Raw genomic sequence first — 72,089 nt, 5'->3', positions numbered from 1 at the left:
TCTTCATCATCAGGTGCATGATTATCTTGTTGATGAGGTGCTCTACCGAAGACAATTTATGATCTCGTGAAACCTTAAATCGGTGGTTAAATCCATGACTTGAGTTTATAGTCTAATTGAGGGTTTCCTTTCTGTTTTTTCTCTATAAATTTTATGCCTTTAATCCTTTGCTGAGTGGGATGAAAAAGAAAGATAAAACAATAATGAGAGGTTTTTATTGAAAATCAGAAAGTTTGTACAATGATTGTAAATGAACTTATTATCTCAGATTTTGACAACAAAATTTTTTCTTTGTAGTTGGTATCATTGAAATTAATTCATTTTTGTTGTACTCAATTGTGGTGTTAGGACTGCAAGTTCAATTCAGTTGTAAAATCATTATTGATTACAATTTTTTTTTGACATTGAAGTGGTGAAGGAGATTTGGTTGAGGTGTAGAGTTGTTACTCCATCTTTGTAAAGAGTTGATTTTGTGGATTGAATAAAGAGACAGGTTTCGAGTGGTTTTTTTATACCCCATGAGGGTTTTTCCACTTAAGAAATATATGTGGTATGTGATATCTTTTTGTCTCTCATTCTGTTACCTATTAATGTGGTCTTTCAGTCAATACTCTGATATATTAAGTTTTGTCAAAAGGTATTCATTGTTCAGGAGTTCAAATCTGTCATGTTTTCAGTTTGCAAAATCTGAATTCTTTAAGTCTGTTTGTTGAAGTTCTATTTCAAAAGCATAAACCCGATTGTTCATTATTTAATGGAACAATGATATATGATGGTTTAAATATGAGTGAATTATTATGTACACACTTGTTTAAACAAATTTCTCATTTTTAGTTCAAGGTCAAGTTTCTATTTTTGCATTTATGTCAAAAGTTTAAAAAATACATCAGTCTGATTCACTCCTCCCCCCCTCTCAAAGTGAATCCACTTCCAACAAGTGCTATCAGAGCCAAACCTTGTCTAACAGACTTGGGGGATTCTTTGTAGTGGAGCAATCGTCATGCCTAAATGCAAAAGAAATAAGTGTCAAGCAAAAAGATGATCAAACAGTCTCGGTTAAGACTAGTGAAGTATTGTCTCAAGAAAAGTCTTTTCTAGGTGATGAATGTGAAGTTGATTTGGAAGGAGAGCTTGTTCATGCTCTTAATGTTATTAAGGATCTTAATAGAGAAAACCAAGAACTCAAGGTTCAACTTCCGAAGTCACAGAAAATGAAAGAAGAAACCAATCTAACATTGAAAAACACAATAGGATCATGACAAAATCTGACGTTAGAAGTTGAGGAATGTAAGAAAATAATAGAAGTAACAAAATCAGATTTGGAAGTTAAAACACGTGAGTGTTAGAAGCTAGAAGCAGAGATAGTATCTTTAAGAAAGGAACTAGAAAAGACATCCTCTAAGTCGCACAAGAATCTTCAATTTGAAGAAAGAACCGACAGACTGAATGAGATGCTGAATAAGAAAAAGCATCTTTAAGACATTTTTGGTTTAGGATTTGAAAAAGGACAAAGTTTTGATGTTCAAGATAAATCTAAACATGAAATAGTATTTGCAACAAAAGATGGAATTTTTTTTAGAGTTATACAAACTCCAAGAACAAAGATAGATTTGAATTATCATGCTGATGCTCATGAAGAAGAAAATAAGGGTTCTATTGGAAAACAACACAAAGACACCAACAGAGTTGGAAGAAGAAACAATTGGTGCACAAGATATGCATCTACGAGACAACATCACTCAATGGGGTATGACTATACTCAGTTTCATGGTTATTGCTATGTTTGTCATATTTATGGATTTAGAGCAAGAGATTGTAGAATTCATACTAGAAATAGTCTTGGAAGGACTAATGATAAAAATGCTTATAAGCTATCAAATCAGGAAAATGGTATTATGTGCTATAATTGTCGAAGAGTTGGTCATGTAGCAAGTAACTGTTGGTTGTATGAAAGACCTAATCATACAAGGTATGCCAATAGAAGCTCTTAGAGAGTGCATAGTCATTTTTGTGGTTTTGATAATTGTATCATATGCTATACATGTCATAAGCATGGACATAAAGTACATTTTTGTAGGAGTAGTCCTAGTTCACATAAGAAGACAGATACTAAGAAGGTTTGGAGGAGGAAATCTGAACAAAAACAAATAGAGCCCAATATTGTGCATGTTGCACAAGAAACTGCTATAAATGCATAAAAGTAGCATGGTGTTAGGGGGAGATAATTATGTTTTTAACTTTCAAACCCCACAGTTATAAATCAAGACATGTTTTGGATAGTTCAACATATCTCCAAGGAGAGTAATCTTCAAGATGAAGAATAACAAATCGTGGTGACAGGGATTTGTACAATGATCTTCTTTAGTAACATTTGTGGTTTGTAGTGACTTATTATTTGTTCCTGGTTCATGTAGTGGCTTATTATTTGTGATCTTATTTGTGACTTTTTTAACTAGTCATGCTTAACAATGTGCTTATTTCTTGGTAAAGGTGAAATATGCATTTAAAATTTAAGAGCGTATGTAAGTTGTAGATCATAGTGCTGATGTTTATACTATGCAAATTTTAATTTGAACAAGTCAATATGTTTGGAAAATAGAAAAGAGAGGCATCACATTTTGGAGCTTCAATATTACCTGTTTATGCAAATTATGAAAAGGTAGCCACAATAGCTGAAAGAGTTTGATCTTATACCCCAATAAGGTTTCATTATATAATTGGATAAGGTGTCTTGATAGAAGAGAAAGTACAGTGAAGATATATAAAGCAATGAGATAAGGTATACTATGTTGAATTGGACAAAATGCATTATCAAAGGCACTTGGCATTAGTCTGTGTAGCCTGGTCGTGGTATTACAATGACTCTATTCTTCAAGAGTAGTCTTTGTGGATAGTGATTGCTTGAATATATTTGCTTGTGAAAATTCTTAGATTCTTTCTCACAAAGATATTTGTGCACATGGCTTGTTACATTAAGTTCACATTGATGTTGACACTCTTTGGATATTCATCTTAGTTTGTTGGCATGTGTCATTACTGTCAAATAGTCCACAGTGTGATATAAATCATACCATTGTGTTTACAATTGCTAATACTCTTCTCTTGGCTTGAAGGAGGTGTAGTTTATAAGGCTTGGTCGATTGGTTTCTTGATACTTGGCTACTCTATACAGTAGTTTGGTTGGCATCAGTACATCCATGGCTTGGTATATTTCAGCCCATACATACTTTGCACTTTGACAATTTGTTTTCCATTTGGATGGTCATATCTTTGACAACTGTGATTGAAGGTGTTTGGTTTAATAATTTTTGCATGATGGAACAATAGTGGTCATTTACTTGGTCTTAATATATGAATTCAACTTTGCAAACTTGTATCATCAATGATCACTAGTATTGTTGAATGCATCTTCGTATTTGGAAATAGAGCTCTGGTCACTTTAACAGTTACATGCTTTATTTCCTTGACAACAAATCTCTATGCTTATCTTTGCTCATTATTTTTCTATGATTTCTTATCTCATCTATATCATCATAGAAGATAATGTGCAATATTTCAAGAGGAGTCCTTATTCTAGTTTTTGGTTCCACTACTATCTTAAGTTCTTGTTAACTCTCTTGTATATGGTTGATGGACATATTGTTGGTGATGTTTTCAGAAAATGTTTCTATGCAGGACTAAACATGGATATTGATATCTATCATGGTGTTGATTAGTAAGAGTTGCAAATTAAAATTTTATTTTGTGTGGTGACATATGGCAGTAACGACGGTTTGATGTCCAACATCATCTTTGACTATGGCAAAATGAAATAACAGTTCTTGAGTCCTTCAACTTGATATATTCATTGATTGAACTTATGTCAAAAAAATCTCATCACTTGCACTATCATACACTACCTAGAGCTGTCATGATTCATTTGATTGACATAATTTACTCATGGGTTTCATAGTCACTATTTTTTTGCTTAGTGATGTTTTGCTTTCAGTGGTTCTTTGACAGATAGTTCAAATCTCTTGGTTTCACAGTGACTATTTTGCTTATATATTGTAGTTGTCTATGTTGTTGACAACTGACAATATTTTACACTTTATGATTATGTTACAATGATCTTTTGTGATGATATACATTTCCAACATGTTTTAGTGTTTTGGAGATTATGTGATTTGTGCAGTGATATGGGAATTCACACTAAAATTGTGTCTTTAGTTTCTTTCATGATCTACAACTTTTCTAAAATGCCAGCATTGATCTAATTATATTCTCTTCTTGCATTATGACTCTTGATCTTAAAAGGAGGGGTTATGTGTTGATTATTCCACTGCTCTTGAACATGTTTTGTGATTCCTTCTATCAACCACTCACAAGTATTGTACAACAGTCCTTTGTCCTTGTGACAAAAAAGGGGGAGAAATATGAGATTTGGTTTAGTTAGCTCAGTTTTTGAATTTGGTTTAGTTGGCTCAGTGGTTTGCATTTTGATTCAGTTGGCTCAACGGTTTACATTTAGATGACTTAGTTTTTGCTGGTTTGCATTTAGATGGCTTAGTTTTTGCCGTCAAGAATAAAGGGGGAGTTTGTTGATTTCTCTTTGTCCTTGATGACAAAACTATTTGGTTAGCTCTTTGATGCTTAATATATGGCACATTTAGTATGATCATATTCAGTGCATCGATATTGTCATTGTCATTCATGGGACGACTTACATTCAGATGGTCTCACTTGGTATTGGTATTTAGTTGGTTCAGTGGACAACATCTTGTTTACAACTTGAACCGTTAGCCAAATTTCATTCCATGGAGCTAAAAAACTGTTTTGACTGTGAGGACTAAGTGAATGCAGTGGTAAAGATAATAGTGGATTTCAGCATGCTAAAAATGGAGTTGCAAAAGATAGGTTCTATGCTTCTTCTATTTGACTTTTGGCTGCCCTAAAAAAGGTAATATCTAAATGATATCTTGGGCATTTTTCACGGGGAAGATCAAAACAATTTATCTTGTTGTTCCTTCTTAGATGATATCTCATTTAGTTTTTACACCCCTTTTGTTTTGTTTTGAAAAGGGTTTTCAATTTTGTCTTTGGAAGTAAAAAAAATGGCAGTTAAAAAATAATATTTCAGTTATTGATGAACATAAAAACAAAAGGAATCAGTCAAATTTTTTTAACTACTGAAGACAACTTATGATCTCTTCAAACCCTAACTGGGGGGTTAAATCCATGACTCGAGTTTATAGTCTAATTGAGGGTTTCCTTTGTGTTTTTTCTCTATAAATTTTATGGCTTTAAGCAATTACTGAGTGGGATCAAAAAGAAAGATAAAACAACAGTGAAAAGTTTTTGTTGAAAATCAGAAAGTTTGTACAAGGATTGTAAATGAACTTATTATCTCACATTTTTACAACAAAAAATTTGTTTGTAGTTGGTGAAAGTTTATTGTAACACTGTTTTATACATTGCATATTGTAGTTGGTATCATTGAAATTCATTCATTTTTGTTGTACTTAATTGTGGTGTTAGGATTGCAAGTTCAATGCAGTTGTAAGATCCTTATTGATTACAATTTTTTTTTGGCATTCAAGTGGTGAAGGAGACTTGGTTGAGGTGTAGAGTTGTTACTCCACCTTTGTAAAGAGTTGATTTTGTGGATTGAATAAAGAGACAGGTTTCGAGTGGTTTTTAATACCCCATGAGGGTTTTGCCCACTCAGGAAATATATGTGTTATGTGATGTCTTTTTGTCTCTCATTTTGTTACTTATTAAAGTGATGCAAGAGCATCCTCAGTTCACAACAATCTTGCATTAACCAAAAACATTTTGCTTTGTGTTTTGTTTTCTGTTTGTAGTTTCAGTTTTCCTTTCTGCGTGTCTCGGTTTTGGCTCACTGGATTCTGTGGAGTTGGATTCTACTTGAAGACTTGATCATCTTTCTTTCTTTTAGTCTGCATCATATTTGGATCACTTTCCAACAAGATATCGCTATTGGTTTCCATGACGGTTTATTGTTACCGGTTGTTCTTTTGTTACCGGTTGCCTGAGACCTATTCTGGTGATCTACTAGAACCTATTCCAGAGGTTGCAGAGCCTTGGAAGTTGATCTTAATATTCCTTAGCTTGTGACCAACCTTCTACATTTCATCCTTTGGATTTTTTGGAGGAATATCTTGCTGGAGGCCAACCTTTGTTATTTTCATGTTAGGTATTGTTCTTCGGGTTTTGATCCCTTTTGGGCCGACTAGATACTTTGGATCGATATATATATATATATATATATATATATATATATATATATATATATATATATTGTAATTATGCTTTAGAATGTAATTAATTAGAAAATTAGAGAATCAGATAGCTAGTTTGAACATAGAAGATATATATTTTGATTCAAGGTCCTAGTTGTGACCTATTCTACCAGGCCTATGTACCAGTATGTTGTAACCCGGTTGTTACCAGTTGAATGTAATCAAATTTCATGCAATAACATAACCTATTCTACATTGCCTCCATCATATTTGTGTGTTTTCATTGTATTTCTTCTTGCTGACCGGTCAAGAGTGATCTCTTTGAGGTCCTTCCTTACCGGTGACTGCTTCATAAAGTGGTTTTTCAGTCAATGCTTTGATATATTGTAAAGCAGAAAATCGCGATCGAACCCTAGTTGCTCTCGCCTCTTCCAACTCCAAGGAGAGAGAAGGGAGATTCACTAGGGTTGATGGTTTTCACTTAGGGGAGATACTTTACATTCAAAAGAGGGGTTGAAACCCACAAGATCCAATGCCACACAATGCAAGATTGGATGCTAAATGTGTTTCAAGGGTTAAGAAACCAAGGCTACCCTCTTTTGTAAAGAATGTTGATAGAAGAATTAAGCTAGGAATGCATAGAAAGTGACAAAGATTCGCTTCTAAACTGAGATAGGGATATAGGATGAAGCTGTGGACCTGGAATTAGCAGTAAAATGTCGAGATGGTGCTGGTCTGCAAATTTGAGCAAAAGTTGACAGGACGATGGCGCCCGGCGTGCACACGGTCCTCCGAAAAATCCGCAAAACGAAAGGGGATCTGTTCGTCTCTGCACAAGGATTCCAGATCTTCAATTTCAGCCGCGTACCTGCAACCTACACACAGAAAAGCAAAGATGATTGGGGGGTTAGGGATTAGGGGTTTGCCCTTAGGTCAAACCCCGGTTTTGGAATTAACCAAGAAATGAGAAATGCTTGTAAATGTAATGTAAAACAAGTACTAATACCTTGTTGTAAGGATGTTTGTATCCTTATATGCGAAGGTATAGATGTTGTTGTATGTTGTATGTTGTATGTTGTAGCATGTAATGTGTTGTAAGTGATCTCCTCTTCAATGGTTGAATCCTTGTCTTGAATGCAACACTTAGCCTTGAATGGAGACTTAGAATGATCAATTGCTTGAAGGAATGCTTGAATGCTTGAATGCTTGAATGTCGTTTCCACGTCTTGTACACATATGTCCTTCCTCTTTTTGACCTCCAAAATGGGAGAGGAAAAGTAGTTTTTATACTTGCCAATTAGGGTTAAAAGACTGATTTTCTCGACCTTAGGCCGACCAGGAAATGTTATTTTCCAATTTGCAAACATAAAGACCCGAAGCCCCATAGGAGACCGGGCCCAAAATAGGGCCAGGGACCAGGGCGTTGGGCGCCATGGTCCTGGGGGACCAGGGCGCTGGGCACCATGGTCCTGGGGGACCAGGGCGCTGGGCGCCCTAGTCCTGAAGGACCAGGGCGCTGGGCGCCATGGTCCCACCTCCAGGGACAACGGGGTGCACGGAGGATCAGGCCAGGGTGCTGAAAAATGCAGTTTTTGGTGTCGTGAGCAAGTTTCGGGGTCTCCATTCAGGTTCAGTGTTGCGTCGCCATCGTGAAGACCCAAATGCGGTCGAAATTGCAAGTGTCACAATTTTAGGACGCTACATTTAGCCCGCACTTTAGCGGGAGTATAAGCGTACGCTCATACTTCCGGTAAAGTACAAGGAAACAACATTGAAAGACTTTCACCACGTCAAGGAGGGAAGATACACCAAGCCCCAAGTGGACTAAGGATCTTACGACTTCGATTGACAAAGTAAAAGGGAAGATCATGACGGAGAACCATGACTGTCAGTAGTAAGGTTCCCTCACTATGAGTCATGCAAAAGAAATACCAAAAATTTTCAAGGCAAAGCTAAGTTCGCCAAGAAATTTTCAAGTATCTTGAAAAGATATGAACGGGATGTATGCCCCCCTACGTTAAAGCGGTCGCACATGCCTCACCGGGGGTGATTGCTTTAAGGTAGTGATACATATAATAAATGAGAAAGGAGAGGAGCACGTTATCGCAAGGAATTAGCCCCCAAGTGTGAGATAAGCCCAAGGATAATAGACACAAAACACAAAGCACAAGGTGACTTCGCTTTCCTCGGGGTCAGTATGCTGTATGATTATTCATGTATATCATATGTATGTATGCATAATTGTTCTTCATTCCCCAATCAAGGAAGGTCACCTAGAAGAAGGGAACACATGTGTCTTTTGAGTCAACATGAGAGAGATCGAGAGATCTCAATGCTTTGCATCGTCCTCAAGTAGACAACACTAAGGACAACAAATAGAAGAATGAGAATAACACATAGAGGAAGTAACAATAGAGAGGAGGAGAGAATCTGCTATGCTAATGAAACTAGTCTAGCACGTCATCTACCCCCCGATCTTGCTGATCAATGTTTCGGAAAGGTAGGGAACACGCTAGAGGAGGAACATCCAACACAGCAGATGGAGCTATCACAAGATCCAAACAAGGGCTATGTTCATATCCCAAGCCACGGTGTTCTTGTCTAGGAGCTAGGATAAGTGCTTTAGAAAATTCATTAGATAAATGGTTATCAATATCAACAAGTTCATATTCACTATCAGAATGAACAGGAGTAATATTTTCATCATGAATAACATTTTCATCCATATCATCATCAAGATTTATAAAAATAGGATCTTTAACTCGCACAGGATCAAGACCATCATGCATCTTATGTTTAGGAGATTTAGGCTCAATTTACGGCTGAGGAGAAAATGGAATAATGCTTGTTGAAGGTGTTTTTGGAGATTGCAAATTTTGGGAAGCAGCTGCTTGAGCCCTAAGACGACGCTTTCGTCGGCGTTCACGTGCAGAACGATTTCATCTAGTCTTAGTAGGAAGATTAGGAGATTGAGGAGGAGGAATGTTCTCATCCTTTTCATTTGGGTGTTTAGGTTGTGGTCTCTTAGGTTGAACAATAGGAGAAGAGGAAGGTCTCTTCTCTCCATAAGAGGAAGGAGGAGGAACTGCTCCATATAAGGGAGGAATATTCGGTTTAGGAAGGAGACCAATCCCATCAGGACGAGGAGGTATAGGTCTACTCTTAGGAAGTTTATTAGGCATAGTCACATCCATAGGAATGGGTTGGGAATCTTCTTGAGGAAAGACATTAGTTTTATCTTTCAAAGGAAGAACTTCCTTCTCAAGAATGATAGGGATATCAAGTTTGGGTGTTCTAGGTTCACTTAGAGATAGGATCATATCTGTTTTCCACTTTTGATAAGATTTGAAAAGATGATCACTTCGCGGAGGAAGAGATTGGAATTGTTTAGGCCAAAAGTAATCAAGAGGAACGCTAGAAGTTCTTTTAGCTGGTTTAAAGAGACTATGATTGACAGTAAGAACTTCACCATTATGGGGAAATTTCAAACACTTGTGAATAGGAGAAGCAATAGCTTTCATGGAAGATAGCCAAGGATAGCCAAGCTTCACACGAAATTGTTCGGATGAAGGGATAATAGAAAAGTTCACATCAAGAGATTTGTTATGGACCTCAATAGGTAATGTAATAGAACCAATTGCAGGAGAAGAAAATGCATCAAATAGTTTCACAACCACATCTGTTTTGTCATAGATAACTTGATTCAATTGCAAAGTAAAAAGAAATTCTTCAGTAATGACATTAACCATACAAGAAGGATCAATAAGCACTCCACGGCAAGGTGTGTTCTTGACTTTTGCAACTATATATAAAGGACCATCAGGTGCCCTAATGGTTTCACTAGAATTAAATGTGATGGAAGGTTCTTTAGGGATTTTTTGTTGCTCTACAAAGTTAATCACATTCGGAGTCATGGACACAAGATCATCAGGTGAGACAGAGGAATCAGTAGTATCAATCGCATTAGAGGTATGAGAAGGTAATGGATCAGTGAAAATCTGAAGATTTTGGTTAGGAAGAGCTACAGATTTGTTGCCTTTATCATTCACACCAGAAACAGAGATAGTATTATTATCAATCAAATCTTGAATTTTCCCCTTTAAAGCAAAACATTTTTCAGTATCATGCCCAGGTTGACGATGAAATTGACAAAAAGATTTGTTATCAAAATAAGGTGAAGTAATCTTTGCAGGATCAATTTGCCTTATAGGAGGAAGAGTAAGCACATTTTGTTCCAATAACTTATTCATAATACTATGCAATGATTCATTCAAAGGAGTGAGACACACCTGATGCTGCATTCACATTGTTGTTGATGATGTTTTCATTGAATTTAATGGACTCTCTGTTCGGTTTAAACTTCCCAAATGGTTGTTGACTACTATCACCCTTATCACTCGGAGTCATAGGATGTGATTGTTCCATTTGACTCACAGTCATATGATAATTGTGAAGAGTTGCGCACAACTGTTGGAAAGAAGTAAACTCAGAAAACAGGAGTTTTTCTCTAATGTCTTTTTGTAAATTAGAAATAAAGATTCTTTGAATATCATTGTCAGGCACTGGAAAAGAAATTTGAGCATACAAATGCTTATATCTACCAATGAAATCAGTCACTTTTTCTTTAACACCTTGTTTACAATGCATTAAATCAATCAAAGTAACTTTAGGACTTTATTGTTTTGAAATTGTTGAATGAAAGAATTTGCAAGTTGTTCGAAAGAAGTAATAGAATAGGAAGGCAACGAGCAATACCATTGTAGGGCTTTGTCTCTTAATGTTCTAGTAAACAATTTTTCAAGCAACCTTTGGTCATAAGAAAAATCAGTACATATTGTTTGAAAGGTCTTAACATGTGTTAGAGGATCACCCTTACCATTATAAAGCTCCAAATGCGGAATTTCAACATGTTTATGGGGGATAGCTCGAACAATGTCAAGAGAAAGTGGACTCGCAACATCAAATGTGGGCACACTAAACTTAGATTGATTCATAGAGGCAATTTGTTGCTGTAAAGAAGAGACAGTTTGTGCAAGATTGTTAATGGTCGCTTCAGTCGAAGAGTTCATATTAGATGTGTTAGATTGTGATGGAGGTGTTATGTTATTGAAAGAAGGTAGAGAATAAGGTGGTGGGACACTATGATAGTTAGTCATAGGAGATGATTGGACAAGAGGAACACTACAAGGAGGAATGGAAGGGTTAAATGAATTGCCCCCTTGTGTCGTGTTCATTTGTGGAGATATAATAGGAACACTCACTGAAGGAATGAATGAAGAAGTTAGATTGAATGAAGGAAGAGGGTTGATTGAAGAAGAGGGATTGCCCCCATGACTAGTGATTATAGGAGGAATATCTTGTATTGAAGTAGTCATTATGTTTGATGTAAAAGTAGGTATACTAGCAATAGGAGTCGTCAAAGGAAGAGAATGATTGTCTTGAGTAAGAGGTTGTGTATAACCTAAGGTTTTGGCACAACTCTTCATAGGCATCACATTTGAATCCACAATGTGTGCAATACCACGCAAAATATCAATTCCATTCTTATCACTTTGAAGCATACGTTTTAGACCCTCAATTAAAGGAAGAGCTTGACTATCAGGGTATTCTTGAGACATCCATTGTCGAAAATCGTCAAATTGGTTATCCAATTTTGAAAGTTGTTCTATAGAAACCTCATGGAGAGCTTCTTCATCATTAAGAGGATTAGAGGAATTACCCATGTCCTCGTTAAAAAGGCCATTCAAATTAGGTTCCATCTCGTCAGTAATTAAACCTTGGAAGGACTTAATTCTAAGGCTTCGTCTAACGGGAATAGTGTAAGTAGGGCTTACTGTTGTAAAACTCATGCACTAAAGAGAGAGAGAAGATTTTGAATTTTAGAGGTAGCAAATTTCAGTAAAACCAGCCAATCTTCCAGATTTAAGTTGTTAAATGCAATCAGGACAATCTCCCAAAATTTCGGAAAAAATGTCCGGGACCATGGCGCTCGGGGTGCACACGGTCCTCGCAACTTTTTTTGAATTTTGTAGGGATGAAAATTATGATGATTTTACAGCTAACCTGAAAAAATTGAGTGATTTTACGATCTGTAGATAGGCCAAATTAAAGTTGCAATCTCAAAATTGAACCCTACCAAGATTGTCGAAAAATGCAAAATTTGAATTTTGAAAAAAGAGAGGGAAACTGAAATTTTGAATTTTATGATTTTAGAGGGAATGTTAAGAGCAATGCAAGTTTTGAAATTTGAAAATTGACTCAATTTCACGCAAAATTCGATTTTAAAAGCGGAAATCAAAGTTGTTGTAATTAAGCACTTAATTTCAAAAGTCACAAATTGCAAGAATTTGGATAAATCACTGAAATTTCGAATGAATGCCAACACACTTTTCAGATTTAGGATATTAAGAAACACAATTTTGACACAAATTTCAATTTCAACAATTTTTGAATGATTAGAAGCCTCAATCCAAGCAATCACTAAACCAACTTTGACTGTAATTTTGAAGGTGTTAAAATTGATAAAATCAGCCAAAATTCTGGATTTTAGCAGGAAAATACAGTAAGATCTCGCTCTCGAAATTTCGGAAAAAATGTCGGGGACGATGGCGCTCGGAGTGCACACGGTCCTCGCAACTTTTTTCCAAATTTTCAGGGATGAAAGATATTGTGATTTTATTGCGGAATCCAAAGTTATAGCTGATTTGGAGATGTTTTGATTAGTGAAATTATCAGTCAAAGGTTGAATCAAGAAGGTTTTAAAAATTAGGGTTTTGACACTTAACCACTTAATTTTCCAAATTAAAGCACAAATATGAATTGATAATTTGTAATAGAAGGGCAGATCTGAAACAAGCATTTAACAATTAAACATTTCACAAGTTTAATTACTTAAAAAGAAAATTTAGGGTTTTTATGCAATTAACCTCTAAAATTTTGCCAAAGATCAAACATGGAAATGTAACCAAGGAATCCAATTTTCAGATCTAACTATGAATAATCAGAAAGGATGTTCACGTCGGGTTCACCAAAATGTAAAGCGGAAAATCGATCGAACCCTAGTCGTTCTCCCCTCCCCAACTCCGAGGAGAGAGAAGGGAGAGTCACTAGGGTTGATGGTTTTCACTTAGGGGAGAGACTTTACATTCAAAAGAGGGGTTGAAACCCACAAGATCCAATCCCACACAATGCAAGATTGGATGCTTAATGTGTTTCAAGGGTTAAGAAACCAAGGCTACCCTCTTTTGTAAAGAATGTTGATAGAAGAATTAAGCTAGGAATGCATAGAAAGTGACAAAGATTCGCTTCTAAACTGAGATAGGAATATAGGATGAAGCTGCGGACCTAGAATTAGCAGTAAAATGTCGAGACGGTGCTGTTCTGCAAATTTGAGCAAAAGTTGACAGGACGATGGTGCCCGGCGTGCGCACAGTCCTCCGAAAAATTCGCGAAATGAAGGGGGATCTTTTCGTCTCTGCACAAGGATTCCAGATCTTCAATTTCAGCCGTGTACCTGCAACCTACACACAGAAAAGTGAAGATGATTGGGGGGTTAGGGATTAGGGGTTTGCCCTTAGATCAAACCCCGGTTTTGGAATTAACCAAGAAATGAGAAATGCTTGTAAATGTAATGTAAAACAAGTACTAATACCTTGTTGTAAGGATGTTTGTATCCTTATATGCGAAGGTATAGATGTTGTTGTATGTTGTATGTTGTATGTTGTAGCATGTAATGTGTTGTAAGTGATCTCCTCTTCAATGGTTGAATCCTTGTCTTGAATGCAACACTTAGCCTTGAATGGAGACTTAGAATGATCAATTGCTTGAAGGAATGCTTGAATGCTTGAATGCTTGAATGTCGTTTCCACGTCTTGTACACATATGTCCTTCCTCTTTTTGACCTCCAAAATGGGAGAGGAAAAGTAGTTTTTATACTTGCCAATTAGGGTTAAAAGATTGATTTTCCCGACCTTAGGCCGACCAAGAAATGTTATTTTCCAATTTGCAAACATAAAGACCCGAAGCCCCATAGGAGACCGGGCCCAAAATAGGGCCAGGGACCAGGGCGCTGGGCGCCATGGTCCTGGGGGACCAGGGCGCTGGACACCATGGTCCTGGGGGACCAGGGCGCTGGGCGCCCTAGTCCTGAAGGACCAGGGCACTGGGCGCCATGGTCCCACCTCCAGGGACAACGGGGTGCACGGAGGATTAGGCCAGGGTGCTGAAAAATGCAGTTTTTGGTGTCGTGAGCAAGTTTCGGGGTCTCCATTCAGGTTCAGTGTTGCGTCACCATCGTGAAGACCTAAATGCGGTCGAAATTGCAAGTGTCGCAATTTTAGGACGCTACATATATTAAGTTTGGTCAAAAGGTATTCATTGTTCATGAGTTCAAATCTATCATGTTTTCAGTTTGCAAAATCTGAATTGTTTAAGTCTATTTTTTGAAGTTCTTTTTCAAAAGCATAAACCCGATTGTTCATTCTTTAATGGAACAATGATATATGATGCTTTAAATATGAGTGAATTGTTACGTACACACTTGTTTAAATAGATTTCTCATTTTTAGTTCAAGGTCAAGTTTCTATTTCTGTATTTATGCCAAAACTTTAAAAAATACATCACTCTGATTCACCCCCCATCTCAGAGTGAATCCACTTCCAACACATTGGGGCATAATAGTGACAATATGTGGAATTCCATGTTAGGTGAAATAAATTTTTTGTAGCTTGAACATTTAACACAAAATCTAGAGTTCCAACAGTGGCTTTGTCTAAGGATGAGGTGTTCAACAAACTACCTGCAAGAATCGATGTCAATCTCAGGTAAAAGAAGACCAAGTAATATGCTATGCATAATATTTTGATGGCGGGGATGGGGTATGTACATATGGAATAGTGAAATGAATCCTAATCTACTGTGCATGGATAAGAGCTCCCTTTATTAAGAAAAGAAGTGATTCAAGAATTGTCCGTGCACTGGCATTTCTTGTTGCTCTCTTGATGTGTTTTGTAAAAATATGAATCTTCACCTCCTTTGCTTGTGACAATGTATGGTCGAACCCACAGTGCTTCAAATTTTCCATACTTTCATTTGTCTTGTTGTCTAGAATTCCACATAAGAACCCATTCTCCTTCATGGAACTTCCTATCATTTGATTTTCTATCATAAAGAAGCTTCACTCATGCTTGAACTTTAAGATTCAACTTTTGTGCTCCTACCTCATTTCATCTAGTTCTGCCAACTGTATGAACCTTTCCTCCATTGGATCCAGGAGGTCCTCCTCACTCACAAACTTGTAGACTAGCAACAAATTTTATAATGGAAGCACAACCCATTTTCAATATACTAGTTCAAATGGGGATTTTCCTGTGGATTTATTAGTGGTAATTCTATTTGCCCAAAGAGCTAAGTTCAATTTGGAACCCCAAGCCCTTTTGTTGTTATCAAGTATCCTCCTTATGATTTTTAAAATATTTTTATTGCTTGATTCAGCTTGACCATTTCCTTGAGGATGATCTAAAACTTATTGAATTCAACAGACCTAAAACGCATGGCATTATCTGTTATAAATCTAGAAGGGACACCAAACCTAGTCAATATATTTTCCATCAAAAACTTGATTACCACTTGGTTGGTTGCCTATTTAGTAGGAATAGCTTCTACCCATTTAGTAAAGTAATCAATGACAACTAGGATCCATTTGTGACCTCCACTTGACTTGTCAGTAATCTCTCCTATCAAAGCAATCCCCCATTGCTGAAAAGGCTCTTCAACATGTATTGGTCTTAATGGCAACACTCCTTGATATTTTAATTTCCCTAAATTTTTTTGACATGCTTCACATATCCTTACACATGTAAATGCATCCCTAAAAACACTAGGCCAATAATATTGTTGGTGTAAATAATTATTCATCCTGGATATTATTACACCTTACTTAAGTTTACTTAGGAAATGCATTACATAGTAGTTTGGGTATGAGACACTTGGGTGTTTGTGCCACATTGGGATAGTGTGTATAGGAGAATTTCCACCTTTTATGGTGTTGATCTTGTTGTTACACTCCACATTCAGTGGGTGATCCACCTCATGTGGAATATTATATTGTTTCTCCTACCTACCTACCCTTGTTTCTTATTGAACCACATGTCATATTTGTGTGCTCACATATCCATATAGCCTTGCCTATTTAAGCATGCTCATATTCATTGTATGTAATTGAACGATTGATGATCTAGTTGATCAGTATTTTCATCTTGATAGAATACAGTTTATTCCTATCATATACTTTGTCTCTCTTATTTGTGCTTTCCATTGCCTCTTGATCTTGGCTTGAAATCTCACAAATATCCAGCCTTTAGAATCTTGTAAGAAGCAGTTTTAACTAAAAAATGTCCCCCATCCATCGTGCATATCTTTCAACACCACATGTGATTGCTGCTGGTCTAAGCAAAACAACAACACACCATCTATGTTTCTCCAATACAAATCTCCTCTTATTTAGACATACTTAGTTGCTTGTAACTTGAGCAATCTTTTCTGATTTTCATCTAAAATTTTAGGACATTGCATGTGTTTCAAATAATAGACTATATTCGAGTACCAAGGAACCTATTCTATACTCATAACTGTATCTTCTAGGCTGGCATTATTAGCTTGGGTAGCTTCCAAATTTGATTCAACCATTAACTTGGCTAACCCTTGTCCTCTTACTAGTATTGTTATTTGGATGTTTATATTGAATTCTTGTACTTGATTTATCCATATGCATCTCCTCCAAGTCACCTTTGATTGTCTGAATATGTCCTTGAATTCTGCATTAAAAACATATGCCACCACTTCCGCCCCTACCAGATATGATCTGGAAGTTTTCACTGCTTTAATCAATGCATATGCATGTTTTTCATTGATTTCATGCTTCAATTCAGCTTCCTGCAAGGCTTTGCTAAAGAATACAATAGGCTTCTCATTACCCTCATCATTCTTCTGCAATATAACAATGAAAAATGGTGTGATAAGAGGAAAAATAATATTTGGAATGGCTTTGAGAAATCAGGAGACTTTAGCACGAGAGTTTCCTTAATTGCCTTTTTAATATCTACAAATGCATCCTTAGCTTCACTGTTCCATTCCAATTTTGCACCCGTCTTCAACATCTCAAATATAGTGTTATCATTGTTTAAAAAATGGGTATTCTTGTCCCATAATTGGCTAAGTCTATGAAAATTTTGAGTCTGGTATGGCCTTGTTACCTCTAATTGTTTTAGGTCCAAAGAGGGTTTAGGGCTTAAGTCTTAATCGCTCCAGTGTCTGAGAAAAACCCTCTCTTTCTAATTCTGTGTTACTTTATTCACTTAAAGAAGGGTCCATTTGTCATGAGAAGTGTCCCCCCCCTTCTTATTTCTTCCTAGGCGGGTCTAGCAGTGCTTTATTTTTCTAAGCTTTTCCTAAAGTTCTTAATTTTTAATCGGGTTTCCTAACCAGTGAGAAAGTTCCTTTTAATCTAAAGGCGTGCATGATTTCACAGCCCTAAGATGCCCGTGAGTTACTGTTCGCGAAATGGAAAAAGACAGAAGTAGGTCTGGCATCTAGGTTTTCACTAAAGATAAAGACCGATCAGGTTCTATTTGATTGGACGACCCGCACGATTTCACAAGATAAAGGTGACTATGATTTAACGTACGCTAAATGGCGAAAAGGAAATTGGCTTCGACATCCAGCAAAGAATACGGTAAATACCGATCAAGTTCTATTTGATTGGATGACTTGCACGATTTCGCAAGATAAAGATGCACAGGTTTTATGCTTTGCAAAATGGCAAAAGGAAAAGTTGGTCCATGAGGTGGTAAGGATTGAAAGTAAAGATCGATTAAGTTCCTTTTGATCGGACGGTCGATGCCATTTCGCAGCCCTAAGGTGACCAAAATTTAACCTTCACGAAATAGAGAAGTGACATGGCAGCCACTTGGTCAGTTTCATTGCAGAACGGATGGATTAGACTGCTAACGAAAAGGCAAGTTGTCAGATACATGTGGCGGACCTGAAGTGGACCCTGTGAAAGTTGTTCGATGAACAAAAGATTGACACATTGGTTTCCTTTGCTAGTCTATTGCCAGGCTGGATGATGCTGAGTCAGAGGGCCCACTGCTACCGGTTAGGTTTGTTAAAGGGTGGGTATCTCAAGAAGGATTCTACGGTGGGTGCTATTTCCCAGCCCGAAGATGCAAGGTAATTACTGTTTGCGAAACAGCAAAAACCGCTAGCCTTAAACGCTTGGTGCATGGTTAGTGGGGTTAGCCGCTAGTCACAGGATAGAGTAAAGATCGATCAAGTTCCTTTTCATCAAACGACACACACGGTTTCACTGGGTGAATGTGCACGATGTTTAGCTTTTGCAAAATGGCGAAAGGGATCTAAGCCCGTCGACGGATGAAGAATAGTCAATAAAGTAAAAGTCGTGCAAGTTTCGTTGGATCTAACGGTTGGTGTGATTTCACTTGATGAAGACACATGGATTTTAGGCTTCACAAAATGGCAAAACAAGAAAGTGATAGAAACAAAGACACTTTGTGATTCGTTGGAGCGAAATTTTTGAATTCATTCATGAATTCAATTATGAGGTGATGGCCGAAGCATGTGGTGTTAATGTCATAGTTAAGATCTCGATTGCCATATATACGCTCACATGAATTGAATGTAGGCATCATTTTGAAGAGTTGTTGCAGAAAAGCTGGTGCAGAGCAGAGTTCTTCAAGCTGAGAACAAGTTTTCTTGTATCTTGCTTACTAGTTACTTGAAAGTTTGATTGAATTGTGGTTTTGTTCTGTTAAAGAATTGCTGTGATTAGTAATTGAATTACTTGCATATCATTGAGATGCACCCAAAAGGGACTTCATAGGGAAAGTTAATTACCAGGAGAGAGCAATTTGTGATGATTTCTTGCAAAGGTTGTCTATGTCCACAAACGTAGCAGCTAAGGTTAAAGAATTAGTGCCCAAGGCTCCTCGCTTGAAAATAGGAGAAGGGTTGTATGACAAGGGTAATTGGTTGAGAGACCCATAGATAGGGTTGTCTGGTTTGGGTTTATTCAAGGTTGGATTTGGTATGAGACACTCTCCAGCCCCAATGAACAATATTTGGGAGTTGGATGTAGGTAAATTGGTGGTACCTGGAGTGTTCATGGATGTGGATCGCCTAACTCAAATTGCACACAACTATGACCCTATTACAAAAAAGTGTTAGGGATATAAATGGAAAAACCCTCATTGAAATAAATGACGATGAGTTCAGAAATGTATTTGGGCTCAGTGAGGTGTCCAATTATTTGTAGCCCATTAATTTTAAATCATTGGCTCAGGTCTACAATGCACAGATGAATCATCTTAGAAATGGGCCTCTTAAAGAATTCTTTGTTAAAATAGGTGGATTGACTATTGTAGGACCTAATACCATGGAGCCTTTCTCCTTAAATTTGTTCACACTTAGAGCCAAAGGATTATACTGGTCACTTTGCCAGATTTTTGGAGAGTATGCAGAAGTGAACATGCCAACTCATTACATGTTAATGATAGCTCAAATTTTAAATCCTTGTTTGGCAGTCATGTTTGATTATGCCCCCTATATTACTGATGCAATCCATGAAGGCTTGATAGGGATAAAAAATGGTAAGGTGGATAGGCCTTTTGGATGGTACTCCCTTCTCATGCATCTATTTCTATTCAAGGGTGGTGACTACTTTACCAATGAAATGGATTTGGTGAAAGAAAAGGATGGCGAGAAAATGCCAGTTCAATTATGGAGCACAGTGTTGTCATGGGATAGGGAAGATGCTAGCTACCTAAAGTTTGATAAGTGCTTTGCATCCAAGATCAGAATTCTTTTATGCTTAGAGAATCCAAGGGTCCCTAAAGCTCTTTTGGAGTTTCTTAGGCCAAAGGTGTTTGCTGAAGAAATCAAAATTATCCACAATTGGGGTTACATGTACTTGTACCCTATTTCCACAGTTTTCAGAGTGTATGGTTTCAGAGGCACTCCATTTTTTTTACCTCAGGAGCTTTCACGGAATTTGTGTGGAAGTAGAATATTGATAAGTTTATTGCCATATGTGAGAAGAGGAAGAGTGAGCAACCCCACAAGGATGCAGTTGCGTTGGAGGAAGAAATAAAGCAAGAAATGGTCACTAAGTTTAAGACCATCACTCCTGAGAAAGGAAGGGAAATGGTAGCAAAGGCTGGTGTACTCATCCTCCCTGAATGGGATATAGTAGATGCCTTGGTTCTAGAGGCAATTAGGAAAGAGACCAAGCCTATGGAAGGAGTAACCTTCGGCAAGGATGATGATGACTTGGTCATGTGGTCTCTGAAAAGAGATGAAAATAGAAAGAGAAAGGATACCCCAAAATCCAGCTACCTTGGAGGCATGATAGTAAAGAGGGTACAAAGTACTGGAGTGGTGGAGGCTGCTAGCACATTCTTAGAAAATACAAAAATCAATGTTGTAGTGGCAGAGAAAGAAGCAATGGAAAAGGTAGTTCTCCAAACTAAGTTAGAGACTGTCCTGAAAGCTTACAATGAGGCCAAAGGAGAGGTAATGAGCCGAGATTGCATTATTGCTAAGTTGAAAAGCCAATTGGTAGGACAATACCATCAAGGTGAGTCCTGAACATTGATGATTGCTTCTTCTCCTGCACAACCTCCATCTACTAGCCCTATCATTGAATTCCCACCTTCTCCTGCACCTTCTAGTTCCCAATCAGTTAAGATCACTCCTCAGGAGTTGGAAAAGCTAAAACAGGCTCAAATCTTGTTTGCAAGTAAGTATGAAGAGAGAGTGAGGCCTACAATTTTCAGTTTTGCTAACACTGTATAACAATATGAGTAAAGTCTTGGATATGTGGAATGAGCTTAATGGAGACAAGGCTTTTCTAATGCCTATTTTGGACAAGTGGAAGCCTACGGAGGAGGACCTAGAACTTATATGTGTATCTTATGATGAGGCAGGGGCTGACCCCATTATCAAATCCACTTGTGACATGACAAAGGATCTAGCAAAGTTAGCAAAAGGAGTAGATAATGCAGAGAGGAAGATCAACTTGTATAAGAAAGAGTACACTGAGCAAGTATTTGAATTATTCCTAGGGGGTTTTGCCAGTCCAACTCAAGTGAAGGACACACAAATATGGCTTAATGAATTAGGAGCTAAGCTATCATTAAGGATAAAGGGAATCATTAATACAGATGATACTTCCTTATTTGTCAGAACGGTTGAGGAGATGAAGAAAATTAAATCACTATGGTTTCCCAAATTCAGAGGTCAACAAAATGAGGAATTCTTGGAAGAGATTAGCCGAGACTAAAAGGAAATTTTTAAAATTCTCATGGCCTACTGATGACGTGTACCAGGAGTGGACAAGAAAGTATGTTGTGCTGGATGCAGAGGTTCAAGAAGAAGCTGCAGAATGACAACCGCAGGAAATGGGCCGTTAGAAAGTGGAAAAGATTTGCTACCTCTTGTTCGAACAAGAAGTTTGTTGTAACAAACTTTTTGAGAAGGTCTGAAGCTTGTATGCATCCATACTTTTATAAATGGATAACAAGACTAGTTAGAAAGGATTGGAAGAATTTGTAAAGAAACTCTGCAAAAATTTATCTAGTTTTTTTTCTAAGTTTACAGAGAATATTCTGAGTTTTGTAGGATTTTTCAAAAATGAATATCAATATATAGACCATAAACTTTCGAGCCTAGAATTTGTGTTGTCTTCTGATGTGCTTTCAAATATTTACTCATTTCATTTGAGTAATCTAGGGTTATTCAATTGAACATGGATTGTAATGCAGTCTTTATAGAAATGTTTCTTAGCTTTCTTCTTTAAGAGAGGAATTAAATATGCGAGGAATATCTTTGTCAGTATGCTATTTTGTTGGAGACTTTGAATCTGAGGAACAATGTCTAGTGTAGTAAGGAAAGACTCTTATATATGTCAGGCATGTATGGGGTTGATAGAAGTTGAAGTGATGATATGTATGGAGATGTTTAATTGTGAAATCCTTGTTTAATTTAGATGACTCTATGGCCTAGATTAGGCACTGTTATCAGTTGTAGCTCTCTTTCTACTTTTCTTGTAGATCAATACTAAACATGAGCATAAGCTTTCTTTTATTGTTTTAGTTTTTGTTTGAGGTAATAACATTCACTGGTTTTGGACTGATTTACTGTGGATCTATTTTGAAAGTTTGAAATTATTCACAGGAGGTATACCTGCCTGAACTTTGGATAATTTCAAAGTGAAGAAGGTTCTTGAAACCTTGTCATATGTTGCTTTGAGGTTCTTTTTCTTTGATCTCTTTATTTGCAGACAGAGTTATTATATTTCTTATAAGGGATAAGAGGGGAATCAGAATTTGAGACCAACAAAAGTGGCGACTCTGTTGGGGACAGTCATAGTGTGAATCCAAGTGCAGATTGGTGCTTGGACTAGTTCAGAATATTGTTTGGATATCTGTGTTCAAAATTGTTGTCCTGACCTTTGATTCATGTGTTCCTTTCTCTCTCTGAAAATCTTCGTGATTTTGATTTTTAAAGATCAGCAAATTTTCTATGTAAAGCTTGTTTCCATATTTCCTACAGTCTTTGTGGGTGGCGACTCTAATAATCTTAACCAGTCCTTTTAAAATATTTGAAATTCTTTAAGGAAACAAGCATAATACAGGGAGGAAAAAACACCAGATCTTTCATGAAGAAGCATCCTCGTGAGACGTTGCAGGAAGAATTACCTGAATAGTCACATAGAGGTCAGAAGAGATCAGTGGTTCATGAATAATCAAATGCTACTTGGGTGCAGAAAAGCACCAATGCAGGTAAGATATCTGAAAGACCTATTTATGGAAATTGAAATTCATCTTCCCACAAATCTAAGAATGATGTTCTAGGTTTCCATTTTGGTTTATTTGGGAATGTAGAAGATGTCCATTTTTCAAATCAAAGGATATCCCATGCTAGTTTTTCTAGGAAAGACAGAACTAGTTCAAACATATTCAAAGATTTTGTACCTAGAACAATTGATGGAAACATCAGTTTAATTGATATTGATCAAGTCAATATCTCAAACTTTGAAGAAATTTTCCCTGATGAAGATAAGGTATCCTAGGAAATAAAGGACCTGAGCCAAATAAGGAGAGAGAAGTAAAAGCAAAGTTGATGGAGAAAGATAGGCTCCTAAGACAAATTGTTGACCTTGAGTTGCTTACCCAAGAAAAGGCTAAGAGTGAAGATGAAGGTCCTGTGATTAGACAAATTCTAATTCCCAAGGCCAAACCAACATATAAGTCAGTAGTCCAACCAAGTAAGGAAGTTCCTAGTGACCCATAGCCTACTAGAAATGATGTTGATAAAGGAAAGCAAAAATGCATGGAAGATGGGTCTGGATCTAAGACTACAGTGGAGATCTCTCACAGGGTTTCAGCACATGAAAGGGATATGGAGAGGAGAAGAAAAGAGAAGGAAGATTTACAAATGGAATTAGAAAAGGCTGAATTAGAAGTAGCTAATCAAGAAGTCAAAAGGAAGATTAGCTATCTGAAAGCACCTCCCATCACATTTCCTTCAGTGGATCATAATAAACCTGTTCCTCAGCAAATCCCACTCCCTCCTGTTAAAATTCAGCCAACTCTGCCTATTAGCACTGCAATAGCCAATCAAGCCTCTGGTACTAACCAGGGTAACTAGATTTCTCTAACTCAGAGCCCCAATGTAAGAATGAACATGGGTAATAACCATGCTGTTAACCCATTCCAGAAAAGACCTATTAACTTAGAACTATATAGGCAGCTCTTTTTTGATGGAATCCCAGGGTACCCTAACCATGTTCCTACTGAGTTAAGAGATAGACTTCATAAGTTTGCTAGAAATAATGCAATTAGTGCAGAGGAGAATTTAAAATCTTTTGGTGACTTGATTAATGATTATGAAATTGTGAATGAAGACATCATCATGAAACTATTTGTACAGTCTTTAGTAGATGATGCAAGAGACTGGTATAGAGGTCTTCTTGTGAACAACATTGGGTCTTGGGAGGATTTTAAAAATTGCTTTCAGGAATAGTATGGTGATAAAACAAATGTGAGCTTCATGCTTAATGAGTTTAACAATATCATAAAGTCTGATAATGAAATAGTCACTGATTTTAATGCTAGATTTTAGAAAGCAATGCATAGATTGTATCAGGTAATGAGGTTAGATGACAACATGTGCCTGAACACTTATTACAATGCATTTGATTCCAAAATGGCTTATATTTTGACGATAAAAATCTACATAGCCTTAGAGATGCATTTAGAATTGCTATCAATGTAGAGAGCAATAGAAAAGCATCTAGAAAATTAGGAAGAAGAACTGATGGTAGGCTATTGTAGGAAACAAAACAACAACCTAACAAAGTTGCTAAAGAAGAAGATAAAATAGAGAAGTTAGTGACTACTATGAAAGATCTTACTGCCAAGGTGAGCAAAAATGATAAACCCCATTATAACTGGCAAGACAAACCTCCCAGGTTGCATGACATGCCCTATAACACTACTTGGAAGGATGGTAAACCTCAGAATGAAAAGCCAAAAAATACTCAGAGCCAAGATACCCCTGATCCTTTAAAAGGAAAAAATATTCATAACATAGAGAACACTCCTTGGTGTATTGCTTGTGACGGGCCACATTCTCCTCATCAATGTGTTGTAGCTCAAGCCCTTGAAAAATCCATGAGACAAGAGGCTGAGCCTGATATTAATATGTTTGAAACTATCATAGAAAGTGATGAGGAGTCTTTACAAAGTGAATTTAGTGATTGTATTGTGTTGGATAGTAAAAGGTCCTGCCAAGGACAACTATAACTTAATTGGCATCCCACTTTGAATGTGGTAACAATCAAAGATGAAGAAGTTCATCTCAGGAGGCTTAGTGACAAGGAAGTAAAAAATCTCACTAAGGCTGCTATAGCCAAAGCCAAGCACAATTACAACTTAAGGAACACTAAAAGGGATAGCGATCAAGGTGAACCTGGTTCTATGTTTATAAAAGAGGTATCCCAAAAGAAAGAAACAAGTAGTGCTACTTTGCCTCAAGCTGGTTAGGAGAAGAAATATCAAGTTAAAGAAGCACCCAAGGGTATAGATGATAAAGCTACTTGTAGACACCTAAAAATGGTCAATGCTTGCGGAATCATACTTTAACATTTGCGCATTGCCTTATTTTAAGGTTTTTGCGTCACATTAACATTTCTCCTATGTCACGCACTTGGTTTTTATCATTTGCGAGCATCGAGTCATTCTTCTATCATCTCGCCTTCGAATTTGGTCTTGTCGACAACAATCTTTAATCATGATTTTGGTCGATCTTTGTCCTTTTGTCAATCTTGTCATATTGCAATCGATTCGTCATCGATCCTTGTCCTTTTCAATCATGTCAATTTGGTCAATTTGTCATTGATTTTTGTCAACCAATCTCAATCAAATCATTTATCAACACTGTTCATTTATCAATTCAAAATCATGATCGAATCGATATCAACTATCCTTTGTCAAGACCTAATTGTCATCTTTGCATTGCTAATCCATCTCTTTAGGGTTTCATGATTTAGTCATTTAACCTTGCTTGTCATTTTCTTCCTCTAGGATTAATAAATTATTTATTTATCCTAAGTCTTCTTGTCACAATTAAATGTTTATTTAATTGGTTAATTATTCCTCTTTGTGAATTAATTAATAAATGACAAATTATTAATTAATTTACCTAATTTGCATCAATTTTACCTAATTTCCACCTATTTTCTAATTTCCTAATTTCTAATTTCCACCTATTTTCTAAATTCCTAATTTCATTATTCTTAATTTCCACCTAATTAACTTGTCTCTAGTTCTCCCTATTTTTGTGCTTCATGCGTCATACTCTTGGCATAGCAAGATGTCATAAGGTCCTAGTTCTCTAACCATTGCATTGGAAATATGTCATAATTCATGACATAGAAGGTGTCATAACCTTCCTTTTTCCACTCAATTGTGCCATTTTTGAGATCAATTGCCAAAATGTCAATTTAATGCTAATCTTGTCATCTCTCCAATTTATCTATAAATTGGATGAATTTCTTCAATCAAATCCCTTGACCCTTGAATCCGAATCCTTAATCAAACTATCGAACTTATGCTTCTAGTACTCTTGAGCTTTTCATCAATCTTGCTTTCAATTGTGTGTGCACTTGTAGGTGAGATCCACAAATCCATTGAAGAGGAAAGAAGAACAATGGAGCCGCATGGAAGAAGCATCCAAATTGTTATCTGGTTTGCATGATATTTGTTTTTGAATGCTTTGTTTTTATGTCTCTATTGAGTGTGCTTAGGATTAGATCATTGCAATGTGTGATTGAGCTAATAATGAATAATATGTCCTTTTATATATTGCTTTGATGATTCCTAATTCCGATGCTACACTACTAATGACACACAAGGAGCTACCATAGCAAAGAAGGCAAGTCAGCCTAAGGTAGAAAGAGCTAAAGCTAATACTGAGTTGAGAAACAATTCCACATTTGATATGGGTTAGGCTCTTACCCAAATGAAAGTTACTGTCCCATTGATAGAATTATTGAAAATAAAGGAACATAGAGAAGCTTCTTTGTCTTTATTTTCTAACATATCTGACAATAACACAGTTTTACCTACCGGTTCAACTAAAGATGAAAAGGATCAGGAGTTCCAAACCCTAGAGGTATATGTTGGAACAACTATTACCCAAGAACCCTCACAGGTTGATCCTTTCTATGTTACTCTGTTAGTGAATAACTAGTTGATTAAAAATTGTATGATAGATTCTGGTGCAGCTGCTAATGTAATGCCTTATGGTGTTATGAAAGAATTAGGACTGTTAGTGAGTACAGTATATGGGAGATTCTATGCTATGGATAACAAAGAAGTGCCTATGATAGGTACAATGAGAGATATTGAAGTGAAGATGACAACATTCCCTGAAGCGGCATATAAGATGGATGTTATTGTAACTGACACCAAGCCTCATTATGGCATGTTATTATCTAGGCAGTGGGCTGCAGTAGTAGGTTGAAATGTTCAATTGGATTTGTCATATGATACCATCCCAATTAATGGGAATCAAGTCAAATTGTACAGAGAACCACGTGCCCCTAGGGTAATTGAGAAAGTAGATCCTAGCATGCTCAATTATATGATTGATGTGGATCTTGACAATTTTAGATTACAACAAATATTACCCCAATTGAAGAATACTGACTCCATTGTGACGGAATTAGAATCTCAACAACACCATTTGTGGCAGATGTATTTTGATGGAGCTTGCTCTAAAGAAGGATCTGGAGCAGGAGTTCTCTTTGTGTCCCCATCAGGTATAACTTTCAAGTATTCTTTCTTGTTGGCCTTTCAGTGCACAAATAACACTGCTAAATATGAAGTCCTACTATTGGGGCTTGAAGTTGCAAAAAGGCATGGAATTAAATTGTTAAAAGTATTAGGGGATTCAGAATTGGTTCTTTCTCAAGTAAGATCCAAGTATGCATCCAAGAATGACAGATTGAAAAGGTACAAACATGCAGTCTGGGATGTGATTGAGCATTTTAGTGCTTTTTCTATTAATTGGATAGAAATATCTAAGAATATCATGGCAGACTTCTTAGCTAATGTTGTATTAAAGAATGATGATGCAACACTAATCGGTATATCCACAGTTGAAGTAAAAGCTAGGCTTGCCATTCTTGACAATGTGTACAATTGGAAAGTGTTTGCTGATGATGAAGATATTCTCAGGTTTATACAGTGCATTGATGACTATGATGGACAAAAGATTGATTGCAATGCCTTGGTGGAAGTGGTTGACAATAGAGAAACTATATTTGGGAATGACTTGGTTCAATTAGAGACTAATGAAATACCTAAAGGGTTGGTAGAGCTTGAAGGTATGTTCAATTACAGTGACAGTCATCTGCACCAGTAATCAACCACTAAGTTAGATGAGTTAGAGGAAGTAAACTTAGGGACATAATCATCCCCTAAGTTGGTATATATTGGAAAAAAGTTCCCTCCTCATGTCAGAGTGAATCTCATTAATTTATTAAAGAAGTATAAGCATGTATTTGATTTGTCTTATGAAGATCTAAAGGCATATAGACAGTATTTGTTTCAGCATGAAGTCCCTTTGCTTCCAGATGCTAAGCTTTTTAGACAAAAGCAAAGACCTGTTAACCCCCTACTGGAATCCAAGATGCAGAAAGAACTAACCAAATTAATGGAAGGGGGAATTATTAAGCCTATAAGGCATTCCTCATGGGTCTCAAATTTGGTCCCGGTGAGAAAGAAGAATGGGGACATAAGACTCTGTGTCGACTTTAGGAACCTGAATGTTGCTTCCTTGAAAGATAATTATTCTTCTCCTAATATGGAAGCTATGTTGCAAAGAGTGACTAGTTGTGACCTATTGTCGATGATAAATGGGTTTTCATGGTATAACCAGGTGTTGGTAAAAGAATTAGAACAATTCAAAACCGCTTTCACCTCCCCTTGGGGAACTTATGTGTATGTCAGAATGCCTTTTGGTTTGAAGAATGTTGGAGCTACATTTCAGAGGGCAATGGATGTAGCTTTCAAAGAATTCATCAATATTATCATGGTAGTATATCAGGATGATTTGACATTCTTTTCCAAAAGAGCGGATGAGCACTGTGGACACTTAGAGCAGGTTTTTCAGTAAAGCTTTGGAATTTGGAGTATCCCTAAATCCTAAAAAGTGCCATTTTGCTGTTACTGAAGGGAAGCTTCTAGGGAATATCGTCTCTAAAGAAGGAGTAAGAATAGACCCTGAAAGAATTGAGGCAATAAACAATGTGCCTGAACCAAATAGGGTGATTACTAATGTGTTTGGATGAATCCAAGGCTAAGAGAGTGTTAACTGAAATGCATGATGGAGTGTGTGGAGGTCATTACTCTGCTAAGACAATTGCTAGTAAGATAGTTTGGGCTAAGTACTATTGGCCTACTTTTTTTAAAGATGCCCATGAATATGTAAAGAGATGTGACCCATGCCAGAATTTTTCATCCAAATTGAAGTATGAAGGAGCTTTACCCCTCAACCTAGTCACAGTGGAAGCCCCTTTTGTCCAATGGGGCATTGATTTTATTGGAGAGATTGTTGAGAAATCAGGAAGAGGTCATTGGTGGATTATAGTAGCTACTAACTATTTTACTAAATGGATTGAAGCTATACACACTAGGAGAGCCACAAGTAAGGTTGTTATTGACTTTCTGATGGATAATGTTATAACTAGATTCAGAGTTCCTGTAAAACTAGTAATGGATAATGCCATGAGCTTTAGGTCAGAAGAGTTTGTTGAATTTTGCACTAGTCATGGAATAATTATGTGTTACTCTTCACCTTATCATCCTCAGGGTAATGGGCAAGGTGAATCTAGTAACAAGAGCCTCTTGAATATTATCAAGAAAATCCTGGAAGAGAATAAAAGGTCTTGGGACCAAAAGTTAAAATTGGCTTTATGGGCTGACATGATTACTGTCAAAAGGGCTATTGGGGTCTCACCTTTTGAATTAGTTTATGGCACACAATCTAGGGTGCTTGTCAATAATTTGCTTCCAATGTATAAGTTCCTGTGAGCTGAGGACGTGGAATTATCTGAATCTATGGAGGACCAGATGATTCAGATAGTGGAAGTTGAAGAAATTAGAACTCTGGCCCACAAGAGGAATCTAAAGGTCCAGTTGCAATCCAAATACCTATTCGAAAAGAGAACCTCATTGAGAAAGTTCCAAATTGGTTATGTAATTATTCAATGGAATGCGAAAGGACTGGATAAAGGACAACATAAGAAATTTGAATCATTGTGAATTGACACCTCTGTGGTCAGTGATCTGAATGGAAAGGACTCATATTTTTTGAAGAATATGAATGATGAAGTACAGGAATTTCCAGTGCATGGACAATTCCTGAAACATTAATTCTCTTGATGTCCATGCACAGTAGGTCCTTGTTTGTATATATTTAGGTTTGCTTTGGTTGTTGTTTTTGGGCTTGTGTTTAGTCTGTTTCTCCAGAGAGTTTCTGAATTCTTGTGTTGATCTTGCGATCAACCATCCCCAGTCAGAGCCGCTATTATCACTGTTTAAAAAATGGGTATTCTTGTCCCATAATTGGCTAGGTCTATGAAAATTTTGAGTCTGGTATGGCCTTGTTACCTCTAATTGTTTTAGGTCCAAAGAGGGTTTAGGGCTTAAGTCTTAATCGCTCTAGTGTCTAAGAAAAACCCTCTCTTTCTAATTTTGTGTTACTTTATTCACTTAAAGAAGGGTCCATTTGTCGTGAGAGGTGTCCCCCCCCTTCTTATTTCTTCCTAGGTGGGTCTAGCAACGCATTATTTTTCTAAGATTTTCCTAAAGTTCTTAATTTTTAATCGGGTTTCCTAAGTAGTAAGCAGGTTCCTTTTAATCTAAAGGTGTGCGTGATTTTGAAGCCATAAGATGCCCATGAGTTACCATTCATGAAGTGGTGAAAGGAGAAAGTAGGTCTGACATCCAGGTTTTCACTAAAGATAAAGACCGATCAAGTTCTATTTGATCGGACGGCCCGTGCAATTTCGCAAGATAAAGGTGACTGTGATTTAATCTTCACGAAATGGCGAAAAGGAAATTGGCTCCGACATCCAGCAAAGACTACGGTAAATACCTATCGAGTTCTATTTGATCGGATGACCCACGTGATTTCACAAGATAAAGATGCACAGGTTTTATGCTTCGCGAAATGGCGAAAGGGAAAGTTGGTCCATGAGGTGGTAAGGATTGAAAGTAAAGATCGATCAATTTCCTTTTGATTGGACGGTCGGCGCCATTTCACAGCCCTAAGGTGACTGGAATTTAACCTTTGTGAAATAGCAAAGTGACATGGCAGCCACTTGGTCGGTGTCATGGCAGAACAGATGGATTAGACCGCTGACAAAAAGGCAAGTTGTCAGATAAATGTGGCGGACCTGAAGTGGATCTCGTGGAAGTTGTTCGAAGAATAAAAGATTGACACGTTGGTTTCCTTTGCTAGTCAGTTGCTAGGTTGGATGATGCTGATTCAGAGGGCCCACTGCTACCGGTTAAGTTTGTTAAAGGGAAGGTATCTCAAGAAGGATCCTACGATGGGCGCTATTTTGCAGCCCGAAGATGCAAGGTAATTACCATTCGCAAAACAACGAAAACTGCTAGCCTTAAATGCTTGGTGAATGGTTAGTGGGGTTAGCCGCCAGTAACAAGATAGAGTAAAGATTGATCAAGTTCCCTTTTATCAGATGACCCACGCGGTTTTGATGGGTGAATGTGCACGATGTTTAGCTTTCACGAAATGGCGAAAGAGATCTAAGGCCGTCGATGAATGAAGAATAGTCAATAAAGTAAAAGCCGTGCAAGTTTCGCTGGATCTAATGGTTGGCGTGATTTTGATTGATGAAGACACACATATTTTAGGCTTCGTAAAATGGTGAAACAAGAAAGTGATAGAAACACAGACACTTTGTGATCCGTTTGAAGTGAAATTTTTCAATTAATTCGTGAATTCAAGTCTGAGGTGACGGCTGAAGCAAGTGGTGTTAATGTCGCAGTTAAGAACCTAATTACCATATATACGCTCACATCAATTGAATGTAGGCATCGTTTCGAAGAGTTGTTGTAGAAAAGCTGGTGCAGAGCAGAGTTCTTCAGGCTGAGAACAGGTTTTCTTGTATCTTGCTTACTAGTTACTTGAAAGTTTGATTGAATTGTGGTTTTGTTCTGTTAAAGAATTGTTGTGATTAGTAATTGAATTACTTGCATATCATTGAGATGGCACCCAGAAGGGACTTCACAGGGAAAGTTAGTTAGCAGGAGAGAGCAATTTGTGATGATTTCCTGGAACAGTTGTCTATGTCCACAAACATAGCAGCTAAGGTTAAATAATTAGTGCCCAAGGCTCCTCACTTGAAAATAGGAGAAGGGTTGTATGACAAGGGTAATTGGTTGAGAGACCCACAGATAGGGTTGTCTAGTTTGGGTTTATTCAAGGTTGGATTTGGTATGAGACACTCCCCAGCCCCAATGAACAGTGTTTTGGAGTTGGATGTAGGTAAATTAGTGGTCCCTGGAGTGTTCATGGATGTGGATCTCCTAACTCAAATTGCACACAACTATGACCCTATTACCAAAAGTGTTAGGGATATAAATGGAAAAACCCTCATTGAAATAAATGACGATGAGTTCAGAAATGTATTTGGGCTCAGTGAGGTGTCCAATTATTTGTAGCCCATTAATTTTAAATCATTGGCTTAGGTCTACAATGCACAGAGGAATCATCTTAGAAATGGGCCTCTTAAAGAATTCTTTGTTAAAATAGGTGGATTGACTATTGTAGGACCTAATACCATGGAGCCTTTCTCCTTAAATTTGTTCACTCTTAGAGCCAAAGGATTATACTAGTCACTTTTATAGATTTTTGGAGAGGATGCTGAAGTGAACATGGCAACTCATTACATGTTAATGATATCTCAAATTTTAAATCCTTCTTTAGTAGCCAAATTTGATTATGCCCCCTATATTACTAATGCAATCCATGAAGGCTTGATAGGGATAAAGAATGGTAAGGTGGATAGGCCTTTTGGATGGTACTCCGTTCTCATGCTTCTATTTCTATTCAAGGGTGGTGACTACTTTGCCAATGAAATGGATCTGGTGAATGAAAATGATGGGGAGAAAATGCTAGTTCAATTATGGAGCACAGTGCTGTCATGGGATAGGGAAGATGCTAGCTACCTAAAGTTTGATAAGTGCTTTGCATCCAAGATCAGAATTCTTTTATGCTCAAAGCATCCAAGGGTCCCTAAAGCTCTTTCAGAGTTTCATAGGCCAAAGGAGTTTGCTAAAGAAATCAAAATTATCCACAATTGGGGTGACATGTACTTGTACCCCGTTTCCACAGTTTTCAGAGTGTATGGTTTCAGAGGCACTCCATTTTTGTTACCTCAAGAGCTTTCATGCAATTTGTGTGGAAGCAGAATATTGATAAGTTTAGTGCCATATGTGAGAAGAGGAAGAGTGAGCAGCCCCACAAGGATGCAGCTGCGGTGGAGGAAGAAATAAAGAAAGAAATGGTCACTGAGTTTAAGGCCATCACTCCTGAGCAAGGAAGGGAAATGGTAGCAAAGGCTGGTGTACTCATCCTCCCTGAATTAGATATAGCAGATGCCTTTGTTCTAGAGGCAGTTAGGAAATAGACCAAGCCTATGGAAGGAGTAACCTTTAGCAAGGATGATGCTGCTTTGGTCATGTGGTCTCTGAAAAGAGATGAAAATAGAAAGAGAAAGGATACCCCAAAATCCAGCTACCTTGGAGGCATGATAGTAAAGAGGGTACAAAGTACTGGAGTGGTGGAGGCTGCTAGCACAGTCTTAGAAACTACAAAATTCAGTGTTGCATTGGCAGAGAAAGAAGCAATGGAAAAGGTAGTTCTCCAAACTAAGTTAGAGGCTGTCCTGAAAGCTTACAATGAGGCCAAAGGAGAGGTAATGAGCCGAGATTGCATTATTGCTAAGTTGAAAAGCCAATTGGCAGGACAATACCATCAAGGTGAGTCCTCAACATTGATAATTTCTTCTTCTCCTGCACAGCCTCCATCTACTAGCCCTAGCATTGAATTCCCATGTTCTCTTGCCCCTTCTAGTTCCCAATCAGTTGAGATCACTCCTCAAGAGTTGGAAAAGCTAAAACAGGCTCAAATCCTATTTGCAAGTAAGTATGAAGATGATTGAGGGCCATAATTTTCAGTTTTGCTGACACTGTAGGATCATCATTAGTGTATAACAATATGAGTAAAGTCTTGGATATGTGGAATGAGCTTAATGGAGACAAGGTTGTTCTAATGCCTATTTTGGACAAGTGGAAGCCTACGGAGGAGGACCTAGAACTTATATGTGTATCTTATGATGAGGCAGGGGCTGACCCCATTATCAAATCCACTTGTGACATGACAAAGGATCTGACAAAGTTAGCAGAAGGAGTAGATAATGCAGAGAGGAAGTTCAACTTGTATAAGAAAGAGTACACTGAGCAAGTATTTGAATTATTCCTAGGGGGTTTTGCCAGTCCAACTCAATTGAAGGACAAACAAATATGGCTTAATGAATTAGGAGCTAACCTATCATTAAGGATAAAGTGAATCATTAATACAGATGATACTTCCTTATTTGTCAGAATAGTTGAGGAGATAGAGAAAATTATATCACACTATGGTTTCCTAAATTCAGAGGTCAATAAAATGAGGAATTCTTGGAAGAGATTAGCCAAGATAAAAGGGAAAGTTTTTAACTTCTCATGGCTTGCTGATGACGTGTACCAGGAGTGGACAAGAAAGTATGTTGTGCTGGACGCAGAGGTTCAAGAAGAAGCCACATAATGACAACCGCATGAAAGGGGCCGTTAGAAAGTGGAAAAGTCTTGCTACTTCTTGTTCGAACAAGAAGTTTGTTGTAACAAACTTTTTGAGAAGGTCCGAAGCTTGTATGCATCCATACTTTTATAAATGGATACCAGGACTAGTTAGAAAGAATTGCAAGAATTTGTAAAGGAACTCTACAAAAATTTATCTGGTTTTTTTTCTTAGTTTATAGAGAATATTCTGAGTTTTGTAAGATTTTTCAAAAATGAATATCAATATATAGACCATAAACTTTCAAGCCTAGAATTTGTGTTGTCTTCTGGTGTGCTTTCAAATATTTACTTGTTTCATTTGGGTAATCTAGGGTTATTCAATTGAACATGGATTGTAATGCAGTCTTTATAGAAATGTTTCTTAGCTTTCTTCTTTAGGATAGGAATTAAATACGCAAGGAATATCTTTGTCAGTATGTTATTTTGTTGGAGACTTTGAATCTGATGAATAGTGTCTAGTCTAATAAGGAAAGACTCTTATATATGTCAGGCATATATGGGGTTGATAGAAGCCGAAGTGATGATATGTATGGAGATGTTTAATTGTGAAATCCTTGTTTAATTTAGATGACTCTGTGGCCTGGATTAGGCACTGGTATTAGTTGTAGCTCTCTTTCTACATTTCTTGTAGATCAATACTGAACATGAGCATAAGCTTTCTTTTATTGTTTCAGTTTGTGTTTGAGGTGATAAGATTCACTGGTTTTGGATTGGTTTAATATGGATCTATTTTAAAAGTGTAAAATTATTCACAGGAGGTATACCCACCTAAAGTTTGGATAAGTTCAAAGTGTAGAAGTTTCTTGAAACCTTGTCATATGTTGATCTGAGGTTCTTTTTCTTTGATCTCTTTATTTACAGATAGAGTTATTATATTTCTTATAAGGGATAAGAGGTTAATCAAAATTTGAGACCAACATATAGGTTTCACAATCTCTGCAAAATTAGATGTAAATGTCCTCACAAATTTTATTTGTCCAAAAAATGACTGTATGGCTTTGACTATTCTAGGAATGGGAATTTTATCAATGGTAGCTAATCTCTTTGGGTCAATTTTCACCCCTTCCTTGGAAACTATATGTCCCAGAAGTTCCCCTTCTGTGACACCAAAATGGTATTTCATGGGGTTCAAGGAGATACAATATTCTAGAGCTTTTATGAATATATTTTCAAGGTGGTTACAATGATCTTCAACATTCTTTAAATATGTAGTCAAATCTATAGACGTATAAAAATGACCACTTTCCTAAGCAAATATTTAATATTGATTTTAACCTCATTCCTCTATTTAATTAAATTATGTTTAATTAAATTATTCACATTCATCTATTTGATTAAATAAGTTATTCAATTTAATTAATTAAATTCACATAGGTTTTTCATATCCATTTAATTGAATAAATCACTTTCCATTGAGAGGGGAATGAATGAAGGTAAATAGAGTGCCAAAGAGGAGTAGGATTTAGGCAAGGTGGTTTATTTGAATGAAGCCCCTGCAACGGGGAATCGTTATCTCCCTATGGAGCTCGGGAAGAGGTTAACAAAGAGGAGCCATCCCCCACCTCTAGTAGGATGAGGGAGAAGATCTTGCCTCCCACCCAGAGATATTTGAAGAGGTAGGGGGGGCCGTGGGCTAAACCTGGACAGGTTATGAATCGACCTAGGTTATTAGCTCTCGAACATTGTTGATCCACCACCCACAAGGGATCGAGATCCATACCCCACAGAGTGAGTTCGAGCTGACCAAGAAGACCTGAAACCAATAAAGGTAAGATGGACCAGAACAAGAACCCATTGATTCAGCTTATCCACCAACACCAACAATAGGAGACAAGTGGGTCAAGTGGAAGATCCTCGCGATCCAGCATGGACAAAAGTTTCTGAATCCGCCTGATCGGTGCCCGGAAATGAGGATGGGTCACCCGACACCACCTACCTCCCAAGAAGTCACGTTCACTCTATACCTATTCTTGATCACATGGGACAATTATTGCTATAGTTCCACGTATATTCCTGTTACGACTCAGTTCTCGCTAACTTAGGAGGAATAATTGGAAGAGGACGTCGAAATGGATGTCGATCAAGCCATATGGATATATAGGCAGTGCCATCGCCCTACTATTCTAATGTCGTTCGCTACCATAGAATTTGAGGGACCCTCCTAAGAGCCAACGACCCCTTAAAATTGAGAGGGCTGGGGAGGTGCTGATCGCCCTTTTGCCTGCCAAGCTCTAGCAAGCTATCTGAAGGGGGGAGTCAATCATTCATCTTACTCTACTAACTGACAAAGTGACCACCAAAGTGGAGTGGAGCATCTGCGCAACAGGATGTAGCAAATCGATCGACTTTAGCCCCCCTGTATGCAGGGTGGGAGGCACTAAACATCTCTTTGAGTTCAAAAGCCAAATCCATTTGAAGCTAACATGGACATGACTATTCAAGCGACCCCTACCCGGGAGGGGAATAATCTAATAATAAGACCCTAGAATAGAGGGCCCAGTCAAGCGAAAACTATAGAAACTCTTGGGGTTTCTCACAACCCCATTAGAATAGTAGGGGCCCTACAATTCTATGGGGGCCCTGTAGGCAGTTGGTTGTATTGATCTACCGGCATCCCCCATCGCCCGTGCTCCTAGAGAATGAAGCTTAGTCCCATATCCCTCCCAACATGCAGAATGGATTTCATGCCGGTGTTGGATCAACTTTTGGCTCTGCTTCGAGAATGACCTCGATAATATGTTATCTTCCTCCTGAACATTTGGGTCCGCTTTCCTCCCTCCACTTCAGAACATTGATATGGACTTTTTCATGACCTACTTATCTTACGGTTGAAGCCCCGCTATCCCCTCTCCCAACCCAATAACCAACAGGTTGATCCACTAGCCGAGAGAATAGAACCGATCCCACTATCCTCCCATTCCAACTAGGCAATCAAAGGTGGCTTTATTTGGAATAGAGGTAGCAGTCGACTGCACTGTGAGGGAATGGTTTGCGCTTCACACCTTTTCTCTCTTAGTCACAATCCCAATTCCCAAGGGACTCTTGATACCTCTCTTGCCAGAAATGAGATCCTTGTTCTCGAACAACCTACTAGTAAATATTAAAAGAGTTTATAGAAATGACCGATACCACCGGAAGGATCCCTCTTAATTAAATCCCCTTTCTACCCTTTTTAATTAAATCTACATTTAATTAAATTGCTTGTGGAAAATAAATAAATCTAATTTAGTTAAATCCCCCACTTGCATCTATTTTTTTGAAATAAAGTAATTTATTTTAATTAAAATTACCCTCCATCCACTTGCATTCTCCTACATTTCCCACTTGCCTCTCTAACTCCCCTTCTAGATTCTTCTAATCAATTCTAAATTATCCTAACCCTCAAAGTCTTTGGAAACCATTAAAGGCTTTATGTCTTCAACAAGTTAACCTTGAAAGTCTTCTAAACCATTAACAGTTAACTCAACCCTCTTGCATGATTAGAGACTTTCTCTCTAACTGAACCCTCATCTAACCCAAGGGTCTCATCAAGCATTCATTGCTTTGACCATGGCTATCCCTTTAACCCTTGCACAAGAGTTTATCCTTTGGGTAAAAGCTTTATCCAATGGATAACCTTAACCTAACCTTAACCCTTACCTCCTAAGGTAACCATGAGGTGTTCTCAAGAATTTAATTCTTCTTACATCCCCTTTCAAGAAGTATTATGTTGACAATTGTCACCATTTCATTGGTAATAATTATAAATATGGATTGATAACTTTCAATCCTGGCCCTTGATAAGATTATCCAATCTTGACCATCGATTTCCCCAATCTTCCTATAAATAGAGCTCTCATTCTTCCATTTCATATCCAAGTCTTTAGTATCAAACTTATAGACATTTTACTCATCATTCAAGTTTCATGCATCTAATCTATACTCATTTTTATAAAGCATTTAGTCTCTCTTTGAATAGAAATAATCTAATAAATATTTTAGAAGTATTTCTATGATCATAATAATCTTATTTAGGTAGTATATCATGCTAGGATAGTTCTTTTACTAATCCTTGCATCTTAACATCATATACCTGCTAGTTTAATTCATATTAGTTAATATCATGCACATTTAGGATTGCATTCATGTTAGATTGATCAAACATCCCTCATTCTCATGATTGTCATCCCTAAGTCACTTTGCTCAATGATATGAGAGCAAAGGCATTGACTTGAGGGATTTTGTGAGATAGAGAACAATGGAACATCCCTTGCGAAGTTGACTTATTCCATATAACTCCATAACTTACACCAAGAGTCCCATTGGTGTGTGGACTAGTCTTGAATTCGTATTTTCCATTTCATCAGACCACTTTTCCCACACAGAAAATCATCTTGATATATTATTGTGATCACATTGATCAAGTCTACAAATGCTTCATCCATAGCTCTTTGGAAGGTGGCTCCTATATTTGTGAGACCAAAAGGCATTCTAGTGTACACATATGTCCACCACGAGGTCGTAAATGCAGTTTTAAATTGTTTTGAATCTTTGACTTTTACCTGGTTATAACCAAAAAATCCATCCATCATTGGAAATAGCTCACATCCTATTACCTTCTGCAATAGTGCATCCATGTTTGGCAGTGGGTAATTACCTTTTAAGGAGGATATGTTCAAATTCCTAAAGTCAACACTTAGTCTAATATCTCCATTCTTCTTTCGTACTGACACAATATTTGAAACCCACATTGAGTATCTAATTGGCTTGATTATCCCTACTTCTTGTTGGCTTGATGATGATTATCATGTATTCATCACTTGTTTCCATTGATGAAACACTCTCACACACATATGAACATTGACTAATCTTGTAACTTCATTGATTTACATTGTTAACCGGTATGCTTAATGTCTATCTCTAACGGATACTTTATGTCAACCGGTATATGCCTGAGAGATAACCTGTGGTTACATTAAGTTGGTATAATAATGAAAATGAAGATGAAGAACAAGCGGAATATTCTAGGACAACGGTTCACATATTGTTTTCCAACTGGTATTGACTATTCTAACTGGTGTAAAGCGGAAAAATCGAACCCTAGTCGTTCTCCCCTCCCCAACTCCAAGGAGATAGAAGGGAGATTCACTAGGGTTGATGGTTTTCACTTAGGAGGGACTTTACATTCAAAAGAGGGGTTGAAACCCACAAGATCCAATCCCACACAATGCGATATTGGATTCTAAATGAGTTTCAAGGGTTAAGACAGCAAGGCTACCCTCTTTTGTAAAGAATGTGGATAGAATGATTAAGCTAGGAATGCATAGAAAGTGAGAAAGATTCGCTTATAAGCTGAGATAGGGATATGATATGAAGATGTGGACCTGGAAGTAGTAGTAAAATGTTGAGACGACGCTGTCCTACAAATTTGAGCAAAAGTTGACGGGACGATGGCGCCCGGCGTGCACACGGTCCTCCAAAAAATCCGCGAAACGAAGGGGGATCTGTTCGTCTCTGCACAAGGATTCCAGATCTTCAATTTCAGCCGCGTACCTGCAACCTACACACAAAAAAGCAAAGACGATTGGGGGGTTAGGGATTAGGGGTTTGCCCTTAGGTCAAACCCCAGTTTTGGAATTAACCAAGAAATGAGAAATGCTGTAAATGTAAATGACTGTAATGTAAAACAAGTACTAGTACCTTGTTGTAAGGATGTTTGTATCCTTATATGCGAAGGTATAGATGTTGTTGTTTGTTGTATGTTGTATGTTGTAGCATGTGATCTCCTCTTCAATGGTTGAATCCTTGTCTTGAATGCAACACTTAGCCTTGAATGGAGACTTAGAATGATCAATTGCTTGAAGGAATGTTTGAATGCTTGAATGCTTGAATGCTTGAATGTTTGAGTATCGTTTCCACGCCTTTTTTCCTCATCCTCAAAATGAGAGAGGAAAAGTAGTTTATATACTTGTCAATTAGGGTTAAAAGACTGATTTTCCCGACCTTGGGCCGACCAGGAAGTGTTATTTTCCAATTTGCAAACTTAAAGACCCGAAGTCCCATAGGAGACCGGGCCCAAAATAGGGTCAGGGACCAGGGCGCTGGGCGCCATGGTCCTGGGGGACCAGGGCACTGGGCGCCCTAGTCCTGAAGGACCAGGGCACTGGGCGCCTTGGTCCCACCTCCCGGGACAGCAGGGTGCAAGGAGGGATCAAGCAGGGTGTTGGAAAAATGCAATTTTTGATGTTGTGGACAAGTTTCGGGGTCTCCATTCAGGTTCAGTGTTGCGTCGCCATCGTGAATACCCAAATGCAGTCAAAATTGCAAGTGTCGCAATTTTAGGACGCTAGAACTGGTATCCATTTTTGTGATGAGTTACCAGTACCATATGTTTGGCAGTCATTTTTTTGTGATGAGTTATGTTTAATTGTCTAGATACATTGCACCTAGGAAAGTGTGTTCCTATGGCCAACATAAGATTTGTATGTCTATTTAAAGACATCTTAGTGAATCATTTTACAAAGAGATAACTAATATAGAAGAGGAGATTTTATGAGAATACATATATGCATAAAGAGTGAAATCTTTTGTTGAAGAGCGAGAAGTGTTTAGATGAAGAGCAGTGTTGAATTTACTTAGAATGATCTGATCAAGCAAGTCTTGTGCTACTCTGAACATATGAAATCTTTCTTTTTGTTTTCTAATCATTACAACAGAATCAAATCCCCTAACTGGGTAAGCTTTAACAAGCTTCATTGTATAAATCCTCTAACAAGGTGATCCATTAGTTTGGATTCTAAAATTCTAGCAAGGTTACTCTTAATAGGGTATTAGCTTCTAATCAAGCTTGGGATGTCTAACAAGATTTGCTCCTAGCAGAGCACTTTGTAAGACCTTAACCGCCTAGTTATCTATTACTATAGATAGTTAACTTGTGAGTTCCATCTCACCATGGTTTCATTTTGGATAGAATTTATTTTGTTCAAATACTTGGTTAAGTTCATCTAACGGTTAGTGTTTAAAGTTGTGCTTGTTTTGGTGTCACTGATTCACCCCCCCTCTCAGTGCTTTTCAAGACCATCAATTGGCATCAGAGCCTAGCTTCTTTGAATCCTACCTGCTTAGAACAGAATCTTGAAAGTACCATGGGGGACAGAAGCTACTTCAAGATGGTTAGAGAACTAGAAGCTAGCAAAAATGAAATTGAATCCCTTAGGTGCAAACTACTTTAAGTAGTAGCCCACCCTTTATATTGATTGAGGATATTTTTGATAAATTCAGTGCAAGAGCATAGATGGTTTTGCTCCCAAGATACTCATCATACATATTTCCTTGAGTAGAAACATAGCTTTTTGAAAGGTTACTTGTAGCTCGATAAAAGTGGTGACTCCCCCATCATAGGGATCATCTATTTGTTATACTCGCGCAAGACTTAGTATATCACATCCTTACCTGCCACAGTGGGATTCATAAGGTATGTACTACCAAGGTCAAAGAAATATCAAGATGTGGGCTGAAATTATCGCAACTGGCCATTTGACCTTAGGGATAAAAAGTGGTTGAAGTGTTTTCTTTTTTGAGTCAAGCCCAGTACAAATTGAGCCGACTTCAAGCTTTGGAAAACACCTAAAATATATTTGAAGGAAAGGGTCATAAAAAGTTTAAGAGATTGGGTTGATCTAGACCCATACTTACTTGTGCCTTTTGAGGCAACATTCTTGTGTTTGTGTGCTTGCTTTGTTTTCTTGTCAAACAAACATCATAAATCCAAAAAACCAAAGCATTCATCCAATACAAACATTTCCAAAAATAGAAAAGATCAAAAACAAAGAGCAACAACAAAAGCATCAAACTATATGACCATTTTTCACATCTTGAGAAAGAAGAATCTTCATCAAGACATCAACTTGAAGAAAAGACCATTGAGCTCAAAGGCTTTAATAAAAAGGAGGAAATTATTCTATCTTAATAGACAAATCTTTGTCTCTCATAGAGATTTTTTACGTCACACGCATCTTTACCTTCAAGGGAAATCAAATGAATTTGATCCAGAATCATTAAACCGTAGAGCTTTTATACAATATCGAGATTTGAGTTATCACAAGAACAAAGGAGGCAAAATCAGTCCTAATTTATTTCCTGATATTTGCATCACATATAACGTAGCTCGAGAAGAACCACCAACTCCCAAAAGAGAAGAAGAAGAATTTTTCCCATATGTGACACAAAGCTTTTATTGCAGTTAACATCTCATCCATTATCATATTCACACATCATCAATCCATTCCAACTCTCAAAGCAAATTGCTTGAATCAAACACAAATACATCACTTTTTAGAGTGTCTCTACATCTAGGATAAACTAATCCTAATAGGCATTTCTACGCAGGTTAAAACTAGTCTATGAGTGCATCTTCTCATTACTAGGTAGTTGAGTTTGTAACACATCTCAGATTCCTCTGAACCTTATCACATCAAAATTTGTCAATCAAAACACAACAAGAAATTGAAGAAAGAAATTTGGTAACATCTACCTTTAGTGCTAGGGATCCGTATGCAAAACACTTCACCAAACATAAATCTCTCATTTCATCAAACTCTTCATCATTTTCTCCCAACTTCAACAAAAACTTGTAAACAAAATGGCTCATACCAGATCCAGATCTAGACAACAAGAAATTGAAGCGGAAGAGGAGGAAAATCTTAATGAATTCCAAGAATCCCTTGGAGGAAATGCAAATGATGAAAATCCAAGTACTCCTACTCCTGCAATGATAGAAAGGGCACAACACACCCCTCTCTTTAATAGATTGTTTGATGAAATACTCAGGAGCAATGCTGATGCTCACTTTTTAAGACTTGCTCAAGAAGGAGCCAAACTACCCTCTAACTTTGATGTTGCACAACTAAGGCACGCATCAGAATGACAAAGTCGAAATGAGGGGAAAAGAGGTCGAGATCCCATCAGATACAACCTTAATCAAGGTAATCCACCACCTCCTCCTCCTCCAAATGAAATTGAAATGTTGCGGCAACAAGTTGAAAATCTCACCCAACAACTTCATAGGGGTGTGAAAACTAATCAGTTTTCACTCAATGACATTTGTCCCTATCCCTTTGATAGGAACCTTCATATGCCACCTTTTCCACAAGGGTTCGAAACACCCAAGTTTGAAAAATATAGAGGAAAAGGAGATCCTCGTGATCATGTTTGAGAATTCCATTCAGTTTTCCTTGAAGTGGCATATGAGGATACATACCTAATGCGTCTTTTGCCCCAAAGCTTGGGAGCAACAACCACATCATGGTTTTCCCGATTACCAAGTGGCATTAAGACATTTGAAGAACTCATCCAGAAGTTCTTGGCACATTACTCACACAACATTGAACGTGATATCACCATGGCTGATCTATGTAACAGTAAACAAAAACTAGGTGAACTATTTTCAGTCTTTCTGCAATGACGGCATCAAATGTCTAGCAGACGTTCTCTTCAGTTACCTGAACAAGAACTAGTGGAAATATTTATTTCCAACTTAAATGAAGAAATGGAATTTCACTTAGACGTGAAAGACACAGATTCTTTCAATGACATGATCACAAAAGGCTTCAAATATGAGCGGGCTCTCATCAAGAAAGGACTTATCAAAATATACAATGAACCAAAGCATGGCCCTCTTCCACACTTCAATAGTGACAAGCCTAACTTCTGGAACAAAAACAAAAATATCGTCAACGACGGGGTTGTGGATGCAAGAACTATCAAAAGTGCACAACTTGTTGTTCGATTTGCAGGACACAAATCCCTACCCAAGAATAACATAGTTTCTCCTCCAAATCAAATCTGCACCACATCTCAAGATGAACACAAATGGCATCAGCAAAATTTAAACCAAAACGAACATACACTCCCTTAGGGAAACCCATTGAAATAGTGTTATGTCAGTTGGTTTCTCAGAATCTGGTTACCTTACCCAAAACATCAAATTATGAACCTCAAGTCAAACCTTCATGGTGGAGGTATACTGAATGTTGTGATTTCCATCAAGGGAAAGGGCATAAGACAAACAATTGTCATAGATTGAAAGATCTTATTCAGGATGTTATTGACCGAGGTGAAATAAAAATTGAAGGAAATGACCCAAAGACAACAAACAATGATCATCTCATGTTTAAAAATCCACTTCCATCATAAGAACAAAAGGGTCCTTCCACTTTAGGGAGAAACATAGATACCACTGATTATACGCAAGCCGCGTATAATTACACTGTGAATCACCTATATGATGCCTGTGAACAGATTGCAACTATTACAATAAAAATCCCATCTCCACTTGCAATGTTGTTACACATCGCGACAAGATTACCATAAAAGCAGCTCCACAAGGCACCCTATCTATCCCAAAGTAGTATAACCTTGTGGAATAGTTAGACAAAACACCTACACTAATATGTATCTTAGAGCTATTGCGCCTATCTCCATCTCATAAAACAATCTTGGATCAAGCTCTCCAAGAGGCGTCAGTCCTTACAAACCTAAATATAGATCAGTTGGAAGCCATGGTTGGAAATATAAGGTCATCACCTTGTCTCACTTTGTTTGAAAGTGACAACTTATCCTTCCAACAACCTCATAATGCCTCACTCCACATTGAAGGGTTTATCAACCAGCATAGGATCAAGCGAGTCTTGATCGACAATGGAGTAGGCTTGAATATATGTACTATATAATTAGTCACCGCATTGGGATATGCAATTGAATCAGTGGATCCCTACAAGAAGATCACAATCAAAGCCTATGATGATGCAAAATGTTCATCCAAAGGAGTTGTTGTGCTACCAATCCGAGTGGGCCCTATGGTGAAACACATCATCTGTAAAGTTCTGGACCTTCCTCTGCCATACAATTTGTTATTAGGAAGACCTTGGATACATGCCATGCAAGCCATTCCATCCACCTACCATTAGTGTATCAAGTTCCCACATAATGGTTTAGAAATCACAATCCTAGGTGATGCAAACCCCTTTGCATATTGTCATAATATCAGTTATCAACCAGAGATTACCATTCCCAACAATAGAGAAGCGATCTCCTCCACATCATATGTAAGTCTAGCCTCTCTTTCCAGTTCAAACACCACTATACCCAAGCAAGAGAAGCTTAAGATGAAAATAGTAGAGGAAGGTCCTGGGGAATACAATTTGAGTCAACTCTTTTGTGTGGGACAAATGCCTACTTCTCCTAGAACTCACGGTAAACCTCAACGGTTACTTCAACAACCATTGATCAAGCCAACATGTACTTTGACACCATTCATCCTTGGAAAGAGTCAATAAGAAGAGACTAGAGATGAGGACTTACCAAAATGGATCTATAAAGATCCTATCATCATAGAAATACCACAAGCTAAGCTTCCCACAGATCAATATGGCAAAATCCTTCTCATTATGCAAAGAATGGGTTATGATGGTTAGAGTGCTTTGGGACCTTGCAAGAAAGGACAACATGAACCGCTGTAGCTAGAATTAAAACCCAAATATAACATTGGCCTACGCTTTCAAAAGGAGATCCTTCCTAAGCTCAGATTCAAAGGGAAACCCAACAAACCACTATATCGACCTATTGCAAAAAGGTCACCTTTGATTATAAAAGTAGCACCAAACACCATAGAAACTGCCCCATCGAGGCTAAGAATCCCAACAAAACCATCCACAACACCAATAAAACCAGCACCTCCATCAGTAACAACAGCCGCAACAATAACATCAATAGCACCATTAGGAGCAACAACTATATCAGAACCCCCAACAGTATCAACAACACTGGCAATTCCAACAGAAGCAACAAAATCAACACTACCGATACTCCCCATATCGGATTCTTTGATCCCTATAGTCCTTCCTGCAACACCAATCATTTCATCTACAAAGGTACATCAACCGATCACACCTACAGTGTTTAACTCAAAGGATATCCCAGTATGGTATAGTAATTGGTTACTGGAAAGCGACTCAAAGACTGACTCACATAAGCGAGAATTTGATTCAGTGCAGCTTAATACTTCAGATGAGTAAGACACATCACTACCCTCACCCTGCAAAGACATCCTTGTTGATGGAGAAGCACAGATAAAGACCTCTTGGGTTCCTGAACTGAAAACTTCTTCCATAGACCCTACGTCACATCCTACGCCTGATTCTGATAGGGAGAGTACCATCAATGACCTTCACCACAACATCTTAACCCTCACTGGCACATCTAACAAACTTAACCTAATCGATGAGGTAATGCTCATTATCCATCCTTAACTCATCAAATGGAACCATCCTAATCCCTCATGTCTTGACCATTTCCAAAACGATGAGGTGATCATTGAATTTTGGAAATACGGGATAACATACCAAGTGGGGATCACAAAGATGGATTCACCATAGAACTTAATAGCGCAACATACTTTGGGGTGGATGCCAAACCTTTCAGCTGCAAAAATATAACAATAAAACATGGATCTTCCAGTGAAAACCACACTATGGCACTCTTTGATCCCACAAAAGTAAAAAGAAAGAGCATATCCAACGTTGAAAACCTCTTAGAGGCATCGGAGGATGAAAGGTTTGACATTCTCCCTGCTAATACATAGTAGGAATGATCAACAATTCTCATCAAAGAAACCAAAGAATACAACGTGGGGACTCTTGAAACTACTCACCACATACATCTGGCATCTCTTTTGACTTTAGAGGAACAACCCAAGTTTGTCAAATTCTTCTAGAAGCGTCAGATTAACTTTGCATGGTCATATGCAGACATGCCTGTTCTTGATCCGAATTTAGTCATGCATCACCTCACCATAGCAAAAGGAGCCAAGCCTGTCAAGAAGAAGCTTCGCAAGATGCATCCTCAGATTGCAGTACTAGTCAAAGAAGAACTCAAGAAACTCCTAGATGTTGGTTTATTAGACCAATTGATTATGCAGATTGGATATCCAATATTGTGTCTGTCGGCAAACCAAATGGGGGCATCCATATCTGTACTGACTTCAGAGATCTGAACAAAGCATGTCCTAAAGATGACTTCCCCCTACCTAACATTGACATAATAGTAGACCTAACAATAGGACATGCCATGCTTTCTCTCATGGATGGCATTTCAGGGTACAACCAGATAAAGATCGCACCAGAGGATCAACATAAAACAGCCTTCACATGTCCATGGGGAACATACCGCTGGAATGTAATGCCTTTTGATCTCAAGAATGCAAGAGCGACCTATCAAAGAGAAATGACCACTATCTTTCATGACATGATGCATACTATAATGGAAGATTATGTTGATGACTCACTAGCAAAATCACTCACAAGAGAAGGTCATCTGGACGTATTAGAGAAAATATTTGATAGATTGGAACAATATAATGTTCGACTCAACCAAAGAAATGTGTCTTTGGAGTAACCTCCGGGAAGCTTCTAGGATACATTGTCTCAAGCAAAGGCATTGAGGTTGATCCTACAAAGGTCAAAGAAATCATGAACATGCCACCTCCAAAGAACATCAATTAGCTAAGGACATTACAAGGGCGACTACAGTCAATTCGGAGATTCATTGCACAACTGGCAGATAAGTGTCACCCCTTTACACACCTGTTACACAAGAACATCTGCTTTCAATGGGATACCAGATGCCAACAAGCATTCTAGATGCTTAAAGACTATTGTCATGCCCAAACGTTTGGGCACGAACGAGATAATTTTTTTTTTATAAATAACAACCTAATAGCATTAAATTTGTTAATACGAAACGCACTAACAATTTTGTCTTAAATAGGTTTAGGTTAACTCTATCCACTAACTCGAGTAAGCAAAATAATATTTAAATTAAGTGCAGAATACTAGAATAATTATTTATTACCTCATCAATTTAAATCAATAGATTAAATTAAATCCAAAAATCCCTAATTTTAATTGACAAGGATATTATTAATCTCTAATAACTTTTAATTGCTTAGGAACTACATTAATTAGTCCTAGCACTTAGATTTTTAAAACCGATTAAATATTTAAATGATAATAATAATAAGTCTAAGTTTTTTCTAAAGTTCCGAATAATTCCATAATGAGATTTGCCCTATAAAGTTAAACCTCAATAACCTATTTCTAGGTGGACTAAAATATTCCCCCATAGCCAAAATTAACTTACCAAATTTGTTATAAAATTTTCTAAAGGATTAAACTTCATAAGTATTTTAAATTTAAACATCCTTTTTTGTTTTGTTTTAAATATACCCATATGTTTTTAATAAATATATATAAATTATAAACACCTAATAAATATTTAATCTACAATTTTCCCTATTCATACATATTTTTAAACTCTATCTATCTATCTATCTATCTATCTATCTATCTATCTATCTATCTATCTATATAAATAAATATGTTTTTCACATTTTATAAATTATCCATGCAAAAACCCTAACTAAATATATATATATATATATATATATATATATATATATATATATATATTAAAATGCCCTACATTTTATAATCTCTTCTTTCTTTTATACTACCCTAACCTTACTCGAGCTAGGGTTTTATTCCTCTTTTTGTGCAGGGCAGTGGTTCACATAGGAGGAGCGGTGGCTATGGAGGAGGCGGCAGGTTCTCCCCGGCCGCCACTGTTTGTACACACAACGGCGGCAGTGCCCACTGTGTGTCCACACAGTGGCGGGCCGCAAGCGCCGCCCACTATGTGCCCACACAGTGGTGGGGTGTGGGCCACCCACTGTGTGTCCACACAATGGGTTCGGCCCCCCGAAACCCAAAGTTTTTTTTTTTTTTAAATTTTATTTCTTTTTTTTGTTTTTTTAGAAAAAATATATAATATAATATAATATATATATAAATGTATTTTAAATATAAATATAAGTCTATATATATTTATATATTTTTGATGCATAAGAAACTAAAGCTAACTTTACTATGCAGTATATAATATTCTTTTTTTTTTAAACCTTTTGATAGATTAATTAATCTATTTAGATGTAGATCAATGTATATATATATATTTTTCAATAACATTGTTGCTTAAAACATAGATAGACTAAATAATTTAGATTTATTTTCTTCTATAAATGATTGACAGAAAACCAATAAAATTAAATAGCAACTATAGAATATGATATTATGATATTATTCAAATTAACTAGACTATTTAACTCTAGATTTTATTTTCTGTAAATAAGTAAATGACAAAATTAAATAAATCTTAACATCAACTTTATTTATCTAAAATAATTTGAATTTATCCTTAGAGATATGCAAATAGGAAATAAACTGAACATTTATTTTCAAAGTGACATGCATGCAATCCTTAAACTTTTAAGAACAATACAAGCTAAAACCCAACATAATCATTTCATTTATGCAATAATAAATTAACAAAAATAATGCATTTGTTTAAGGCATTTTTAGAATACAATATAAACATTATTACAAGAGGGTGAAATACCCAAACTAGTCCCTCATTTCTATTAAATGAGGACTTCAATTAAAATAGATACATTTTCTTTTCAAAGTAATTACAACATATAGTTTCCCTTTCACATTGCTGCACTTTAAAGTATAAAATATTCTATTTCCAAATTGTTTCTCTGCAAACAAATAATTTCAGCAACTTCTACTTGTCCTTTACTTTTCTTCCAACAACCTGCAAATAAATCAAAAGGCTATGACCATGGAGTGCTCACCTCCCAGCCTAGGCTTACTAGAAGCCACCCCCAAGCTTGGAGAACCAAGCCCTAGAAGGTTACACACATGCAAACACAACAAACAAGGGATAACAAACACAACAACATATTCCCAACCAAGGCTACACTGCACCACAAAATGTGATGTCTTTTCAAGTGTGTTAGTGGACCAAATACCCTGAGGAGACTGCAAGACTGTAGAAACACAAGCCACCTCATGGCAACCAAAAATATATCATAAGTACTTTAACCCCACATCCTTATGCCCCCCAAGGCATCCATGCCATATTTCCCTCCTTATGACCCCCAAATGCATAAACAGGCCATGCAACAAGGGTCACATATATATCCCTTTAGATCACTCTCATAACGAGAGCCTCTCACTCGAGGGTTGTCAAACTTCTACCACCCACAAGACCATCCTCTTTCCCAAGAGTAGGAGGCCTTGGTTACACCCAAAGCACAAAAAAAAATGCATACAAGAAGTAAAATATAGAACACAAAATAATTTTCACAAGGGAAAAATTCAAGAAACTAGCCTTTTCATATAAGCAAATCTTTTCAACATAACATGCAACATGAAAACAATACAAAGAGAAGTTAAACCAACCTTCAAACTATCCAAAGGTATGCTAGATCTAGTTGAGGATGAGCAGCCCAATTCCACAATCCTTGTTTCTCTACACTTAGCCAAATTCCTATACCAAATCTTTTCTTTTCAAAATTGCATTGTCTCCAAAAATGGATAATGGGTGATTACCCGCAAAATCTCTCATTCTTGCCTAAGAAGGCCTTTGTGAGAGTTCTCATAGGTTTCTAAAATTGAAAAAGGAAAAACTCCAAAAAAAATCAAAAGGGATCTCTCATCAAAAAGGAAAGTTAACTAACCTAGATGATGCCTTCTAAATTCAATTTTCGCTCACCTTAGGAAACCCACTTTTTAGGGTGACTAAACAGCCACATGGGAGTTGTCACATGCCTAAAATTTCTCCTAACCCTTAGGTACACCTTATGGGCTTTATGAAACACCTTTAAGCTACCCCTAGGAGTCCATTTGACCCCTTTTAAACCCATCTGAAGTTAACTTTCAGGTCAAACCTAAGTTGACCACCCCAAAGATTCTCTACCCAAAGAAAATATAGAACCACATTAAATTATTTTAAAAAGCTATGGTTAAAACAACTCCCTCCAAGAGATAATTCAAAAATCAAGACATAAATCAACACATGTGTCAAGTGACACAATAAAATATTTTACAACATTACACATGAAATTTTGTCTCTTGTTGGATTTGCACAAATTAATAAATTCAATTTAACACACATGCAACATTTACTTTCACAAATACAATACGATACATACGGGGTGTTGTCTCTCCAAATAGACAACCCCTGGCTTTACAAACGTACATAGGTCTAGGTTTGGTTCTCCATAATATTTCCATGGTCACATGGATAATTTTCCTATGCATCTCAATTACACATTAGTACTTCCAAATAACCTCATATAACATTTAAACACATGAATAAGGATACATGTCAAACACTCTGCACACAATTGATATTAAACAAAAATCAATATATCTTGTATCAAAATAAATCCACATAAGCAATTATCATAATCCTCATAATTTTGATCCATACATAAACATGCATCCTATTTCTATCATCATAGTAAAGTCCTACAATTCCAATAATGACATACATCATCACCAAGTAATCCTATTCTAGAATCATATAGAGTTCTATCTCTATAATGCATAGAAATAAAGCATCAATATATATCAATGTTATCCGAATCATGAAATCATATAAGTTCCAAATACATAATGTATAAAAATAAAGCAACCATAATAGTCTCAACATGAAAAATACTGAAATGCTAGGATGAGTCGAGGTAGGGCCTCACAACTATCTCATGAATACACCATTGCCGATCCCACCAGATCCAAGTAGGCCTCTATTGCTCTATATTTTAGCAACAAGTACAACATTGGTTGTACTATTGGCACAACATAATGCAGAAGGGAAAGAGTGCACTGTTTACTACATCTCTCGCACCCTGGTTGGCTATGAACTCAATTACATGAGCTTGCCTAGCAGTAATCTTGGCAGCCACTAAGCTGAGACACTATTTGTTGACACATAAAGTACAACTCATTGCAAAGATTGATCCACTCAAGTATTTACTTAGCAAAGAAGCATTGACTGGTCACCTGGCCAAATGGGTGATGATTCTAAGTGAATTTGATATCGAGTATGTGGACCGTAAAGATATCAAGGGCTAAGTTATTGTAGATCAATTAGCCGATGCTCCCCTCATGGGCGATCATCCTCTCATTTCCAATTTTCCAGATGAAGAGATATTCATGATCATAGCAGCACAACCATGGAAACTATACTTTGATGGTTCATACACTAGGTATGGCTCGAGGGCAAGCATTCTGTTTATCACACCTCAAGGTGATAGTTTCCCGAAGTCTTACAGGCTTACATTTCCATGCACAAACAACATAGCAGAGCATGAGGCCTTGATGAAAGGACTCGGGCTAGCCATATAATGGAAGTTACAAGAGCTACAAGTATATGGAGACTCCCAACTAGTCATTCGACAAGTAACTGACAAATATCAGACCAAAGATGACAAACTCATGCCGTACAAACAAATGGTGGACAATCGAAAGGCATCATTTACTACTATCACCTTTGAGCAGATACCAAGAGATCAAAATTGAACTGTTGACGCTATGGCTACTATTGCATCTCTTCTAGATCTTCCACATAATTCAACATGTTACGAGTTCTTGGTCAAACAGCTTTGGATTCCTAGTTATGATATCCCTGAATTTAAGATGATATGTCACCTTGTGAGTTCTGAATCCTCATGGTACGGTGAGTTTTACACCTACCTCCATGATCACACACTTTCTCCTAACCAATCGAATAACCAATGTAAAACCTTCATTCACCAAACCGCTCGATATACCATTATTGTTGAAACCCTATACTGATGTAGTCTTGATGGTACTCTCCTTCGATTTCTAGAACAAGATGAGATAACAAAGGCCTTGGGAGAGGTACATGAAGGAATTTGTGGAACTCATGCAAGTGGTCCATCACTAGCTAAGAAACTCCTGCGCATTGGATACTATTTGCCATCTATAGAAAAAGACTCCTACTACTTTGCCAGAAAGTGCAAGAAATGCCAGGTTCATGGAGACCTGATACATGCACCTGCACAAAAATTGCAACCGATCACAACACCATGGCCTTTTTGTCAATGGGGCCTTGAACTTGTGGGTAAAATCCATCCATCTTCATCCAACGGCTACAAATTCATTATTACCACTACCAAATACTTCACAAAGTGGACCGAGTTTGTTCCACTTACCCAAGTCACCGACAAGCAGATCACCTCATTCATCCTCAATTACATCATCTACCGGTATGGTGTATCCATGTCCATCATCATAGATAATGGCATTCCTTTCAAAAATTAGGATGTCCATGAACTCTGTGTGAAATTTCACAACCAACTCCGCTTTTCCACTCCCTATTACCCACAAGGAAATGGTCAAGCCGAAGAATCAAACAAAAACATACTGAGAATCCTCAAAAAGATAGTCAATAATGCCGATCGTGGTTGGCATGTTCATTTGAATCTCGCACTATGGCCATATCAAACTAGCATTTGAACCCCTATAGGCACAACTCCCTACTCATTGGTCTATGGTGCAGAAGCTATCTTACCTATTGAGGTTGAGATACCATCACTATGGGTTTTCTTGCATAATCTTATAGATGACGAAGCATACAAGGTCTCACGTCTTCAGGACTTAGAGCTACTTGATGAGAAACAACAAGTTGCATACAATCACCTCAAAGCCTATCAGCAATGTATGAGTAGAAGCTACAATCACCGAGTTAGACCTCGTACATTTGAGGTAAGTGATCTTGCTCTATGAGAAAATCCTTGTAACCAACCCAACCGAGAATATTAGGGAAAGTTTGAATCAAACTGGCTGGGTCCATATGTTATTACTGTTGTATTTGGGTCTGGGGCATATTAATTGGTTATGTTCGAAGGAGAACCACTAGCAGATCCGATCAATAGCATGTACCTCAAATGGTTTTATACATAAGCTGCACAGAGCATCAGGCTCCCATGCATACCAGAAAAACACCAAAAACATTCAGATAAATGACCTGAAGAAAATACAAAAACATCAAAATAGTAAAGAAAAATCCTGCATCCAAATGGTGAACAACCACTCCAGTGGCACCTTGGGTAAGTACAATGGTGAAAACCTGGCAAACAGGTGCCACTCGAAAAGGCTATGGCTCCATTTTTTTCAGACTTGTTGCAATCATGTCCATTGCATCCACTCATCCATCTGTCCAAACTATGGCTGGTTATTGATCTGCAATCTAAGATAGTACTTCGTGCATTTGGCATCCCACTTTTTCATAGTCATGTCTAAACTGGGGGCAATACCCTTAATCTAGTTTGATGGAAGTGGATACTAAATTGTTTTGTGATTCACTGATTTCTTCATTTGAAAACTATCTCACAAAATCCACAAACAATCATCACAATACCAAAAAAACATTGGAAAAATTGTCTCAAAATACCAAAAAAACATTCAAAACTATCTTACAAAATCCAAAAACATCATAAAACATCAAAAATCAATCAAAAACATGGCAACACCCTATACATACTTTTTTTTCAAAGCAGATACCAAACAAACATTGTGAAATACTCCAACGATGACCACTTATCCGATCAACCAAACAATCAACATCAAACACACAAATTGTCTTAACAAGGATTCATCCTTCCTTACCAAGAAACAAAGACAAGATGGCATTTTTCTTTGACAAGAAAATTTTGTTTAAAGCTATCAAATACTTGGTTGATTTGTGGGTTATTTATTCATATTAGGTTCCTACAACATTGTTTATGTAACTTCTGCGAATTATTCCGATGAAGTACTGGGGCATGTCCTAATGGTGTCTACGTGGGAAGTTCACTAAGCTACGTGATCTTATGAGAAATACAATCATAGATCACTACGGCTTGCTGACTACAATGTATACCTCAACCATATGAGCATGAACCATTATCGAGGATCCATATTCTTTATTCATTATATATGTTGTTTGCTTACAGGTACGATGCTCCATCCTTGGTTCCTACTGTCTCATCCAAACTCAATAATGGTTTATCTCTGATTACGATATGAACTTGTCTTAGGATATGATTGGCAAAATAATCAAGGAGGACATTCCAAGTCATGCATGAAAGGAGATAATCCTTGTCTATTCCGCAAGTAATACTCAGGTCAACTTAATCCATTATATCAAGTTGCTTGTATTAACTTACGATATCAAAATGCATGTAAGGAATACTCAGGTCATCTTGAATCATTATGTCAAGTTGCTTGTATTTTCTTACAACATTTTAAAGATCAATGATAAAAAATAAAGCACTATGGATCATCATTTCATCTCATCTGTATATATTACATTCCGTTGCATTGCAGCCATCCATACATTCATAATAGTTGCATATCATGCATAAATAGTCATAACAATGCATACTCTATTTTCCTCTTCTTCCATAGGAATGAGTCATAGATCTTCCATTTCTTCTATCTAACATCGAACTCCCCCACCCTCCCCATCTTGATAATCAACATCACATACCCTACATCATGTCCCATCAAATCAATCAAGCCATGTTCATCACCATCCATCTCTAATAGGAGGGGTTGCGTTTCCTATCCTAAGTCATCCTATAAGCCAAACAAGTTACTCTTTCTACACAAGTACATCGACTCACACACACCTAGACTTTCAATAGATACTCTAATCAAGTATCTTTGGGTCTCAACAGGTAATCGATCATGGTAATCCTATACTACATCAGGCGTTTATCATAATGACCTAGTCTCAATGGGGCTGCCATGATTCTCCAAAACCATCTATCCCACGCCCACACTATCAATTGATCAACCAATCCAAACACAATCTCACAAATAATTACATCAATTGTCTACATCTCAATGAGTATTTTGCTTCATATATCTTGACTTCATCAAGAAATTACATCAATTGTCTAAGTCAAATCAGGTCACTTTGATTCACTTACTCAGACTTTATCCTGTCCAAGCGACCAACTGACATCAAACTGTCACGCTTTGACTCGATCGGGGCAATTAAACCGATTGCACCAGATTGTCCAACCAATTTTGATCAATTGTATAGCATCAATCCAAACCACACACTACATCTTCTTTGTATCTCTTGCATGACCTAAAGGTACTCACTGGCTTGTTGTTTCTCCGTTTCACTCTATTTTCTCCCATTCTTTCCTCGTTATTGCTAATTTATTCTATTCTACCTCCCCTTCACTTCTCATTCTTTTTCGAGAGATCGACCGATTTTTTGAAATTTTCGGCCCATCTCTCGAGGGAGCATACCACCTATTAAATTAACATTTTATGGGGCATATTTATTCACACCTATTTTTTCTTTCTTTGAAACGATGCAATAAACCGCACCATCTCAAAGAGGGGCAAATGTAGTCACATAAATCTATCCATTTTAATTAAATGAATATTTTCTATTTATTTGATTAAAAACCCACTAGCCATCAGTTATTAATATTTAATTAATTCATCTTCAAACATTCTCCTATTAATTAAATAAATTATTGAATTTATTTTAATTAATTCATTAAATCAAATTCACAATCAATTAAATGAATAAATCCTACTTATTTCATTTAATCCCCTTTCTTCTTTTAAATAGATTAAATAAAACATTTATTTAAATCATTAAAACCCCCCCACTTGCATTTTCCTACAAATGCAATTTGCAACCACAAGTTGAAATAAATTAATTTTATTTTAAATTAAAATCCTATTTTCCCTCACCCACCAAACCCACTTGTATTCCTAAACCCCCTTCTAGATTCTTCTAAATCCTTCCTAATTAACCTAATCCATCCCCTAATTATTGTCACATTCCTAAGCAACTTGGAGTCACTTCTTAAAGACTTCAAAGTCTTTGAAAAGTATTAAATGTTTTGCGTGTTCAACAATTTGAGCTCCAAAGTCTTCCAAACCACTAATGGCTCTTACATGACCATTTATGGTTAATTCCACTTGCACCCATGGTTAAGGACTTTAACCCTTAACTCAACCCTAATGTGACCCATGTGTCTCCTCAAGCATTTATTGCTTTGACCATGGTTATCTCTTTAACCTTTGCACAAGAGTTTGTCCATTGGATAAAAGATTTATTCTTTGAATAAAAAATTTATTCACTCAACCCAACCTTGACCTTAACTCCCAAATTAACTCTTAGGTCATGTCAAACATTTAATGCTTATTCCCTCTCCTCTCAACCCCTCTCATGTTGACACTTGTCATCCTGGGATTGGGTTGAAAGCCCTCACATGGATTGAATATCATTCAATCCTGACCCTTGTTGAGATTACTCAATCTCAACCATCCATTGCTCCATTTTTCCTATAAATAGAGCCCTTTTTTGATACACCAGATCCTGAAAACTTGTATGCATTTACTCTATAGTAAATTTTAGAGAGCATTTAGCATAAATCACATATATTGTCATTTTGGACTAAAATAAATCTTAGTTCATTTTCATACCATGTCTAATTAGTTTGTTTTACACTTGCATAGCATAGTTAATCATCTACAATCTTGAACCTCAATAAGACATCCATAGTGCAAAAAGCTGCTGAGAGCTACACTAATTTAGAACTTGGAGAGGAGAGAAACAAAGGGGAAGGAGCTAAGAGCATGTTAGAAGGCATTTGGAGATGGCTTGTGATATTTGTTTCCCTAGTTAAATACTTTAGCATGTTTTTAGTTTCTCTTTTGATATGCCTGCTTAGATTAGTTTTTGGTTGAATAACACTAACTTTTGTTCCTTATTTCTTGTTGTTTTTGTGTGTTATACGACCATATGCTTTAATCTGACACTTGTTAATTTCATAAAGCATCAGTTACATTAAGTCGGCATCATAATGAAGATGAAGATGAAGATGAAGAACAAGTGGAAGATTCCAAGACAACGGTTCACATATTTTGTTTCAATCGGTATTGACTGTTCTAACTGGTATCCATTTTTGTGATGAGTTACCAACACCATTTATTTGGTGATCATTTTTTTGTGATGAGTTGTGTTTAATTGTCTAGATACATTGCACCTAGGAAATTGTGTTCCTATGGCTGACATAAGATTTGTATGTCTATGTAAAGACATCTTAGTGAATCATTTTAAAGAGAGAGAATTGATATAGAAGAGGAGATTTTATGCGAATACATATATGCATAAAGATTGAAATATTTTGTTGAAGAGCTATAAGTGTTTAGATAAAGAGCAACGTTGAATGTAGTTAGAATGATCTGATCAAGCAAGTCTTGTGCTACTCATCTTCTTGTTTTCTAATCATCACAATAGAATCAAATTGCCTAACCGGGTAAGATTTAACAAGATTCATTGTACAAATCCTCTAACAAGGTGATCCATTAGTTTGGATTCTAAAATCCTCCAGCAAGGTTACTCTTAAAAGGGTATAAGATTCTAATCAAGATTGGGATCTCCAACAAGATTCTCTCCTAGTAGAGCACTTTGTAAGACCTTAACCGATCAGTTATCTATTATTGCAGATAGTTAACTTGTGAGTTCCATCTCACCGTGTTTTTTACCTATTTGGGTTTTCCACGTATAAACACTTGTGTTATGGTGGGGTTTCTACTTTATGTGGATGCTGTTATTTCATTTTGGATAGAATGTATTTTGTTCAAATACTTGGTTAAGTTCATCTTTCGATTAATGTTTAAAGTTGTGATTGGTTTGGTGTCACTGATTCACACCCCCCCCAGTGCTTTTCAAGACTATCACTTCTTTCATTTTAAATATTTATTCATGCATTTTAGGCAATAGGGTGGGATTAGTAGGTCTCTGCTTCTGTCTAAATGGTTTTACATTAGGTTTCAATGGGATCTCATGCTGAAATAAGTCCTCCCTATAAGCTTTTAAATCATCATATGACGAGGTAAATACATGTCTACATTTACTCAGCAATGCTATTAATTCCTCTCTTATCTTTGGTGTGAGCCTTTTTCCAATGAGCACAAGTTTTGGGGAATTCTCTGTTCCAAGATTTATCTCCTCAACATCCTCATTTTTAACTAGTGCTACCTTTCTTTCCATCCTATCATCTTTGTCAAATATCCTTTCCAAAGCAACAAGACCTCTAGGGATCTTGTTTGTTTTTAGATGTACTACTTCTTTCCCAAATACCATTTCTTTCCTATCAATTTCCTCCACGTAAGCATTGAAATAAATCTGTTGGAGCTCATATTTATCTACACAACATAGGAAGTTTAATAAATCCTCATCATTTTCAAAAACTTGCCAACTTTGTATATTAGCCAAGACATAAGGTCTAGTTTCAACTTCCACCTTGGATGTACCACAACATTTTATATCTTCTTTGATGGATACATTAGCTAGAAAGTCTGCCACAATGTTTTGGGATCTATCAATCCACTCTATTTAAAAGGTGTCAAAACATTCAATAGTATCCCAAACTTCATTTCTATATCTCTTTAGCCTGCTGTTCTTAGTGGTATACTTGGATCTTACTTATGAAATGATCAATTTTGAATCTCCATAAACATTGAGGATATTTATTTCCACTCGCTCTCATCTCTTTCTTCTCTCCTTCAGACTCTGTTTCTTCTTCATCTTAGACTCTCTTTTCTTTCTCCTTCTTCCTCTTACCAATGACTACTAGTGCTTTAGGTGCAGGGGGTTTGAATAATTTCCCCTTCTTTTCAATTGAATTTTAGAAGGTTTCTCCTTAGCAACTGTGCTTCTTGTTTGTCTACCAGTACTAGTACCGTTTGGGGCACTAGAGGATTCAACAACCTTCTTTGCTTCAAAATTAGCTCTAGCCTCTACAATTGCATCTTTTGTAAATCCTTGTCCAACAACAAATTGTTCCACCTCTTTTATTACCTTCTTTGCAATAACTAGTTTGGCAAACATAGAATGCACCTCAATAGATTTTTCTTTAAAGGTTCCAAATCTGGTTGCATTAGAATCTACCAGTTGTTCTAGGAGATGATCAACATAAGCAATCAGCAAATCAACTTCAACTTCATAACCCATCGACATCACCCATGATGTCCTAGGGTCTACTACCTCCATCTGACATTTGTCAGTATCCACCATGAAATAAATAGTGTCTTCATACCTTTTAAAAACTTGTTCTGGTATCCTTTGTCTTTCATGCATCATGTTCTGAAAATCTTTAAAATATCCCCAAATTATGTTTGCAAACTCATTACCGATCATCTTGATGTTGTTCTTTATCTGTAACATTGCTGGTGTATCATTTGACCATTGTATATCATCGATACCGGAAAAGGAATTCTGGAAATAGAAAAACAAACCTATGATAAACTACCCATACTTGAATTTATATGTCTTATCCTCCTTAATAGATTGAAGGTTCAGGATCAGTGGGGCTCTCAAAGATTCTGCAAGATTATAGTTTGCATTTTCTTTCAACATCCGGTAGGTTGTGTGAATTGTAGCTTCAAAAATACTATTTGTTCAGCTAGAATGATAAACCCTGTAATCGATGACCATAGAATCATACTTCACCTCAAGGTCTTCAATCTCATTTATATTCATAGCTCGACCATCCCATTTAGACTTTATCAATCGGGCGACTTCATCCTTTGGGATTGTCCTTAGAACAGGAACTTGACTGGTTGCCCACAATCTAGTGATGACATGAATAGCTTCCTTTGTAATCTTATGTGGCCGATCAAGCCACATGAACTGATCGAGTATCCTGCTCAAAACATATCTGATATGATCTTCTTTGAATTCATCAAGAAAGTTCATAACATGGTGAAAACCTTTGTCGGTAACCCTTCTGAATTAAACTTTTATAACTCCTTGCTTATCACACAAAGTATGATACTGATAAAAGATAGCAAAGGTTCCCAAATTTTCTAGTTTGTAATGAATGTAAGATCTAATATCTTCGACAAGCAAAAAACCATAAGGTACACTGGATAGGGCTCCAACATGATCAGTTTCAATTGACTTATGTGGATGCCTCTTGAATTTTGGTCGAGGCCTTTTAGTAACAACTACAAAGTGTGGTGTATCCATTGCAAAATATAAAACATAGAATCAGATCATAGAAGAATACCTTTCAACTCCTTCGTAGCTAGGGTTTCTCAATCAAATGCACTTTCAGTGATTCACTTCACTGCAAATATCCTTCATCGGCTATCAAATTTTCTAATACAACAATCAAAATCTCTTCTCTACTTCAGTCACTCTCCAAATGCTCTCAAGAATGCAAAGGTAACAAATAAAATTGTGGAACATCCTTTTATTTACGTTTTACATACTGCATTAAATGCAATACCTGGTTGAATAAACCCTAAACACTTTTCAACCCTAAAACATGCTACTGGTTCTCATATCATATCAAACTTACTAGTTTCAACCCAAAATCACTTCTCAACATCATAATGCATCAAATTATGCAGATTTAACTTATCGTGCACCATATAGGGGGTCCAAAAATAGATCTGACAATAATTTCCCCCTAAGCTTTATACGTGTCTTAGTTTACCGGTGAAGGATTCTCCACACTGGGTGAAGAATTAGAATCTTCTGATTATTTCTCATCACTCTTCTTTCTTCGGATCTTGTTCATCTCTTCTCTGGTTTCCTCCACATAAACCTTCTTCTTACCTTTTCACTCAGTAGACTGATTAACTAGTTGGTTCATTCTTGTTCTACAAAACTTTGCAAGGTGTCTCGGTTTGTGACAATGAAAACATGCCATTCCAGATGCTCTCTAGGGTGCAACATTGCCTCTACTAGTTCTTTTTTTGCAATTCATAGCTACATGTCCATAGTTATGACAAATAGAACAACTCACATTCATGTCTATACTCCATTTCATAAGGACTAGACTGGTTTACATAAGGTCTCTGCCAGTTACGATTTCTCTTATCATTGAAAGATCTCTGCCAATCATCACTAGACCTTTGATTCATGTAAGGTCTCTGATTATTCATTCTAGTCCTACACTCAATAGCTCTATGACCATATTTGTTGCAAGTGTAGCAATAACCATTAAAGGTTCTAGGCTTGTAACCCTCATAAGCATTAGACCTATAACCATTAAAAGAACTAGATCTTCTTCAATAAACATTAGAAGTATGACCTACCTTATGACAAATGAAGCATACTGGTTTGGAGGATTTCTTACCTGTGGTTTTCTTGTTCTTAGGTGCAGATTTACCTTCATGCATGATGTCTTTGGTTCCATAAATCTCTCCTTGCTCAAAGGTTGTGTATCCCAAGCCATGTGTATCTCCATTTTGCCTTTGTGACTGGATCTGCTCATCAAATATAGTAGAGTTGTTATTGTATTTAGCTCTCATTAGCATCAACTAACTCCTTAGTAAGATCTTCATTCTTTTGTATAAGACTTTCTCTAAGAGACATAGCCATGTCTAGATCAACCTATATTTCTTATTTTTCTTCTTTTTCCTCATGAAGATGTGCATGCAAAGTACCAATCTCTTGGTTTAGCTTTAAGATCTCATCATCCTTCTCTCTGGTTTTGTCTTCAACAACCCTCCTGGCTTCCAACTCTTGACTCATCCTGATGGTAAGGGCTTCCAATTCTCTCCTTGGATTTGACTTATGATCATTCAAATTTTCCACCTCATTAACCAATGCATCAATGTTAGCTTCTGCAGATGAAATGTTTTCAATAATTTCATACAACTATTCAGCTAGCTCTCTTCTTTTAGCTAATGAAGCTTTACACTTGACCCTCAATTCACCTAGGGCTTCTTTAGATTCTGCAAGCCGGTTAGAAAGCTTTCTATAACTCATATCCCAAATGATAGCCTTAAGGATGCTTCCCAAGCGGTTAATCCTTAAGGGAATTAGGCTCTGATACCAATTGATAATCTTATAAGACACTGAGAGGGGGGGGGGTGAATCAGTGCAAGTAAAAAAAATAACACAAACCTGATCACCACTTTAATCAATTTGAATCTTATCAAACATGCAAGGAAAATAAACACATAAGCTAACACCCAATAACATGTGCACCGCATAACACAATGTTTTTCACATGGAAGCCTAAAAGGGAAAAACCACGGTGGGAATTGGTACCCACAAGATCAACTATCTGCAGAATAGGGATCTGATCAGTTAAGGTCTTACAATTGCTCTATTAGGAGTACACCCGGTTAAGAGTGTCTTAGCTCGGTTGAGAGCTATTATAATAAGGCTTGTTAGGTCTAGCCCTATTAGGAGCTACTAACTATGGGATTTACACAGCACAAGTTAATGTTTGATCTTGTTAGAGGATTTAAACCTTCAGACCTATGAGGATCCTACCACACCTTGTTAGGAGTGACCTTGTTAGTGTTAGATAGTTAAAATAACTAGAAGGCAACTGAGAGGGAAGGGGATGAATCAATTGTCATAGATTACCAGAATATTTAATAATTAAAATTTTAATATCGAAACCCAAAACATTAATACCAGAATTCTTAAACCAAATACTAGAATAGAAGTTAAACTAATTAATCATAAACAATAATTAGAGAATAAATACCATCCAAATGACACCAAGATTTATACGTTGAACATCTGGTAAAGGGAAAAACCACAGTGGGAAGCCTACACACAATTAGATAATACTTTTGTAGTAAGTATGTGAATTAAAATTGAGGGACCTACACTTGCAGGAAGGCCAATAGCCTAGTGCGCACTGCTCATCACAAAAGGAGTCTTACTAACTACATAGAAATCCAAACTACAATCTAGAAGAAGGAATGAATTGCAAAGATAACATCTCCTATGCCTGAGTACAATTCTGGTTAAGCTCAATATCAGAGGACTAAATCCTCTTACATAAACCCAATTCGATCTCCAATGATCGACCAAATCTTCTTCGTGAATGATATTACATTATTCGCACATTACATAACCATATCCTATTCCTTGACCATATGCCTATGGTGATCTACAATGAGATCTTACATCATATATATACAAACCCTCAACCATAAACAATCAAGTTGGCCACTAGACAATAAACCAATTACATAATTATAAAACATGTCGGCCTTAGACCAAACATATAATATTCAACACATATGACATCCCGAAAACACATCGAGAGGTCCAATCTACCCGTTACATTAAGTCGTTCCATAACCTAGATCAATTGAGACCCAATATAGGTCCACATGCTAAAGCAATGATCTCCATCCACCAAGTCTTAAACATGATCACCAACAACATCCTGAATTTCCACCAAAAGATGTACCAACACCACTTATGCATATAATCAAAGATATTCAACAAAAGCTCTATCAGTGAAACCCTCGCTAGTATCACAAGCCAATCTTCCAAGCAAACATGATAGCATCTGATCACCAGACCAAAACCAACTTACTGAATATGAACATGAGTATCATGAATAAGTCAATTCCATAACTAAACCATCCTGGAGTATACTAGATCATGCTGGATCTAAACCAACCAGAAACTACTTAACCTACCGGGACCAAAAAGGTGCTGATAAAGCATCCAAATAGCTAGTGTTGACATCAATGACAAAACATCAATGCAACACAGAATCAATTCCTCCAAATGCCCAACAATTTCTTCCTTTGACATTGATGGCAACACTAGATGTGAAAAACATCTAGGTACCAATAAATCTCAAATAAGTCTCCCCCAATGGAAGACAACCAACAATCTCCCACATAAAGATATAGCAATGAAGTTCTGAAACAAAGAACAAACTCCCCCTGTGAATGATATTTCTATAAAGCTCTAAATTACACATGTATCTCTTCCCCTAATGTATACAACTCCTTAATTTTTTCTTTTTCACATCAATATCTCTCCCCCTTTGACATCAATTCCTAAAATCTGACAAAAATATCAAAGCAAAAATATAAACCACTAAATCACAAAGCTGACTACTTCCACTGAGCAATAGCATCCCCACATTAGTGCTGGAATGAATGATATCTCTAGTAATGCATACCATATTGATGCCAAAAAGCATTAATCAGTTCTCTATCGAAGGGGCAAAAACCCCTAACCCATCTCTCAGGTACTCAAATGGTTCTTTAGGCAAAGATTTAGTAAAAATATCTGCAATCTGTTCTTTAGTGTTCAAATAAACCAATCTGACTTCATTTTCTTCCATCTTCTCCTTCAAAAAGTTATACTTGATAGATATGTGCTTTGTCTTAGAGTGAAATACCAGATTATTTGATATGTCAATACCAGCAAAGTTATCACAGTGAATAACTACTGGTCCAGTGCAATGCACTTTGATATCCTTCAACATTTGCTTCATCCATAAAACTTGTGTATAGTTAGTAGCAACAACATACTCAGCTTCAACAGTAGATAAAGAAGTACATGCTTGTTTCTTGCTGATCCATGAAACCAACTTCTTTCCAAGAAAGAAAGCTCCACCGCAAGTACTTTTCCAGTCATCAACATCTCTAGCCCAATCAACATCTGTATATGCACATAAAGTAAAGTCATCATCCTTAGGGTACCACAAACCATATTCTGATATACCTTGTAAGTATCTAAAAATCCTTTTCACTGCACTCTCATGATTTTCTCTAGGATCACTCTGAAATCTAGATGCAATACAAACAACATTCATTATGTCAGGCCTAGTCCGAGTTAAATAAAGAAGACCTCCAATCATAGATTTGTATCTCGTAGGGTTTACCGGAGCAGAAACATTTTTCCTTGTAAATTTCTTGCTTGTAATCATAGGAGTACTTACCGGTTTAGAATATCCCATACCAAATTTGTTCAACAATTCCCTAGCATACTTAGTTTGATAGATAAAAATACCTTTGTCAGTCTGAGTAATCTACAAACCTAAGAATAATTTCATTTCCCCAATCATAGACGTTTCAAATTCCTTCTCCATATTCTTAGAAAATTCCATGCACAACTTATCTTCACCTTCAAAAATAATGTCATCAACAAATAATTCAATAATCAGTATATCATCATCAGTGATATAATAATATAAATTACTGTCAGCATTACCCTTAGTAGAACCAAGATTCAAAAGTTATTTATCAAACCTTGCATACCAAGCTCTAGGTGCTTGTTTCAATCCATATAAATCTTTCCTTAACCCGCCAACCATGTTTGTATCATCTCATAGTGAAAAACCATGAGGTTGCTCAATATAAAATTCCTCATCAAGATCCCCATTTAAAAATGCACACTTAACATCCATCTGATAAACCTTGTACTTTTGATGGGCAACATAGGCAATAAATAATCTTACAATTTCAATCCTAGCTACAAGTGCAAAAGTCTCACCATAATCAATTATTTCCTTCTAAGAATATCCTTTACAAACCAATCTATCCTTATTCCTTACAACTTGACCATTCCATAGCTCTCAACCAATATTCATCTTTACATGCCTCAATTACTGATACCGGTTCAACTTGTGAATTTAAATATACTATTACTACTTATCAAGTTGCCATTAGTTTTATGTTCAAAGTTATTCTATATACTCTAGTCGGTTACTACTACCGAAATATTCAGTCGGTATGCACAGTCCAGTTGGTTATAGAAGAAAGTAGTCTCAAAGCGTAGTATACACCGAGCTGTCTACCGAGTATCATTCCATGTCTACCGAGCAGTAAAGATGACACACTGAGTTGATATACACCGAGTGAAACGTGTTACTAGATTCATTGAACCTGGACATACATATGAAAACGTGTTACAAGATCGAGGCACATAGAACCGTTATCACATTGGATATTGCACTTAAAGATTGTGTATGATTTTGAGGTCATCTAACCAATGAAATATTTTGCATGGTTATTCATTTGATAAAATATATTTGTAAGATCGAAGCAATGAATGGATCACCAACATAAGAGATCTATTTATACAACATGGATTAAGATCAGATATATACATGTAGCATGACAGAAAAGAAGATATAGAAATATACAAAGCAAGACATGTGAAAGCACTAAGTGTTATGACTATTACAGAGACACAGAGGTCACTAAGAAGGATTTTAGAGAACAGTCAAAGAATAGAGTAAATAGAAGGGTTTACCGAGTTACTATATGGGTTACTGAGGTATGCTATAAGCAAGGTAATCTTATTTTGAGCACATAGAATCTGCTATAACATTCTAGATGTAAAGTTGCAGATATTTGTAATGATTTTATTGTAATATTTTGAAGTTGTAAGAGAAAACCTTTAATAGGATAAAAGACTCTAATCAAGTCTATAAATTGTAAAGCCTCTAACCAGGTGTAGCATTTAGATTAAGTGTTGTAAAATCCTTTAGCAAGGTAGATCTAATAGATCTTGATACTCCTAACAGGGTAAGCTATCAGAAATAGCTAAACACGTAGCTCTAACCGAGCAATCTTTATTATTGCAGTAGTGAAGTTGTGGGTGTCATCCCCACCGTAGTTTTTCTCTCTAACCAAGAGTTTCTGCATAACCAAAATATATGTGTTATGGAATGAATCATGTATAACTGTTATCTATTTGTTTTAGCTTTATATTATGTTACTGCACTATTCGGTTTATGCATAATAGTAAAGTTATTATTGAAGAGATGTTTTGAAGTACTGATTCACCCCTCCCCTCTCAATACATTAGCTTTCCATATTGGGCCTAACAATTGGTATCGGAGCTTCAATCTTGGAAAAGGGTTTAACTGCCTAAAGAGAAATATCTTATCAATGGAAGGCTATAAACAATCTCAGAGGATTGTGTATCTACAAGAAGAGTTGGATCATGCTAATCAAGTGATTGCAGACATGCAAAGGCAAATGCAAAAATCTCTGAAAGTGAGAAGAAGATTATCTAATGATTTGCAGGACTCTCAAGAGTTAGTGGAACAAATTGAGACATCATCTGAAAATAGTATATCTGAAGAGACTGAAGAAATGATTGGAGTATTTAAAGAAAAGAACAAAGCACTGGCTGATCAACTAAAAGCAATGAAAAGAGAACATGAACATTTCAGCACACAGATGACTGAAAATCTTGATGCATTAAGGACAGCTGAGGATAAAGTAAGAGATCTAGAAAGAGAGAAACAACATCTTGAAGTCTTAGTATGTAATAACAATGATGAAATCACAAGGATGACTAGAATTCAACAAAACCTGTCAGATCAACTAGGTTATGCACATCATGAAGCAAATCTGAAAGATGGTGAGAATCAAGCACTGAAACTTGAAGTATCAAGGTTGACCAATCAACTTGAAACAGAGAAGAAATCCAAAGAAACACTGAAGAAGTGTCATGAAGCATCAAAGATGTTGGATGAGCAACTAAATACAAGAAGACCCAACAAAGATGCAGGACTTGGTTACAAAGGAAAAGTCTCTACCGAGAAGGGAATTCATACCGCTGAGAGAGGATAATCATCAAAGCAAGATGGAATCAAGAATAACATCAAAAGAAAGAAGCCTATTTGCAACTACTGTGGAAATCAAGGTCACACTGCCAACATGTGCCAAATTAGAAAAGGTACGCAATCAAATGTCACTAAGTCCAATGGTTATTGTTACAACTGCAATAAATATGGTCACACATCTAATCAATGTAAGACAAAGTCTGTTAACAATTATCAGAAGGCAAAATTCAAAGGGTTTTGTAAAAACTGCAGTAGATATGGACATAGTGCTGAGAAGTGTTGGTTTAAGAAAAAGAACTACATGTGGTCTGCACACTAAGCAAATGTTAGAGGTTACCGAGCTCACACAAATCCTTACCGACAGTATTCTGTAGTACCATGGGATTACAATACAAGGATATTGTGTGAATGTTGTGGAAGATATGGACATATAAGTGCCAACTACTTTATAAGGTTTGGGATGAAGAACCAAAGATCATGGAGAAATCTTGGTATGACATGTTTTCATTGTCACAAAGTTGGACACTTGGCTGGGGATTGTAGAGATCAACGTAGAAAAGACACTGAGGAAATAAAAAACAAATTAAAGATGATTTGGAAAAAGAAGGAAATTGTGTCAAATGAAGAAAGCACCTTACCTATTGAGTTAGGTGCACCTATTCCAAATTAATCGGTAAAGGTATGAAGGGACTGCATTCTCTCAAGGTTAAATCTTAACAGTTTCTATTCTATTATGTACTTAATTCAAAATCTGCATAGTTAAAGATGTATTAGTAAATTTGAAATTCTATCAAAGTCTTTTGGAGCACTATACAAGAAACCTGTCAAGTTGGTAAATGAAGGAAGTTTGGTTACTTGGTTAAAATGAAAAAAAGGAAAGAAAGTTTAGTGGAACCGAGTGCATTTAATGTTTTTGACCTAACCCGCATGGAGCCCGATAAGGCATATTATGTACTTAAAGCATTTTCGCAGTCATTTTTACTTACGAAGTTTTCAAAAGAGCAGGGCAAAGCGAATCTAAGGCAATCAAACCTCCTACAAAGAAAATTCAAGGTATTTACATCAATCTCAATGCATTGTTAAGCTGGTTTATCGATCTTATCAAGTTACTATTATCTGCTAAGTGTGAAGTGTCTACCGTTTGAAAATCTTGAAACCTTAAGGCTCTTTTATTAGTTTTTTTAAATCTGAAATCTACAAATGGCACCTAAGATCCAAGATCCCATTATTGTCAAGAATGTTGAGAAGCACTCACTAAAATACTCGTTAACTCCAAAAGTTGCATTTGAACCAGATGACAAAACCACATTTTCACTTATCCCGGATAGAGTGTTGTTAGTCGAGGATGTGAGATTCTTCACCAAATGTTGTGTTGAAGAACTCAGTCATGTTGAAATCAAAGACACCTATGATGAATTATGCATAGATGGTAAATTGAATAGCAAACATGAGCACATTAAGATCAAGGGATTAACTGAAGCCCTAACCTATCCCCGTATGTTCAAACCCCAGTGGGTCAAGTTTGTTCTAAGCAGAGTCCACGATGAATTCATGTGGCTAGAAGAGCAACTGTTTAAGATTACCAAGGAAATCATTCATCTGATTACCGGTTACCCTATTTATGATCATGCCCGAGCCCAAAAGATGATATCACAAAAGGAATTGATCAGTTTAACCAGAGTGGAATCAGATTGCAGAGGACTAAAATTGAACAATGTCACAGATGAAGAACTAAAATTTTCCATTAGAGTAATAGGCTACTATTTCTTCCAATCGGCAAGGGAAAACAGTGTACCCTGTGCAGCAGTAGACCTAGCATACAAAATTGTGAAAAAGGGAATGAAAATTGATCTTTGTGAGGTGTTGCTGAAAAACCTGTTTGAGAATCTTAACACCATCAGGAAGCCGAAGAAGAACAACTCAACTAATACACTAAAGTTTGGATCATTACTTGTATGCATGTTTTTCTATTTTGAAAAATTCTTTCAATCAGTCAGTAAAGTTGTTTGGGAACTACACCGACCAATCACCCATCAGATTAATGACTTCATCAAGAAGTTAGATGATAATTTTAATGATATTATGGATGATTATTTTAGTAAGTTTCAAGAGAAAATGCATAACAGGTACTGGATTGCACCCTAGCTAGTGAAGAAATACAAAAATGACATATTTTTTGAAGTTGACACTGATTACTGTTATGTGAATGATGTGGAACCAAGAACTCAATCTTTGTCACCGATGGGTTATGAGATTGATCTTGACATCACACAACAACAAATTGATGCATTTATTACATTTCCAAGACATGCTACCGAGCTGAGGTATGGAACCTATGAAGAAGTGAAGGAAAAAGTAAAAATGAGCATTGTAGTACCCAAAGCTACAAGAAAGGCAACAAAGATGATAAAGGCATTATCAGAGAAATTCAGAGAAGACTCTTCCTCCACACCTATCAAAGGCACTTTAGCCATTACCGAAGAAGAATCTGAAGCCCAAGAGGTAGCCATAACATTGAGCACCGAATTGCCTAAGGGAAAAGTGTTGAAGAGAAAGAAACAAGACACATCAAAGGCCTCACCGACTCCACCAGCAAAGTGACCTAACACTGGAGCATCTGTAGCCTCACTGAGTAAGAAAGCAAAGAGTGTTACTGTTCCTAAGGTAACAAAAACTTACAAGAAAACTACTCGGAGACTCATTTTGGCAAAAGAGTCTAGTGACACTGAATCTAAGGATGCAAGCAAATTTTAGATTGTCAAGAGCAAGAAGGTAAATGTACATAGTGTTGAAAATTTTTGTGCTAATCTGAAAGAATATGGTGGATTTGGATCATTTAGATATGTCAAGTATGAAACTAGAAATAATGATGAAAAGAGACAAATTGAAGAAGCTATCATCTGCACACTTCTAAAATTTTGGTTAGCTCCATTGGAACTATCTAAGTCACTTCCAAATGAGTTTTATTTACATATTGACAATAGGTGGAAGTATGTAATGGACTTGGAGAAACAGATCAGAGAAAGAAGTCTGGTACAT

Source organism: Cryptomeria japonica, chromosome 2 (assembly GCF_030272615.1).
Source record: "Cryptomeria japonica chromosome 2, Sugi_1.0, whole genome shotgun sequence".
Classification (NCBI taxonomy): domain Eukaryota; kingdom Viridiplantae; phylum Streptophyta; class Pinopsida; order Cupressales; family Cupressaceae; genus Cryptomeria; species Cryptomeria japonica.
The sequence above is the reverse complement of the archived record's forward strand: the minus strand, read 5'-3'. Positions refer to the sequence as shown.